The following is a 72,089-nucleotide window of genomic DNA, read 5'->3' on the forward strand; positions in this document are numbered from 1 at the left end:
GATGGTATGCTCTGTTAGATCGGTATTCTGGTAGATTGGATATGGTTATGCTTAGTGACCGGTAGTTGGTCTGACTTTCTGTATGTTGGTAGGAGATTACCTGTTATATGTGCACGTGTTGAGCAGTAGTAGAGGGTATTCCATCCTGGTAGGATGATAGGGCGCTAGTATGTCGTTCTGTAGACTGTTATGTGACTATTTGATAGGTGCACATGTTTGATAGTAGGTGGGCATTCCAACCTGATGGTTGTCGGCCAGGAGTATTCCATCCTGGTAGGATGATTGGACTCATAGTAGGTGGTCATTCCAACCCGATGGTTGAGGGCCTGGGGTATTCCATCCTAAGGGATGATTGGACCCATAGTAGTTATTATATGTACAGTAAGTGGGCATTCCAACCCGATGGTTGTGGGCCAGGAGTATTCCATCCCGGTAGGATGATTGGACTCATAGTAGGTGGGCATTCCAACCCGATGGTTGAGGGCCTGGGGTATTCCATCCTGAGGGATGATTGGACCCATAGTAGTTTTTGTATGTATAGGTGGGTGGGCATTCCAACCCGATGGTTGTGGGCTGAGAGTATTCCATCCCGAGGATGATTGGACTCGTAGTATGTTGGCATTCTAACCCGATGGTTGAGGACCTGGGGTATTCCAACCTGACGGTTGATTGGACCCATAGTATGTTGTTCATTGCTGTATGTGGATGGTTATGTGTGTTCGGGTATTTTGGGGGAACTCACTAAGCTTTCGAGCTTACGGTTTTCAGTTTATTGTTTCAGGTACATCAGGTGATCGTGGCAAGGCAAAGGCGTGATCGTACCGCTCCTCATATCTCATGATTTTGTGATTTGGTTATGGGGATACTCTGATGTTTAAACTATTTTGAAAACAAGTTGTAATAACTTGATGGTTTTTGAATGGGTTAAAATGTTTTAAATTGGCCTGAATTCTATGGTCGTTACAAGTTGGTATCAGAGCCTTGGTTTGAGTGAATTGGAGGAACATTCGTGTGAATCCAGTCTCAAATCAAGGAAAGATTTTCAAATGGTTTTCAAAGTAAGTAAAGGAGGATGCAGAGGGTACGATCAGCCAGAGCCAGTAAGTAGACCCCAAAATACCATACGGTTATTTGATATTGTGATATGTTAGAACAGCATGCTAGTACTAGGCTAGGGATCTTCAGGAATTGCATGATAGAATTTCCTGATTACATGATGCCTGTTAGCCTAAGGTTTTGCTTATATGAAATTGACATAATTACTGTAGTTATTTAGTTTAGGCATCACGGTTATACATAACTAAGATCTTATAGCCTGAGAATGTTTGATTTGTCCTTATGTTCTGTTCTTGTCTGATTGGGAGCTTAGGGTAGGATTGGATATTCGAAAGTCTATAGGGTCCAACGTTATGTATTACTAGCATACACTAGTGCTGCAGGGTTGGTGAAAGTTTCATGGATGGGTGGGTGGTGTGAGACCGGTAGCCCAGTGATGAGATAATTAGCATTCCTCTAGGAGTGAGGGTAGAGCATTTGTTGTGTTATGTATTGTTAGGGTGTTGTGGTGATACTTGAGACAAATATGGGTAGGTGTGGAAGGTAGTATGGGCCCGTACTACTGAAAACACAGGACCCATACGCGTAGCAAGGAAGTCACAACCCCTAGGGTTTAGAAGGGAGTTGGTCCCCGGTTATCTAGGCGGATTGTCTGATATTTTTCCTCTTCTATTTTCAGTATGGTGGTCATGAGGCGTGTTGTGACTGGATCCGGATCGGGATCAGGTCAGGGTGATCAGGGGGCCCCAGTAGCACTTGAGATTATCGGTCAGGAGGGGCCAATGTTGACAGAGGATCGGGTCAGGGAGATCATCCGCGAGGAGGTGGTCGAGATTGTCCGGGGTCAGATTTCGGAGTTGTTTGGGACTATTAAGTCCGCTATGAGGGAGTACTTCGATGATCGTTATGCAGCTCTTACTAAGACGGCTGCCGCGGCAGCTACAACGGCTGGGGGAGGAGCCGGTCGGGGTTTCCAGTACCGGGACTTCGATAATACGAAGCCCCTACCTTCGACGGAGTTCAGGATCCGATTGTTGCGATGAGATTGTTGTCGGACGTGGAGGGATGTTTCTTCACGTGTTCGTGCCCTGCTGAGCAAAGGGTGAGGTGTGATCTGAACCTTTTAAGGCTCGAGGCGAAGGATTGGTGGAGGTTGACTACGGGATCATACTCTGACGTGCAGCGAGCTGCGGTGACTTGGGATCAGTTTCGGGATATGTTTAGTACTAGTTATGTTTCGCGGGTAGAGCGGGAGAGATTGGCTCAGGAGTTTTTGGAGCTTAGACAGGATTCGGAGTCGGTGACAGAGATCACCAGGATGTTTACGGAGAGGGCAATGTTCTACCCTGAGTTTGCTTCGGAGCAGGCTCAGATGACCCGGTATCTGAGCATACTCAACAGGGACATCAGACAGTTTGTGTCCATGCAGAGGTGTGATACTTTGTTGGAGTTGCAGGAGGCCGCCAGGCGGTGCGAGCTAGAGATTGAGCTCCAGCTGATGGAGCAGAGGCAGGCCCCGGTGCAGTCGCAGCCTGCGCCGAAACGGATGAGGGCCGTTGATTATTGTCAGGAAAGCCAGAGGAGTCGCACTTGTGGGAAGTGCGGTAAGGTACATGATGGAGCTTGTCTATCTTCTTCTCGGTGCCATAAGTGTGGTAGGGAGGGCCACATAGCCAGGGATTGTAGGCAGCAGGCTCCAGCTGCCGGAGTCCGACTTTGTTATCATTGTGGTCAGATGGGCCATATGAAGGCCCAGTGTCCTCTCTTGGCTGCCAGGCCAGTGCAGGTCCCAGCACCAGCCACTTTGAGACTTACTGACGGGGGTCAGGGTCGAGCAGAGCCTCCGAAGTCTCCAGGGCGTGCTTATCAGCTTGTGGCCGAGGATATCGGGACAACACCAGAGGTGACAGCCGGTATGTCTTTTCCTTCTATATCTTGTTCATGTTATTATGAGTTGTTTATTTCCTGCATAAGTTATTAGGGCATGGTAGTGTTGGGTTTTGAGCATTCTAACACTCCTAAGTGTACATGCAACCCTAAATACCTTGGATCTATGTTTTCTTTATTATACATGCAAATATGAATATTCCAAGGTATTACCCTATCTAGCATACAATCCTTGATACTTGGGTAATATAACAAGTTAGAATACATACCTTTTAATGAAGCTTGAAGTCTTGAACTTTAAGAGCTTAGCCCCAATAGTGTGGAAGCCTCAAATGGAATCACAAATCACCAAAACACCTTGGAAGAACTTGAGAGAATATGTATGCACACTAAAATCGGCCCACTCTTATTTTCACACACTTGTGCCAATTTTGTGTGCCAAGGACCCCTTTATATATTATGGAGGATTAGGGTTACATACATGTAAACCCTAATACCCATGACCTTTCATTTACATAGGATCCATGGGTTAAAAGCTCCATGGACCATCCATGAAAGCTTAGCCCAACCTAAATGAACTTGGCCCATTCCATATATATAAGAGTCCATATTTAATTAGTTCTTTTTTATCACTTAATTAATTCTAAATTAATTCTTGATCAATACTAATTATATAATATGATTCTATATTAATATATTAGAACTTATAATATATTAATATAAATCATAAATATACTATTCTCAAAAGACTATCCATATAAATTGTGCCGGTGAAGTGCAACCCAAATCGACCATGCCGGGTCGGGTGAAGTACATACCAAATATAGTTATGGACTTAGACATTAATCCAACAGTCTCCCACTTGGATAAGTCTAAAACTATTATTGAGTATGACTTCAAAACCTAACTGGCAATCGTAGCTCTTAAAGCCGCTGTCGAACTCTGACCTTGTCAATGACTTGTCCATTAGATAAGGGATCATATATTCCTCCATTCTAGATATCATATGGACTGAGACATGGATTATAATCATTCTCTCTGTCCATTTGTTGTTTCCCGATTTTCGATTTATGATGACTGACTGATTGAACAAATCAAATCAGTCCTGGCTTGGCCAAGCACTCACATGTGTCATCGCTAAATCATCGAGGGACCCACAGATATCGCTTTTATCCCGAAGGTAAAACGAATGGATAAACTTCGACTCATATGGCTTGTTCTACTACTTGTTAAATCATACACAAAGGCACGTTTTATAACATCGAGTTACCAATGCGTTTTCGTGCAATCAATGTATAACCAAGTCATAGTAACAACTCATATCTCTAGGTTTCAAGAATATAAGATATTATCATCTCATGATCACTCGTGATAAAATCCATGAAGTTATTCAAATGAGCGTGGGTTGAATCCAATCCTCAGAACTTATGAGCACTCATGAGTGTTGTAGCACAGCTTTGTCCAACATCTTAGACCTCTACAAGCCAACCAATGACAGTCTTGATTCATATCTACTTCCAACATATGACCGACTGTGGATAGTTTGAATAACTTAATCATTCAGGAAGAGCGACTTAGTTATTCTGGAAGTCAAAACATGCAAAGTGAAACACAAGAATAAATGAATCAAATATGGTATCAAACCCTATGAATATAAATAAACACTTTTATTTATCACCATACTGATTACTCATTATTCATTGTTTCGGTTTTATCAACTTTATACTTGAATTAAAAACACTAGTTGTCCCATGCTCCAAGCATGTACACTATGTTTTTCAAAACAATAGCTTTTACATACACCAAGTATGCACTCTATGTTTGTCTATGATCCTTACTTTGTGAAATAAACTAATTGAACATAATTTCAATGATTCTAATTTCACACTCCCAAATCCTTATCGAAAAATGTGAGAATTTCAAATTCCTATCATTTATCGAAATCTGTTTAGATTTTAAACTTATATGCACTGACCCTCTTGTAATGAATATGTACAAAGTCACAAAGACTTGTCAACAGTCATTATAAGGTATTCTAATGGAGATCAACTCCATGGAAACTAAGTCTCATATTCAAAGTACATTACTTTGAACATGCTTCTTGCATTAAGATTTCTAATCTTACACAGATAACTTCCACCTATGGAGACAACTCCATATTCTCATTTTGACTATCACTTCTGAATAAGAGATGCCTCTTTTCATAATATGTCAATATGGTCCTTCCAAAATTAGCACTATACTTCCAACTGTCCCTGAGCAACCAATCTTTGGTAAACCTCAGATTGTCCTCGACAATTGCTTAATCATTTTAGTCATATCCAATTCTAGACCTTTTCCCTTCTTAATGCCTCTGGGCATTTGGAAAAATTTAGAAATGACAAATATTATAGCACATGCAATCGATCCTGTACCCAAAGAAAATGGTACACGATTCATGATGTCTCACATAAAGACATGATTCTAGACCAGTCTTTTGCTACAATATTTTTATTTGCCATGTTTTCAAAATTTGACTATGAAGAGGGATGCCGTAATCATAATCGAATTTTGAGAACGCAATATATAGAATTTCCTTAAGTTGAACCAACCCAACATGAAATTCATATATATATTCTTGACTAAAGATGATTAAGGTCTCAATCTAAGCCTTTAGAACTGAAATGAAGTATATCCTCTCCCTTAATTATAGCAAAACAACTTTTTCAATCCCTGCAGCCTCACGAATTGAAACTTTTGTTTTCTATAATTAACATTGCTAACTTGCAACACTAACAATAATTATCATGATCCCACTAACATGATGATTATTAGCATAACACTTATGCTCCCATTAGCTTTGACATGTACTCAGAAATCAGTTGGACTTCTAGAAATCAATACTTTATTGACTTTCTTACCAAAGTTCAGATTTCTGATACGAGATGCTTTGATAAAACTTTATCAAAATCATACACCTTTCCTTAGATAGCATGCATGTGTGTCTAAACAATTTCAGAACTATGAAAAGGGATGTCGTAATCATAGTCTCAATTGTTTAGACCTTTTGCCATCTGCTTCAAATCTACTTGGTGGAAGTGTTTCCTCACCATCATTTTCATGAATCGGAGAGAAACCTTATGACCCTTAGATTTTATGGTGTATGTGTTCTTATCAATGTGAATCGTCAAAACCATAGTCATAAGAGAAGGATAATGACAAATCCAAACTCATATGGACTGAACTTATGCAATATTAACTTCTTGCCACCTGGCAGTACAGGGCCTGTCATTGCTTCCAAGTTGTTATGCAACCAATTGAGAACTTTCAGAACTCCTATGTGAAGCCAAGTTTAACTGGAATGGGCACAGAATATGTCAACACGTTAGGTTATAAACCTCAAGTCGTGTGCTAGTGAAGAACCTCAGGTTTTATTCTTGATTAGTTCTTGAAATTCTTTTTAGGATCTTCAAGACTCCCACTATCCTCTTGACATATAAGACTATCTTGCCAAATATTCAAGAGATAGTGTGGATTCTTTATCAAGACAAACACTTCACACAATTGGCCTTAGTTGGTCTTTGTTTTATCTAAAACATCACAACTTACCAATTTCAAATGTACAAGAGTAGGACACTTTTACTCTTACATTTGACAAGTGTTTTAAACCTTTCTTTAAGATATGTCACTCAAGTTACAATCTTGGAGTATGACTCTAAGAATTGTTTTGGAAACGAAGTATGACTCATCTTCTTGATTTAATCGTTTCAACAATTCATGATTCCTCTTCTTAGTCATAAGAATGCACTAAGATGTCCTTAGAAGACCAATTGTAATGTGGTTCTTTAATCATTAAGATGATCACAAAACATGATACTGAAGTACTCTCCCATCTTTTCAGATTTGAGAAACTTTTATCTGTCTGCCTAATTTGATTCTTCCCATTCGTTCTGCCATACATTGAGACTTTTCCAATGTCTCAGAATTATACTTAAACTTGTAAGTATAACCATATTTACTAAACTTTAGTAAATCATGACGAATAGTCTTAACGAGCTTTGTGGTGGACATGACCAGTACACAAGAATGTGTACTCGATCTCTTTAGTCCTTCACTTGATTCACACATCCATGTGAACAAGTCTTAATTTTCCAATGCTTGAAAGTTCTCATTCATCATACTATTCAACTTGCATGATTCCAAGTTTCTATCCAACTGAAGCCTTGGGAATGAGAATCTTTCCTTATTTGGTAAATTATGACACTACCACAAACGAAAGAATCAAGTCCATTTTTTTTCAAATATTGCTATCAATGGGATCATATAAACAACTATTTTTCACAAATGCCATTGTAAGGATACTTAAAATAAATAAAATTAAAACCTTTTATTTTATTTCAAAACTTTGCGGAAAAAACTTATCCTTACAGTGCAAATGCATATGAAAAACTTATTGTTATCTATTCCTAAGCAATATATCATAACTCCTAAGTAACAGCTTCAAAAATTCTGATCACCAAACCATGCGATCGAAATCCATCTTCGTTATCGGAATCAGCATATACTTCCTTTAAGTTTCTTCACTTTTCTTTGATTCTTAAAGCATCAACATGTGACCCAGTCACATCATGTAACAAGAATCGCAGAATAGAAACTTAACAGAGTTAGATAGTGGACTTTACCTAAAGTAGAGTCAAACTTCTTGACTTGATCAACCTTATGATCTTTCAGGTAAATAGGCAGCTTCGCAATCAATGCCCCTTCCTTTTGACAAGAGAAACATATGGACTCTTTGGGAATGGTGTACTGGACTATCACAGACTTGCCTTTCTCTTTACCATTTGGTCAACTGATTTGACTATGGCCAATCCCTTTCCATTGGGAAGTGAAAGCTTTTCTGGATATCCAATGCTACCATTTTCAAAGTCCATGGAAGTTTGGGAAGTTGATCTTCTAATCAAATTTTCTTTACTAGTCCTCCAAATCATTACTGATTCAGTAGCACCAAGAAAATAGATACGATCATTAAGGTTCATGTCATAGTCTGTTTCATAGTAGTCCCAAAGGAACTCACTATGTGACTTAGAAAGTGATTGAACATCCAACTTTCTTAAGACTTTGACACCCAACTCTCCCGGCTTGTCAATATGTGACTTCATCTCCAAGATGTGATCACACATAGACCTTGCTTGCCATTAGGGCTTGAGTGACCTTGAACTTGTGGGTTAGGGAGAATAATTGGAGGAGGTGGAGGAAGTAAAGTTCCAAGAGATTTGGGAAGATCATAGATGTCTGAGCTAGACATCTTTTGGGAGATATTCAACATAGTTGATTTAAAGTCCTTAATATAACACCCAACATAAAATATTAAGGCTAGGATCCAACAACCTATTTATAACTGGAAGAGGGATGTCGTAATTCGAGTTATAAAATAGTTGAAGGTAGGTAAATGACGATTTACCAATTTCCACCATGAAAAACGAAATATAATTAAGTTTTAATTGGATTTGAAACTCCTAGATCTTTTGAGATTCATTGAACTTTTCAATGGCATGTTTCAATCTCGAGTGTGCCCTTCAGGTTTTGTGACTAGGATGCCGAGGATCGCAAAACAAGGTGTGAAGTAACCATGCAAATATATTTGGTACCCTTAATATTTACCCCTCAATCGATGTGTCGGTTAACCACACGAGCTCCACCGATACTATGATAAATATTAAGTTACCCTTTGCCTACTTTGTTAAATCCAGGTTAGTGTGCCGGTTAACCACACACGCTCCACTAACGGTTTAAACTAAGTGCAAAGTGTAATTTCATGGATTAGCACCTTATTCACATTTTCCTAAGTAACTAAGATTGGGAATTAATAAAAGGTTTAGTTACTTAGTATTTATCATTAATACTTTTAATGAAGGGAGAATTATAGTCCTTGTCCTACCTGTTAGGCTAACGACCCTCCACCAGTCAAGGAAGCGGTGGGTGAGAGTGGACACCCATTAAACTGCCATTTTATAGGCAGTAACCTTATACCCCCCTTATAGATCGGCTTCGTAAATGAGGCCTACTAATGGTAAGACGACTTGCTCTTATACATATAATATATTAAAATTTTAATATTATAATAGTATAAGGGTGTATTTTAGACATTTAAAATACTTGGTGGTTTAATCTATTAATTAAACTATACTCTTAATTTAATTAAATTTAAACCATGTCATTATGGAATTATTAATTCTCTTTTAATTAAACACTTTAATTATCTATTAATAAAGTCCATAAGAGTTAATTGAATTATTCAATAAAAACATCATAATTACAATTATTAAATTCAAAATTAAAACCATTTAATTAATTGTTTAAGTTATGAACCCAAGAGTTTTAGAATTCAATTCTTTTTTTTTATCATAAAAAAACTTTTTCCAAATTCCAAAACTTGAGGGCAAGTTTTGCAACTCTTGAAAACTTTTGGATTCCATAACTTATGGAGTTAAATACTTGTTTTATGATGACACTTTTCATGTTCCATAACTTAAGAACAAGTTATGGAATTCTTTAAAACATTAAGACCAAGTTTTGTAACTCCATAAAAAACTTTGAATCAATTTTTTTAAAAACCTTTTCATATCCATAACTTATGGAGGTTTCAAAAAACTCTTTAGATCAAACTTTTAAAACTAATAAAATAATCATATCATTTTATCTTTTACTAAATTTGACCTAATTCAACTCATATAGCAAATGATTCAAATTTTACAAATAATTAGTTTTTCACAAAAACAAGTAATTATCTTAAAATTTGACAAACGCCATGTTTTTTTTCCTTTTCTTTTTCAACTTGAAAATAAAACATTTGCATCAATATAACAGAAAACAACCCATGGCTCTGATACCACTGTTGGGTTTTGAGCATTCTAACACTCCTAAGTGTACATGCAACCCTAAATACCTTGGATCTATGTTTTCTCTATTATACATGCAAATATGAATATTCCAAGGTATTACCCTATCTAGCATACAATCCTTGATACTTGGGTAATATAATAAGTTAGAATACATACCTTTTAATGAAGCTTGAAGTCTTGAACTTTAAGAGCTTAGCCCCAATAGTGTGGAAGCCTCAAATGGAATCACAAATCACCAAAACACCTTGGAAGAACTTGAGAGAATATGTATGCACACTAAAATCGGCCCACTCTTATTTTCACACACTTGTGCCAATTTTGTGAGCCAAGGACCCCTTTATATATTATGGAGGATTAGGGTTACATCCATGTAAACCCTAATACCGATGACCTTTCATTTACATAGGATCCATGGGTTAAAAGCTCCATGGACCATCCATGAAATCTTAGCCCAACCTAAATGAACTTGGCCCATTCCATATATATAAGAGTCCATATTTAATTAGTTCTTTTTGATCACTTAATTAATTCTAAATTAACTCTTGATCAATACTAATTAAATAATATGATTCCATATTAATATATTAGAACTTATAATATATGAATATAAATAATAAATATACTATTCTCAAAAGACTATCCATATAAATTGTGTCGGTGAAGTGCAACCCAAATGGACCATGCTGGGTCGGGTCAAGTACATACCAAATATAGTTATGGACTTAGACATTAATTCAACAGGTAGATGATAGTGAGAAGTTATTATTGAGAAATTATAGAGGGGTAGTATCTGTTGATGCGATCAAGAGAGAGGAAGGTCATGATCTAGAGATTCAGAATCATCAGCGGGAACTCGGATCACTTGAAGTTCGTCGTCTCGGATTGGGACGAATGAGTCGCGTACCAGCTTCGCCGCCGGTAGACAATAGTTAGTGCTCTAAGTGGGGGAGAATTGGAAATTCTCGGATGGGGCGTGTTTTGGAAGAATGTCGCCTGACGCAGTTTGGATGTCGGTCACGGGAAGTGGTGCGATGAGGCGTTCCAGTTATGGTAAGAACCCTGTCTGTATGGTAGATCTTTGAGCGAGCAGTGAGGATATTGCTATGTTATATCGATCAGTGGGGTTGTTCCCAAGTGTCGGAAATGTTGAGGGGCATGCGAAAGACTCTTCATGGATTGTAGGTTATGCAATCAGTTTCTGAGTATATATGTATGTGTTATGGGATAGCGACGTGCTCCACAAGTGTACGATGTAGAGTGAGGTTCCGACATTTCGGCACCAACTGATGATGCGAAGTCATGGTTTAGGTCTCGTTGGAAGAGGAGAAGGTGAGTAACTCCAGATTGGAGATTTGGACAGAGGAGCTAGAGATAGCGGACTTTATAGACTCGGGAGCAGTCTAGACCGGGCTGAGAACCGTGTGAGGATATTCCAGTCGTAGGTCGTGGACCTAGGGATCGCGAGAGTAATGTTTCCTGTCATGGTACGTTTGGAGTAGACGTGATATCGAGATATGAGTGAGTTACACTCGTTTGTGTCGAATCAGAGTAGATTGAGGGAGCTGCAAGGTTGGATCCTTGGGCTTCAAGTATGGTTGTAGGCATGGGTTACGTGAGAAGTGGTATTCCAATCTAGGGTATTCCATCATGAGGATGATCGGACCCTATGATTGATTGGACCTGGTGTGTTTGGTATTCCAACCCGAGGGTTGATTGGGCCAAACATGCGTGGGAATGCGAGGGTGTACCATCCTTGGGATGACGGGACCCGTTATAGGCGTACCTGGTATTCCAGCCCGAGGCTGATTGGGCTAGGTACGAATGGTTATGTGATATAGCTGGCTGATTCATGGGAGTGCTAGAAGCTGAAGGATGCAGTATCCTGTCATTGTAAAAGGGAATAGATTCGGGATGGGAACAGGATTCGTTCCCTATTGCAGGTTATCCGGGTTATCGCCAATTTTGGGCAAAGGAAAGGTGGATTATTGTGGTGTCTAACTTTCGCAAGTCTTGAAGGTGTGTTCATGTCAGGAAGGTGGCAGTATCATCGGGTAATACTGGTTTGATGTGTTCTGACATTAAGTAGAAAAGGTCGATGGTCGGCCGGGAGTATTGGCAAGGATACCACACGAGAAGAAGTTATTTTTTAAGGGGTACAGTGGTAGGGTCTGGAAGGGCCTGAGTTGATTGGGAAATCGGATTCTGCAGTGCAAGAGGTGTATTCAGAATCGTATACTGCAGCAGGCTTCGAGGACGAAGCCTAATTTAAGTAGGGGAGAGTTGTAACACCCCAAATTTCAGAGGTATGATTTAAGGGTTTAAAGTGTAATTTTGAAGAAGGGACTCGACGAGTAGGTATGCTTACTCGCCGAGTCGGAGCGGGTCTTGGGTTGCGAATTAAGTGACCAACTCGCCGAGTCAGAGGCTGGACTCGACGAGTTGGTGCTGGAATGAGAAAAACCCTAATCTCGGGGGTTGTACCCTATTTAAAGGACTTTATGTCCTTCTCTCAGCCTCCTTATTGCCCTTGAGAACCAGAAAACCCTAAGCTCGTGTGTGTGAGGCCTTTGGAGGGAGATTGAAGCTTTGGAAGTTGTTTCTAGTGGAAGAAACTTGAAGATCAAAAGGGCTTGCATCAAGAGAGTGGTGTAGATCCAGAATCTACTGCAGTTTGGGTAGATTTTGGAGGTGTTGGAGTTTGAGGCAGTGCTTCGGGATTGTGTTTTTGTGGTTCGGCTCGGCAGTTACAAGGTGAGTTATCCTCACTATACCCAAGGGTCTAAGGCAGCAAGGCCGGCCCTTTGATTTGTTATTTGATTTAGTTACTGCTGTGTTATGTTAGTTGGCATCCTAGTAGATAGGATAGCTATATGATGGTATGCTCTGTTAGATCGGTATTCTGGTATATTGGATATGGCTATGCTTAGTGACCGGTAGTTGGTCTGAATATCTGTATGCTGGTAGGAGATTACCTGTTATATGTGTACGTGTTGAGCAGTAGTAGAGGGTATTCCATCCTGGTAGGATGATAGGGCCCTAGTATGTCGTTCTGTAGACTGTTATGTGATTGTTTGATAGGTGCACATGTTTGATAGTAGGTGGGGATTCCAACCTGATGGTTGTGGGCCAGGAGTATTCCATCCCGATAGGATTATTGGACTCATAGTAGGTGGGCATTCCAACCCGATGGTTGAGGGCCTGGGGTATTCCATTCTGAGGGATGATTGGACCCATAGTAGTTATTGTATGTACAATAGGTGGGCATTCAAACCCGATGGTTGTGGGCCAGGAGTATTCCATCCTGGTAGGATGATTGGACTCATAGTAGGTGGGCATTCCAACCCGATGGTTGAGGGCCTAGGGTATTCCATCCTGAGGGATGATTGGACCCATAGTAGTTTTTGTATGTATAGGTGGGTGGGCAATCCAACCCGATGGTTGTTGGCCGAGAGTATTCCATCCCGAGGATGATTGGACTCGTAGTATGTTGGCATTCCAACCCGATGGTTGAGGTCCTGGGGTATTCCAGCCTGACGGTTGATTGGACCCATAGAATGCTGTTCATTGTTGTATGTGTATGGTTATGTGTGTTCGGGTATTTTGGGGGAACTCACTAAGCTTTCGAGCTTACGGTTTTCAGTTTATTGTTTCAGGTACATCAGGTGATCGTGGAAAGTCAAAGGCGTGATCGTACCGCTCCTCATATCTCATGATTTTGTGATTTGGTTATGGGGATACTCTGATGTTTAAACTATTTTGAAAACAAGTTGTAATAACTTAATGGTTTTTGAATAGGTTAAAATGTTTTAAATTGGCCTGAATTCTATGGTCGTTACATTTGGTTAGCACAATATTTCCACAAATATGGCTCATCCCAAACGTACCTCTTGGATTCTTTCTTGATCTTGTCTTTTTGTCATCGAGTCAAATCTTATGGAAATTGATTTGTGACGATGTAGTTCACAATATCGGCATACCATGGGGCAACGTTTGCTGAAAATAGGTTCTCATCGGGAAATGCATCATGAATGGGAGTCGAGTCATCGGGAGAAACAATCCTGCTAAGATGATCATCTACAAGGTTTGACTTTCCGCTCTTGTCCTTGATTTCAATATCAAACTCTTTCAAAAGTAATACCCATCGAATGAGTCTAGGCTTCGAATCATTCTTTGCAAGTAGGTACCTAATAGCTTCATGATCAGAATACACAATTACTTTAGAACCTAACAAATATTGACAAAAATTTTCCAAAGCAAAAACAATAGATAACAATTCTTTCTCAGTTGTCGAGTAATTGGCTTGTGCACTGTCAAGTGTTTTTGAGGCAAAATAAATGACATGAGGAACTCAATCTTCTCTTTGTCCCAACACTGCACCAACTGCATGATTTCTAGCATCACACATGATTTCAAAAAGAAAACTCCAATCCGGTGATTGAAGTATTGGTGCTGAGATTAACAACTCCTTCAACTGATCAAAAACTTGCTTGCACTCTTTGGAAAATTTGAATTCTGCATCCTTTTGTAAGAGCTCACACATGGGACAAGATATCTTGGAAAAATCTTTAATGAATCTTCTATAAAATCCTGCTTTGTCTACCTCTAGACTTAAGTGGGATAAGGTAAAGATTTAATGACATCTATTTTTGCTTTGTCTACCTCTAGACCCTTAGAAGACACAATATGACCCAGTATGAGACCTTTATCAACCATAAAATGACACTTTTCATAATTCAAAACAAGATTGGTCTCAATACATCTGTGCAAAATGTTTTTCAAATTACCCAAACATTCATGAAAAGAATTACCATATACAGTGAAAACGTCCATAAACAATTCAATTATTTCCTCAACATACTCCGAAAATATGCTTACCATGCACCTTTGAAAAGTGGCGGGAGCATTGCAAAGTCCAAAAGGCATTCGCCTATATGAAAATGTTCCGAACGGACATGTGAAAGTGGTTTTTTTTATCTTCGGGTGGTACGGGTATTTGATGGAAACCGGAATACCCATCCAAGCAACAATGGTGAGTTTTTCCCGCTAACCTTTCCAACATTTGGTCATAGAAGGCAAGTGGGAAATGGTCTTTCTGGGCTGATGAATTGAGTCTTTTATAATCAATACACACTCTCCACCCGTTTTGCACACGAGTGGGGACTAATTCACCTTGGTCATTCTTTGTAACGGTAATACCTGTCTTCTTTGGTACAACTTGGACCGGGCTTACCCACTTGCTATCCGATATAGGATAGATCATCCCCGAATTCAACAACTTCAAAATATCTTTCTTCACAACCTCCATCATTGGAGGATTCAAACGTCTTTGAGCTTCTCGAGGGCGCTTGTAATCTTCTTCAATAAGGATCTTGTGCATGCAAAGTGAAGGACTTAGCCCTTTGATGTCGGCTATAGTCCACCCAATAGCTTCCTTATACTCATTTAAGGTGGTGACAAGCTCTTCTTCTTCTTTTGTTGATACCTTTCTGGAGATGATCACTGGTATACGCATATATGTGATGCTCGGGTAAAGTCTTGAGTTCCAATTCTGGTGCCTGCACAATAGAAGGAACTAGTTGATGGGTTTTGAGCATTCTAACACTCCTATGTTGTACATGCAACCCTAGAAACCTTGGATCTATGTTTGACTAAGATACATGCAAATAATTATTTTTCCAAGGTTCTTATCCTAACTAGCATGGCATGGGGGACTTGAATCAAATAAAACTAGTAGAATTACTTACCTTGTAGTAGTAGTTGATTGCTTGGAGTTTGAGAGCGTAGCACCAATAATGTGGATGCCTCAAATGGAAGTCACAAATCACCACAAACTTGGAAACTTGAGAGAATAGTCACAAACTTCTTGAAATCGGCCCTCTTAGTTTACACACATCAACTAGTGTTATTTCAAGAACCAAAGCCTCCTTTATATAGTGTGGTGGATTAGGGTTACATCCATGTAAACCCTAATACCCATGTCTTTTCATTTCCATGAGATCCATGGGTTAAAGCTCCATGGAGTATCCATGGACTTTCCATGCAAGCCTAGCCCATTCCAAATAAGCATTAGCCCACACTATATAAATACAAGAACCCATATTTAATTAGTCATACTTTTGATCTCTAAATTAATTCTAAATTAATTATAGATCAACACTAATAAAATAATATGATTTTATATTAATATATTAGAACTTATAATATATTAATAAATCATAACTTATACTATTCTCAAAAGATTATCCGTAAATTGTTCGGGTGAAGTGCAACCCAAATGGACCATGCCGGGTCGGGTCAAGTACATACCAAATATAGTTATGGACTTAGACACTATCTCCAACAGTCTCCCACTTGGATAAGTCTAATAACTATAGTTGCAAGTATGACTTCAGGAACCGATCAGCAATCGTAGCTCTTAAAACTCTGTTGAACTATGAAGCGCCATTTTAGATAAGTGATCATATAATCCTCTGTTCTAGATATCAGCCGGACAAATACATGGAACATGGTCTTGCTTATTGTCCAGCATTTGTTTCCCAATTTCCGATTTGTTTGACATAGAACTTAACTGAACACATCAATTTAGTTCTGACCGGGCCCGGTACAAAGGTCAAAACAAAATCATCGAGGGGCCCAGATATCGCTTCTAATTCTAGAAGGAACAGATAAACTTCGACTCATATGTTTTCTCTACTACTTGTTGAATTACACACAAAAGCACGGTTTATAACACCGAGTTACCAATACATTTTCGTGCAATCAATGCATAACCAACTCATAGGCAACAAATCTTATCTCTAGGTTTGAAGACTTATATGATATTACCGTCTCACGATCACTCGAGATCAATTCCATGAAGTGATACAAGTGAGCGTGGGTTGAATCCAATACTCAGAACTTATGAGCACTCATGAGTGTTGTAGCCCCGCTTTGTCTAACATCTTAGACCTCTACAAGCCAACCCATGATAGTCTTGATTCATATCTACTTCCAACATATGACCGACTGTGGAGAGTTTGAATAATATGATATAAACCATAACATCATTATTCTGGAAGTCAAAACATGCAAAAAGAAATAATAGTAAACGATTGACAAGAGATAGCAACACTTTACTCATAAATAACAGCTTTTATTTATCATCATGTCAATTACATTTTACAAATTTCAAGATTATCTAACTACTAAAATGAATATCATCCTTCAACCCTATGCTCCGAGCATGCTGGAGATGCTTAGCCCGAGTCAGTCCCTTCGTGAGGGGATCTGCTGGGTTCTCATCCGATGATACCCTCTTTGCCACGAGGATTCCTTCTTCTATTCGATGTCTGATGAAGTGATATTTTCTGTCAATGTGTCTAGATCTCCCATGATCTCTTGGTTCCTTGGCTAAGGCAACCGCACTATTGCTGTCACAGAAAATCTCCATTGGCTCCTTTATAGCTGGTACAACTCCAAGGTCTCCGATGAAGTTCTTTACCCATATAGCCTCCTTTGTTGCCTCGTTTGCTGCTATATACTCTGATTCACAAGTGGAATCAGCCACTGTCTCCTGCTTGGAACTTTTCCAAGTAATTGCCCCTCCGTTTAGAGTAAAGACCCAGCCCGACTGAGAGCGGAAATTATCCCTGTCAATCTGAAAGCTAGCATCACTGTACCCTACAACTCTCAAGTCCTTACTGCCACCGAGGGTAAGGACCCAGTCCTTAGTCCTCCGTAGGTACTTGAGGATATTCTTTACCGCAGTCTAGTGTGCCTTGCCAGGGTTCCCCTGATACCTGCTAACCATGCTCAAAGCAAAGGCTACATCAGGTCGAGTACACGTCATAGCATACATGATCGATCCTACAGCTGAAGCATAAGGTATTCGACTCATTTCTGCTATCTCAGCCTCAGTACTAGGGCTTTGTGTCTTACTCAATCTGGCGTTACTCTGGATGGGTAACTCTCCTTTCTTGGAGTTATGCATGTTGAACCTTTTCAACACTTTGTCCACATAGGTGCTTTGACTAAGTCCAATTAGTCTTTTACTCCTGTTTCTCAAAATCCTTATCCCTAGGATATAGGCAGCTTCTCCAAGGTCCTTCATAGCGAAACACTTCCCAAGCCAGGACTTTATTTCCTGCAGGGTTGGGATGTCATTTCCTATGAGTAGTATGTCATCCACATACAGTACCAAAAAGCTGACTATACTCCCACTAGCCTTGATATAGACACAAGATTCATCTTTACTCCTTGAAAAGCCAAATTCTTTGACTTTCTCATCAAAGCAAAGATTCCATCTGCGAGGTGCCTGTTTTAATCCATAAATGGATTTCTCGAGCTTACACACTCTACTGGGGTACTTTGTACTGACAAAACCCTCTGGCTGAACCATGTAAACATCTTCAGCCAACTTTCCATTAAGGAAAGCGGTTTTGACATCCATTTGCCATATTTCATAATCATGAAATGCAGCAATGGCTAACAGAACCCTAATAGACTTAATCTTGGCCACTGGTGAAAAGGTCTCATCATAATCAACTCCCGGAGTTTGGGAATAACCCTTTGCAACCAGTCGTGCCTTATAAGTGTGTACATTACCATCCATGTCGGTCTTCTTCTTGAAGATCCATTTGCACCCAACTATCTTACGATCAGGTACATTGTCAACCAAGTTCCAAACTTGATTGTCATACATGGACTGTATCTCGCTATCCATAGCCTCTTTCCATTTAGCAGCCTCAGGGCCTGCCATGGCTTCCGTGTAGCTGTTAGGCTCATCCAGATTTACCAGTGTGTTATTACTGATAAGTGTCTCACCTTCTGCAGTAATATGAAAACCATAATAATGCTCAGGTGCATTCCTAACTCTGGTGAAACGCCTCAGAGGTATAGAATCTTCAGTCGGCTCAACAGGAGTTTCCTCCTCAGGTTGAGGGCTAGGGTTTGAGGTTCCTTCACCACTTGACTCTTGAATTTCCTCAAGGTCAATTTGCCTCCCACTGTCTCCTTGACTCATGAATTCTCTCTCTCGAAAGAATCCTCTTCTTGCTACAAAGACCACATTATCACTGGGTATGTAGAAGATGTAACCAAAGGATTTCTGTGGGTAGCCAATGAAAATACACCTTTCGCTTCGGGGTTCGAGCTTATTGTGAGTCTCACGTCTCACGAAAGCCTCGCAACCCCAAATCTTGATGTGGTCTAGATTGGGAACTTTTCCAGTCCACAACTCGTGAGGTGTTTTGGCAACCTTCTTTGTAGGGACTAGATTAAGGATATGGGCGGCAGTCTCTAAGGCATACCCCCAAAATAAGATTGGTAGCGAAGCTCGACTCATCATGGAACGAACCATGTCCAACAAGGTCTGATTGCGCCTCTCAGCTACACCATTCAACTATGGTGTCCTAGGAGGTGTCAATTGTGAGACAATCCCACATTCCTTAAGATAGTCAAGGAACTCAGTACTAAGATACTCACCACCACGATCGGATCGAAGCATCTTAATGTTCCTGCCCAACTGATTCTCCACTTCTTGCTTAAACTCTTTGAATGTCTCAAAGGTTTCTGACTTATGCTTGATTAGGTAGACATATCCATATCTACTAAAATCATCAGTAAAAGTCACATAGAACCGATTAGCATCTCTTGTGGCGGTTCTGAAGGGTCCACACACATCCGTGTGTATGAGGTCCAACAAACCTTCACCCCTAGCACAAGTGCCAGTAAAAGGTGACTTTGTCATTTTACCAAGCAAACAAGATTCACAACTATCATCTGACTTTAGGTCAAATGACTCCAAGACTCCATCCTTTTGGAGTTGGCCTATGCGTTTCTTTCTTACATGTCCAAGACGACAATGCCATAAGGATGCTTTATCTAAGCTAGTGGAAGAGTTAATACACAATACATTATTTCCTAGATTATCTACAACAGATACAGTTTCATACACGCCATCACAAGGTAATGCTTTAAAATAGAGAACATTATTAAAGAAAGCATCAATACTACCATTATTATTATCAAAATAAAAGGTAAAACCTTGTATATACAATGCATGAAAGGAAATAACATTTCTTGCCATTTATGGCGAATAATAACATTTATTCAAATCTAATGTAAACCCACTATTTAGCACTAAGGAGTAAACTCCTATCTTGGTGACAGGTGAAGCTATCCTGTTTCCCATGATCAAGTTTATCTTTCCCTGCTCCACATTCTCACTTCTTTTTAGTCCCCGCAAATCACAACATATGTGAATACCACAACCTGTATCAAGGACCCAAGACTTAGAATGAGGTGAGTTATTAGACAATATAGTGTATATACCTGCATGGTTGGGTTTTACTTTCCCATCCTTCAAATCTTGCTGCTACTTTGGGCAGTTTCGCTTCCAGTGCGACTTTTCATGGCAATAGAAGCATTCAGCCTCATTAGGGTTAGCAGAAGGAGTGACAAAACCTTTCTTGGTTTTGCTTGAAGAGGAGCCTTCAAGGGTCTTACCCTTGGTACCCTTAGAAGGGTTCTTTCTCTTCTTCCCTTTGCCATGCCCGATTGCCAAGACATTGGCCGCAGTTGGAGTAGGAGTAGGAGTAGTAACAACCGACTTACCCTTTAGACCACTTTCGGCGGTCTTCAAGAGTCCTTGAAGTTTGCTGAGGGTGACTTCTTCCTTGTTCATGTGATATCTCATGCGGAATTGATCATAACACGATGGCAAGGAGTGCAAAATGATGTCTATTGCTAACTCCTCAGGGAAGTTCACATTCAGCTTCAGTAAACGGTCCACATACCTTTGCATTTCCTGCATGTGGCCCGTGATGGGTTCACCATCCTTCATTTGGGTTGTCATCATGGAGGAGATTATTTCATATCGCTCTTGACGAGCACTTTGATGGTAGCGGTCCATCAAGTCCTGGTGCATCTCAAAAGGACAATAGTCCTCATAGGACTTTTGGAGCTCGGCTGTCATGGTGGCCATCATGATACATGCCACTTTTGTAGCATCTCTTCCATATACCTCATATTCAGCAAGCTCTTCAGGAGTAGCAGTTGGCTCGGGTACCTTCAGCTCCTTGTCGAGAACATATTCTTTGTTCTCATACCGAGTGACCATCCTGATGTTTCTGATTCAATCTGTAAAGTTGGACCCATCAAAGATGACTCTCCCACAAAGATTCATGAGAGAGAAGGAGCTAGTAGGGTTTGAGCCAGAAACATTGTTATTGGAAGACATCTGAAAAGAAGAGGGAATAGATTAGATTAGATATAGAGATAGTCCTTAACAAAACACCCAAATGTAAAATTAAGGCTAGAACCCAACACAATATTTTATAACTTAGAAGAGGGATGCCGTAATCTAAGCTATAAGATATTTGAAGGTAGGTGAATGACGATTCACCAATTTCCACCATGAAAAACGAAATATTTAATTAGGTTTTAATTGGTTTAGAAACTCCTAGATTCTTTGAGATTCATTGAACTTTCTTCAATGGCATGTTTCAATCTCGAGTGTGCCCTTCAAGTTTTGTGACTGGGATGCCGAGGATCACAAAACAAGGTGTGAAGTAACCATGCAAATTACTTGGTACCCTTAATGTATTACCCCTCAATCGATGTGCCGGTTAACCACACACGCTCCATCGATACTATGATAAACATTAAGTCACCCTTTACCTACCTTGTTAAGTTCAATTTAGTGTGCCGGTTAACCACACACGCTCCACCAACGACTTAAACAATGTGTAAAGTGTAATTTCATGGATTAGCACCTTATTCACATTTTCCTAAAATAACTAAGATTGGGAATTCAATAAGGTTTAGTTACTTTAGTATTATCATTATACTTTTACTGAGAATTTATAAGTCCTTTTCCTACCCGTTCGGCTAACGACCCTCCACCGATCAAGGAAGCGGTGGGTGAGAGTGGACACCCATTAAGTTGCCATTTTATAGGCAACAACCTTATACCCCCTTATAGACCGGCTTCGTGAATGAGGCGTACTAGCGATAAGATGACTTGATCTTATACATATATAAATATTATTAAACTTATAATATTATAAAGTATAACGGTTGAATTTTAACTTTTAAAATTCTAGGGGTTGGAACTAAAGTTTTTAATATGACTTTACATGTTCCAAAACTTGAGGGCAAGTTTTGTTAACTTTCAAAACTTTTCATTTCTCATAACTTATGAGTTAATGGTTATTAAAAATGAAGACTCTTCATTTTTTGTAACCTATGTGTTCTTTTAATGGTTATTTATAAATGTGACTTTTGGTTATCCATAACTTAAGAACTAGTTATAGACTCCATTAAAACACATAAAGATCAAGAATTAATCTAATCAATTATTAGCACATAATTTCTATGATCTTCTAAACTCATATGTTTATGAATGTTCATATCAAAAATTTCAAGAATCGTAAGTACATATACAAAACTTGAAATTTTGATACGAGCTTTTGAACAAAACTTCGATTTTCAAGTTTTTTTTTTTTTTTTTTGCATCAAGTATCAAATAAACAAACCACGCTCTGATACCACTGATGGATTTTCAGCATTCTGACACTCCTATGGTGTACATGCAACCCTAGAAACCTTGGATCTATGTTTGACTAAGATACATGCAAATAATTATTTTTCCAAGGTTCTTATCCTAACTAGCATGGCATGGAGTACTTGAATCAAATAAAACTAGTAGAATTACTTACCTTGTAGTAGTAGTTGATTGCTTGGAGTTTGAGAGCCTAGCACCAATAATGTGGATGCCTCAAATGGAAGTCACAAATCACCACAAACTTGGAAACTTGAGAGAATAGTCACAAACTTCTTGAAATCAGCCCTCTTAGTTTACACACATCAACAAGTGCAATTTCAAGAACCAAAGCCTCCTTTATATAGTGTGGTGGATTAGGGTTACATCCATGTAAACCCTAATACCCATGTCTTTTCATTTCCATGAGATCCATGGGTTAAAGCTCCATGGAGTATCCATGGACTTTCCATGCAAGCCTAGCCCATTCCAAATAAGCATTAGCCCACACTATATAAATACAAGAGCCCATATTTAATTAGTCATACTTTTGATCTCTAAATTAATTCTAGATTAATTATAGATCAATACTAATTAAATAATATGATTTTATATTAATATATTAGGACTTATAATATATTAATAAATCATAACTTATACTATTCTCAAACGATTATCCATAAATTGCTCGGGTGAAGTGCAACCCAAATGGACCATGCCGGGTCGGGTCAAGTACATACCAAATATAGTTATGGACTTAGACACTATATCCAACAGTTATAGCATCCTAAAATACTCCTATAGTATTTTAATCCTTATTTTTGGCTCTAGAACTCCTCTAGTATCTAGGTAAGTTTTAGACTTGCTGTAACACCATAGTCACTCCCAAGCACATGTTGGTCATGTCTCGAATGAATATAGTTGATCATGCTATATTTATCCTAGACATGATTACATAACTGCCCAGGTTTAACCGCAGTGTTCAACATCCAAAATACTTTTGTTTTGTTCTACTCATGATATTGTTTCCGGTACTCGGGTATACTTGTATACTCTTTGTAAAAATATTTATATTTTAAAAGTATACTTTTAGTTCAGAGCACTTCATCCCCTTAGTGTTTATAGTTGTATGCCATGTAAGGTTCAGTATACTTAGTTCACCATAAACAATAGCTCTGATACCAATCTGTCACACCCTAGAACCGATGGCGGAAATGTTCCGGGGCGGAGTGACGTCATGCGTAGTATCACAACAGTTGTATCATAGTAAGCAAAGTAAACACAACCATTACATTATAATATGAATATTTACATTGTTCAACAACATGGTTTATACATAGCATTATATAACAAAAGTAAAAGACGTGACTCCAAAATGCTCCGTCTTCTCCAAAAGTTGGCAAGAGTACCCGTCTATTGTTGCCCTGAGAATACAAGCAGTTTTAAAAATATCAGCATAAAGCTGGTGAGTTCATAAGCGTTTAGTTCTGGTGAAAGAAATGTTTCTTTGATCCTTTGAAAAGTGTTTCTCAAGAAAATCCTATATTTTCTTATGAAAGATGTTTGATTATCCATATGTTAAACAGCCTGTTTACGAAAGGTCGAGTTATCCCAGGAAAATCCTATATTTTCCTTAAAAGTTGATAGTTGGTTTTCTATTCTGGAAAGAGGTGTACAAGTATCTACCATACTTGTATCGTTAGATGTAGTTTCCTTGAAAAACCTTGTTTGCTCTCTGTGAGATGTATTAGCCTTATTACATAAATAAAACTAATAAAATAGGTAGTGAACTAGATCCTAAGGGTATTATCAATTCCCTCTAGTAATCAAATCGGTTATTACTTTGAGGTTAGTTCACTTATTTCATTATTACAAAAGTAAATTTTTGCTATCTAAGTTGTGAGTGTCATAACCGTACTTAGACTGGATAAGGCACGTAACGGGGCCAGTATCTTTTTATGACTTTGTCACCCCTGAACCTAATGGTCCCGTTATAGCTAGCAGCGAAGGTGCGGGATAGTCAGTCCCACATAGATCTATACACAATAGTCACGCTCTCCCCCCAAGAGATTCTGGTTACAAGGGTGAGTCCTACACTCTCGTATCCGGTGGAGTGTTACCAAGGACGTGTCTCAAAACTTAGCCTAACAAATTTACGAGTAATAATACTGAAAATCTTGTTTATATTTTGTATGAATCCTTTGCAAAATATCACATTTTATGACAAGATTCACAAGTTCCTTTTGATTCTGTAAAACTGGTAATGAAATCCCCAAACTATACTTATTATAGTTTGATTGATAAGTTATGTTTATGAACTATTCGGAAAAATATGCAATTATGTTTAGAAAACGTCCCTTATGCTCCGCATATTACAAAAGGGATAAAGTATCTAAATGTTTAACGTAAAACCATTGTAATTGCATCAGTTTTTAAGTTGCGAAAACCTTTATGTTTGGCTTGTGTTCCCCCCCTGAAAACGTTATAAAAACTTATAAAAGTGTAGGGGTATGAACTCACTGTTTGACGTAGGATCTGGGTGTATGATTGGTTACGATTGCTGGGTGTCAACCGATGTTTCGTACGCAAGTGGATCCTATTAACATGTGATAACACATATGTGTGTTAGAAATTGGTTGTTTCATGACTAAACATGACGGGAAACCACCCTAAAGACTTGGAAATGTTTGTCGGGACCCTATATGATCAAACAAGGGAGGTGTACGGCCAAAAGGGTGTGTGTGCGGCTAGGGTGTGCGGTCAGCATGTGTGTGCGGTTGCACACAGGAGTGTGCGGCCGTACAGAGGGTGTGTGCGGCCATACACAAGAGTGTGCGGTCGTACACTCCTCATTTGTGCCCGAAATGTCGATTTTTAGATTTTCTAGTGCTAATACCAAGTCCTACTAGTGAATGAAGGCCAAACTCTTCACTTTGGAGAGCTTTAAGGTGTGTATGGCCACCTTATGAAGGTGTGCGGTCGTACACCTTCAAAGGATGAAGAACACGAAGAACACTATGAGTTTTAGGCTTAGATTCAGGTGTCTTACCATTATAACAAGTTGAATGATGGAGTAATTCACGTTCTTGAGGCCCTTAGAGTGTTCTTGGATGAAGTTTTTAGAGAGAGAAAGTAGAAAGAGAAAGTAGAGTGCATCCAAATGAAAAGAATGAGTGAAGGGGGTCACCTTATATATATATATATAAGGGTGAGTGTGCGGCTGGAGGGTGGGTGTGCGGCCGCACACCCATGTGTGCGGCCGTACACACCTCCCAAGAGGGTGTATGGCCCGGTTTAGCCTCTATACGACTTGTTGACTGATTTCTAATCTCCACCTTGGTTGTACTCAAGCTTAGAACACTTAAACGGACCCTTAAACGGTGATAAAAGGTGACGGATTCGAGTTTAACCTTGATAGAAGTTTCGGGTTGTCACAATAGTTTTCGTTCATGAATAACTTTTTAATAACTTCCCTCCATGCTTTTTCATTCATTCTAGGTGGGGGTGTTTCTTTGCCGTTGCCACATCATTGTAGCCTCCAACTCCGATAAAATTCTTTTTCACCTTCGATTTGCGGCGCCTGTAACTTGCTTTGAAATTCGCATCAATTCTTTGCACAATGCCATTCCAATGAGGCGTGTCATGGAAAGAATCTATATCAAAATAATTCTACAAAAAGAAAACGAAAGGATTATAAAACATCTCAAAAATATAAAGTTGTAATACTAATAAAACAAATAAATTTTTATACTTACATGCAAGGTGGGATAGATTTTTCTTTTATAATCTTTAGGGACATCATCTCAACTCAGATAGTGAAATGGGACATTCGTTGCAACCACATTCGAGACCAAGCGTATATAAACCTGATAGTTATCTCCAACGACCTTATATAGTCTCCCCGTGATATCAAACTCTAAGGGAATTGGTTTCTTCTTCTTAAGTCTAAACCGTTCATACAAATTCAAATTTTTTCCAAAAGTTCTCTTTGGTGTTGCTACATTGATACATGTAATTAAAAAGTTAGTAAGTTAAAAAGTTATTGAATATAATGACACATTTAATTAGAACAAGTTACTTACATAACTCACAAGCTCTGGGGATTGTATGCGACTGTCTTGGAGGTTCACCCCACCATCTCCACCGTGTCATCTCGCAACATGTACTGACATTCTGTTGAAATAAATAATAAACATAATTTAAACAAAACATTATAGGCAAGAATTTTAACATGTAACAATCATCTAACAAAGATACAAAAAAATGATAATACATTTAATCATAATCATCACTGGAATAATATGCATCTATAGACTCATCATCACTATCATTATTTTCATCAACAATTTCATCTTCTGAAGGGTAGCAATCACTGTGTTCTTCATCATCAACAATCAAATTATCATCCTCTGTGATAGGAGCATCACTTGATTCACAAACTTCACCTAAAGTTGTTTGCATAGGCAAGTAGCCTAAATCGGCAACCACGTTACAATGAAAGGTTTGATCGTCCACAATAGGGGCGTCACATCTCTCAATAACCACACTTGAGTCATCAACATCACCTATGTCAACATCCAAGTTATAATCAGATGATTGAGTGTCATGCAAGACATCTACATCCATACTTGGGTGATCCCACAATTTTCTATAGTGAACGTCTTCTACAACCCTCCAACTATTGGTGTTTCGTGAAGGATCTTTAAGATAAAATACTTGTTTTGCGTGTGTGGCTAAAATGTGTTGTTGGTCGTCGTACCATGAATTACCAACATACCATTCACGACCGATGATACCATTTTCATTAACTAATCGTCCCCTCCCCATTGTGTTGAACCATTTACCACGAAATAGAACTGTAACAACGTAAAGCACGAGGTACCTGTAACAACTAATCATGAAACACATATCCAAAAACTGTATATATAACAATTCCAGGATCCTCTCAAAACATAACTCAATCTCTGATGTGTGTACAATCAAGTCGGCACCTTCCCGTGATCCTGAGAAGTACCTGAAACACATAACACATAACACGGTAAGGACGAAGCTTAGTGAGTTCCCCAAAATACCACACATTTCTCATTAGCCCCTCATGGCTATACTCAGATAAGACCCTCCGGTGAATGTGTCTCAGTGAGACCCTCTGGTCCCACAACTTAGTTGGACCCTCCGGTCCCTCAACTCGACAACTCAATATAATACACAACATATATATCACAGATACAATAAGCATGATATCTCAATACACAGTATATACACATAAGACCCTCCGGTCACACACAGATTACCACTCAAGGTAAGTATAGTGAGAAGACTAACCTCGTAAGAACTCGGATAATCTCGAACTCGTATCACCGGTCTAGCCTCCGCCTAACACAACGATAATTATCCCTAATTAATAACGACTCTTACTGAAGCTAAACTAACCCTTCTACAAACTCACAGAAGGGTAAAAGACCATTTTACCCCTCCATGGGCTTAATAGTCCACAAATTGACCAAAACCTAAAAGTCAACGGCAGGGAGTACGCTGCGCGTACCCGCTCTCTATGTTGGGCGTACTCGGCTGCCATGTAGGCATCGGGGATGCTGGACCCTACGTTGTGCGTACTAGGATTACGCCCAGCGTACGTCCCAGTTTCACTCTTCTCACTCATTTGGTCTTAATCAGTTAGTACCTTGGCTCATATCACATATCTGGACTCCCTAATAGCTCTTACTCCATATAGTTAGTGACTTTAAGCCTTTGCATGGTTGATATGGTCACAAACACACAAAACACTCACTCTCTTAAATCAAAAAGCTCATATCTCATGCATGGCTTGATTCCAACGACCAAGATTGGATTTTTATGACATTACACCACTAATTACACTCAAAGGGGTTGATCATAGTCTCTGGAGCTCAATATCTCATTAAATCTCCAACTTTTGGGACAAAAACCCTAAAATGCTCTACTATGATGCATAAAACAAAAGAGTGAGAAAGCTAGAAGCTTTATACCTCTATGTGAAGCTCCCAACACAGATATGCTCAGATCCAAGGGCCTGGACTCTCACTCCTTCTTCTCCAAAGCTTCTTCTTCACTTCAAATGCACTCACAAGCTCACAAGCTTGATTGTACATACAAAGACTCTCAAAGGCTCTCAAATGCACTCTCTAAGACTCTCTGGTCCTAGTACGCCCAGCGTACTAGGTGGGTTCCGCGTCAAATGCACGCATATGAGTATGCTGAGCGTACACTCGCGTACGCCCCGCGTACTCATTCACCACCTTTTCTCAATAAAGGGCTAAAATGGACAAGTACTCAAAAGGTCACGGTTTACAAGGTATACCTGAACTTGGGATGTTACAAGAATAACTGAATAATCACTTAAATAATTCAATTGTATGATATCCTCCAGTTGACCATAAAATGTTGTACCATCTTCTCCAAATGAAACAATACCACCATTTTGAGTAGTACGTCAGAGATCACGACTATGTACCACAAATCTAACACCATTGACTATGCAACCAATGTAAGAATATGCATTCAACGGACCATGTGCCAAAGCTTTTAAATCGTTGGTACAATCTGGGGACAATTTATTTTTGTAGACGATAAACCACGAGAAAAATATAAGATTGACACTTTAAATGATAATATATTTTAGATTTATATGTAATATATGCAAATAATGTTTTTACCTTATGACTGAACCATGAGGGAAATTTCATTGTTACATCTTTTTTAGGATATTTAGATTCAAATTTGTTGTAGGTGGGAGAAATGGTTCATATTTGTAACACCCAAAAATTTCAAACAAATTTAAACTTTTAAAACATGTCAAGTTCATCAAAACCTTACAACTTTGTTTTCAAAATATTATTTATCAGAGTATTCCCAGAAACATAAACATAATATGAGGAGCTGTACGATCATGCCTTCGCCTTGCCGCGATCCCCTGATGTACCTGAAACAATAAACTGAAACTGTAAGCCGAAAGCTTAGTGAGTTACCCCCAAAATACCGATACACATACAGTCCACATAACCATATCAGTAATAACATATCATAACAAACTGAAACAGCATACAATGGTCCACAGCTTTACGAGCTGGATTACCCCTGGGCCCTCAGTACGAGTCTGGAATGCCTACCGGGCCCTCAGCTCGTATCTGGAATGCCATCGAGCCCTCAGTACAAGTTTGGAATGCCTACCGGGCCCTCAGCTCGTATCTGGAATGCTCTCGAGTCCTCAGTATGAGTCTAGAATGCCTACCGGGCCCTCAGCTCATATCTGGAATACTCTAGGGTTTGTTGGCTACCGCACGGAGCAGTACAACCTCAACCCATCCCACATAACATGTAAATATAACATAACTACTGAGCATGCAATAATCATATAACATCATAGGTAGTCCTACACATCCACCTAACTGGAATAACCACTAACATGCAACACTAACTCATACTCAACATCCAATACTGCTAGGATGACACATCCAATGGGCCGGCCTTGGTGCCTTAGACCCCTTAGTATAGTGAGGATAACTCACCTTGCGACTGTCGTCTGAAACTAGAAAGCTCAACTCCCGGATCACCAACACGAACTCCACCACCTATAGTTACCATAAAACCCTTTTTTCATAAATCTCCAAATTACCAGAATACCCTCAGAAGTCAACTGGTCAACCCTTGGTCCAAGTAAAAGTCCACAGTCAAAGTCAACAGTCCATGTTGACTCGACTCGTCGAGTGCAGTTCACCGACTCGTCGAGTCCTTCCTGAACTCAAGAAGTCGTGAAATCCTTGATTGGCTCGTCAAGTTCCCCTTTAACTCGCCGAGTTCATACGTGTCCAACAATTGGGAGAAACCCTAGCCGACTCGCCGAGTCTCCGAACGATTCGCCGAGTTCAAGGCAATCTTCAACGGACTCGCCGAGTTGTTCATCCAACTCGTCGAGTTCATGGCCATCTTCAACGGGCTCGCCGAGTAGTTCATCCAACTCGTCGAGTCCTTGCAGACCTTCATCCATGCAGACGCTTTTTAAGCGATGGCAAGGTTCCAGATTACAGATCCAAGCTTCTAAGGCATGTTTATCACGTAAAGTTGCAAACTTTACGCACATGCAAGGCTCTAAAGGCCCTGAATGACCAATCTAAGCTTCCAATGGAGCTTTACACTTTGGAAAAGTCTCATTCTTGCACAAGCTGGAAACTTTATGGACTAAGAAGCCCAAGGGAGCTCAGTTCTGAAGTTACAACTTCAGATCTTAGCTTGCACACAAGAATAGTTTCCAATCATACCATGAAAACCCTATAATTTGTCCAAAGAGGGGATCTAGAATGAAATGAGGTCAGGGTAATGATTTATACCTTCCAGAAGATGCCCAATAAAGTAGATTTCAGATCCCACAAGCTCCTTGCTTCTGAATACTTGCTCTCCAAGCTCCATTCTCCACAAAATCCTCTTCCAAGCTCAAAAATACACAAATGGAACACACACACTCGATTAGGGTTTGAGAGGGACAAGAATCAGTAAAGGGGAGGCTGGGGGAGGCCAATGATCCTTTAAATAGGGTGCAAAACCCCGAGATTTAGGGTTTCATCTGCCAGCTCCTACTCGTCGAGTCCCTTCTTGGACTCGGCGAGTAGGTCATTAAAATACGTGGACCAACCCGCTGCTACTCGATGAGTAGGGCAATCAACTCATCGAGTAGCCCTTGAAATCAAGAACTCACACATTAAATCAATAGCTGAGAATCGGGGCGTTACAATTCTCCCCCACTTGAACTAGACTTCGTCCTCGAAGTCTGCTGCAGTGAATAACTCCGCGTAATGCTCCCGCATTTCAGCCTCCGTCTCCCACGTCCACTCCGACCCCCTCCGATGCTCCCACTGTACCTTCACCAAAGGTATCTCCTTATTCGTCAGAATCTTCATCTTTTTATACAGTATGGCCACATGCCTCTCTACATAATTTAGGCGCTCATCGACCTGAATATCATCCAGCAACACCACCGCCTCCTGATCCATGATGCACTTTCGCAGCTGCGAAACGTGGAAAGTGTTGTGGATCCGGCTAAGCTCTTCCGGCAGCTCTAACCTGTAAGCCACCTTGCCAACCCTGGAAATGATCCTGAACGGCCCAATATATCGGGGACCCAATTTTCCCCTCTTCCTGAAGCAGACCACACCGTTCCAGGGTGAGACCTTCAGGGGTACCATGTCACCGACCTGAAACTCTAGCTCGGATCGGCGCCGGTCGAAGTAGCTCTTCTGTCGACTCTGAGCGGTCTGCAGCCGCTGCCTAATCTGCTGAATCTTCTCGGTAGTCTGCAAGACCACCTCCGTCCGACCCATCACCCTGTGACCAACCTCACCCCAACAAACCGGGATGCGACATCTCCGCCCGTACAACAGCTCGAATGGCGGGGCGCCAATGCTGGAATGATAACTGTTGTTATAGGCGAACTCTGCAAGCGGTAGGTGGGAATCCCAGCTCCCACCAAAATCAATGACACACGCCCTCAACATATCCTCGAGGGTCTGAATGGTCCGCTCGCTCTGACCATCAGTCTGCGGTTGAAAAGTTGTGCTGAAGTGCAACCGTGTGCCCAGTTCCTCGTGGAACTTTTGCCAGAAACGGGAGGTAAATCTAACATCCCGGTCGGAGACAATGGAGACCGGAACCCCATGGCGAGCCACGATCTCGCGGACGTACACGTCGGCCAACTTCTCGGCCGATGAACTCTCCCGTATGGCCAATAAATGGGCACTCTTGGTCAATCGATCCACGATGACCCAAATGGCATCAAACCCCTTCGTCGTCCTTGGCAGCTTGGTGATAAAGTACATCGTGATCTGTTCCCATTTCCACATGGGAATCTCCAGGGGCTCCAGTTTGCCATGCGGCCTCTGATGCTCAGCCTTAACCATCCTACAGGTCAAGCACCTCTCGACGTACCAAGCGATCTCGCGCTTCATGCACGGCCACCAATAGCTCAAACTCAAATCCTGGTACATCTTGGTGGCCCCCGGGTGAATAGAGAAGTGAGACTTGTTGGGTTTTGAGCATTCTAACACTCCTATGGTGTACATGCAACCCTATAAACCTTGGATCTATGTTTTCTCTATTATACATGCAAATATTAACTATTCCAAGGTTTCATCCTAACTAGCATATTATGAAGCACCTATACTACAAAGTTCTAGTTAGATGACATACCTTTTGATGTAGCTTGATGTCTTCAAGCTTTAAGAGCTTAGCCCCAATAGTGTGGAAGCCTCAAATGGAATCACAAATCACCAAAACACCTTGGAAGAACTTGAGAGAATATGTATGCACACTAAAATCGGCCCACTCTTATTTTCACACACTTGTGCCAATTTTGTGAGCCAAGGACCCCTTTATATATTATGGAGGATTAGGGTTACATCCATGTAAACCCTAATACCCATGACCTTTCATTTACATAGGATCCATGGGTTAAAAGCTCCATGTACCATCCATCAAAGCTTAGCCCAACCTAAATGAACTTGGCCCATTCCATATATATTAGAGTCCATATTTAATTAGTTCTTTTTGATCACTTAATTAATTCTAAATTAATTCTTGATCAATACTAATTAAATAATATGATTCCATATTAATATATTAGAACTTATAATATATTAATATAAATAATAAATATACTATTCTCAAAAGACTATCCATATAAATTGTGTCGGTGAAGTGCAACCCAAATGGATCATGCCGGGCCATACACCAAGTATGCACTCTATGTTTGTCTATGATTCAAATGAGCGCGGGTTGAATCCAATACTCAGAACTTATGAGCACTCATGAGTGTTGTAGCACCACTTTGTCCACCAACTTGGACCTCTACAAACCAACCCATGACAGTCTTGATTCATATCTACTTCCAACATATGACCGACTGTGGATGGTTTGAATAACTTAATCATTCAGGAAGAGCGACTTAGTTATTCTGGAAGTCAAAACATGCAAAGTGAAAAACAAGAATAAATGAATCAAATATGGTATCAAACCCTATGAATATAAATAAACACTTTTATTTATCACCATACTAATTACTCATTATTCATTGTTTCGGTTTTATCAACTTTATACTTGAATTAAAAACACTAGTTGTCCCATGCTCCAAGCATGTACACTATGTTTTTCTTAAACAATAGCTTTGCCATACACCAAGTATGCACTCTATGTTTGTCTATGATCCTTAATTTGTGAAATAAACCAATTGAACATAATTTCAATGATTCTAATTTCACACTCCCAAATCCTTATCGAAAAATGTGAGAATTTCAAATTCCTATCATTTATCGAAATCTGTTTAGATTTTAAACTTATATGCACTGACCCTCCTGTAATGAATATGTACAAAGTCACAAAGACTTGTCAACAATCATTATAAGGTATTCCAATGGAGATCAACTCCATGGAAACTAAGTCTCATATTCAAAGTACATTGCTTTGGACATGCTTCTTGCATTAAGTTTTCTAATCTTACACAGATAACTTCCACCTATGGAGACAACTCCATATTCTCATTTTGACTATCACTTCTGAATAAGAGATGCCTCTTTTCAGAATATGTCAATATGGTCCTTCCAAAATTGGCACTATACTTCCAACTGTCCCTGAGCAACCAATCTTTGGTAAACCTCAGATTGTCCTCGACAATTGCTTAATCATTTTAGTCATATCCAATTCTAGACCTTTTCCCTTCTTAATGCCTCTGGGCATTTGGAAAAATTTAGAAATGACAAATATTATAGCACATGCAATCAATCCTGTACCCAAAGCAAATGGTACACGATTCATGATGTCTCACATAAAGACATGATTCTAGACCAGTCTTTTGCTACAATATTTTTATTTGCCATGTTTTCAAAATTTGACTATGAAGAGGGATGCCGTGATCATAATCGAATTTTGAGAACGCAACATATATAGAATTTTCTTAAGTTGAACCAATCCAACATGAAATTCATATATATATTCTTGACTAAAGATGATTAAGGTCTCAATCTAAGCCTTTAGAACTGAAATGAAGTATATCATCTCCCTTAATTATAGCAAAACAACTTTTTCAATCCCTGCAGCCTCACGAATTGAAACTTTTGTTTTCTATAATTAACATTGCTAACTTGCAACACTAACAATAATTATCATGCTCCCACTAACATGATGATTATTAGCATAACACTTATGCTCCCACTAGCTTTGACATGTACTCAGAAATCAGCTGGACTTCTAGAAATCAATACTTTATTGACTTTCTTACCAAAGTTCAGATTTCTGATACGAGATGCTTTGATAAAACTTTATCAAAATCATACACCTTTCCTTAGATAGCATGCATGTGTGTCTAAACAATTTCAGAACTATGAAAAGGGATGCTGTAATCATAGTCTCAATTGTTTAGACCTTTTGCCATCTGCTTCAAATCTACTTGGTGGAAGTGTTTCCTCACCATCATTTTCATGAATCGGAGAGAAACCTTATGACCCTTAGATTTTATGGTGTATGTGTACTTATCCATGTGAATCGTCAAAACCATAGTCACAAGACAAGGATAATGACAAATCCAAACTCATATGGACTGAACTTATGCAGTCTTAACTTCTTGCCACCTGGCAGTACAGGGCCTGCCATTGCTTCCAAGTTGTTATGCAACCAATTGAGAGCTTTCAGATGTCCTATGCAAAGCCAACTTTAACTGGAATGGGCACAGAATATGTCAACACGATAGGTTATAAACCTCAAGTCGTGTGCTAGTGAAGAACCTCAGGTTTTATTCTTGATTTGTTCTTGAAATTCTTTTTAGGATCTTTAAGACTCCCACTATCCTCTTGACATATAAGACTATCTTGCCAAATATTCAAGAGATAGTGTGGATTCTTTATCAAGACAAACACTTCACACAATTGGCCTTAGTTGGTCTTTGTTTTATCCAAAACATCACAACTTACCAATTTCAAATGTACAAGAGTAGGACACTTTTACTCTTACATTTGACAAGTGTTTTAAACCTTTCTTTAAGATATGTCACTCAACTTACAATCTTGGAGTATGACTCTAAGAATTGTTTTGGAACGAAGTATGACTCATCTTCCTGATCTAACCATTTCAACAATTTATGACTCCTCTTCTTAGTCATAAGAATGCACTAAGATGACCTTTAGAGGACTAATTGTGATATGATTTTTAAATCATTAAGATGATCACAAACATGATACTAAAGTACTCTCTCATCTTTTTCAGATTTGAGAAACTTTTATCTTTCTGCCTAATTTGATTCTTCCCATTCGTTCTGCCATACATTGAGACTTTTCCAATGTTTCAGAATTATACTTAAACTTGTAAGTATAACCATATTTACTAAACTTTAGTAAATCAAATAGTCTTAACGAGCTTTGTGGTGGACATGACCAGTGCACAAGAATGTGTACTCGATCCCTTTAGTCCTTCACTTGACTCACACATCCATGTGAACAAGTAATTAGTCTTGATTTTCCAATGCTTGAAAGTTCTCATTCATCATACTATTCAACTTGCATGATTCCAAGTTTCGGTCCAATTGAAACTTGGGTGATGAGGAACTTTCCTGATTTGGTAAATTTAGACACTACCACAAATGAAAGAATCAAATCCATTTTCCAATATTGCTGTCAGTGGAATCATATAAGCAACAATTTTCCACAAATGCCATTGTAAGGATACTTCAAATAAATAAAATTAAACAATTTTCTTTTATTTTAAACTTTGCGGAAAAACTTATCCTTACAATCCACATGCAAAATTGTTGTTATCTATTCCTTAGCAATATATCATAACTTCTTAAGCAACTGCTCAAAATTCTGATGCGATCGAAATCCACCTTCGCGATCAGAATCAGCATATACTTCCTTTAAGATTTCTCTCTATTCTTTGATTCTTAAAACATCAACATGTGACCCAGTCACATCATGTAATGAGGATCTCAGAATAGAACTTAACAGAGTTAGATAATGGGCTCTACCTGATGTAGAGTCAAACTTATTGACTTTAACATCCTTAGGTAAATTTGGCAGTACAATCAACGCCCCTTCCTTTGGCAAAATAAACATATGGACCCTTTGGTAATGGGACTATCTCAGACTTAGCCTTTCTCTTTACCATTTGGTCAACCGGGTTGACTATGGCCAATCCCTTTCCATTGGGAAGATAATGCTTTTTCTGGATTTCCAGTGTCACCATTCTCACTGTCCATAAAGTTTTTGGGAAGTTGATCTTCTAATCAAATTTGCTTTACTATCGTTCCAAATCATTGCTGATTCAGCAGCACCAAGCAAATAGATATGATCATTAAGGTTCATGTCATATTCTGTTTCATAGTAGTCCCAAAGGAACTCACTATGTGACTTAGAAAGTGATTGAACATCCAACTTTCTCAAGACTTTGACACCCAACTCTCCCGGCTTGTCAATATGTGACTTCATCTCTAAGATGTGATCACACATAGACCTTGCTTGCCATTAGGGCTTGAGTGACCTTGAACTTGTGGGTTAGGGAGAATAATTGGAGGAGGTGGAGGAAGAGAAGTATGACTTCCATGAGCCAAACTCGGGAAGTCGTATTCATTAGGAAAGCTTGGTTTGGGAAGATCATTGTTGTCTAAACCAGACATCAACAATGGGAGAAATTCACGTAAAGTTGATTTAAGTCCTTAATATAACACCCAATATGATATATTAAGGCTAGGACCCAACAGACTATTTTATAACTTGGAAGAGGGATGCCGTAATCCAAGCTATAAAATATTTGAAGGTAGGTGAATGACGATTCACCAATTTCCACCAAGATAAACGAAATATATTATTAGGTTTTAATTGGTTTTGAAACTCCTAGATTCTTTTGAGATTCATTGAACTTTTCAATGGCATGTTTCAATCTCGAGTGTGCCCTTCAGGTTTTGTGACTGGGATGCCGAGGATCACAAAACAAGGTGTGAAGTAACCATGCACATATACTTGGTACCCTTAATATTTACCCCGCAATCGATGTGCCGATTAACCACACACGCTCCAACGATACTATGATAAACATTAAGTTACCCTTTGTCTACCTTGTTAAGTCCAGGTTAGTGTGTCGGTTAACCACACACGCTCCACTAACAGCTTAAACAAAGTGCAAAGTGTAATCTCATGGATTAGCACCTTATTCACATTTTCCTAAGTAACTAAGATTGGGAATTTATAAGTGTTTAGTTACTTAGTATTTATCATTATACTTATAATGAAGGGAGAATTATAGTCCTTGTCCTACCTGTTCGGCTAACGACCCTCCACCGGTCAAGGAAGCGGTGAGTGAGAGTAGACACCCATTAAACTGCCATTTTATAGGCAGTAACCTTATACCCCCCTTATAGACCGGCTTCGTGAATGAGGCCTACTAATGGTAAGACGACTTGCTCTTATACATATAATATATTAAACTTTTAATATTATAATAGTATAAGGGTGTATTTTAAACATTTAAAATACTTGGTGGTTTAATCTATTAATTAAACTAGACTTTTAATTTAATTAAACTCAAACCATATATTTATGGATTAATAATACTCTTTTAATTAAACGCTTTAATTAACTATTAATAAAGTCTATAAGAGTTAATTTGAACTATTCAACAAAACATCATAATTACCATTATTAAACTCAAAATTAAAACCATTTAATTAATTGTTTAAGTTATGAACCCAAGAGTTTTAGAATTCAATTCTTTTTTTCATAAAAAACTTTTCTCAAATTCCAAAACTTGAGGGCAAGTTTTGTAAGTCTTGAAAACCTTTGGATTCCATAACTTATGGAATTAATGGTGTTTTATGATGAAACTTTCCATGTTCCATAACTTAAGAACAAGTTATGAAATTCTTTAAAACATTAACACCAAATTTTGTAACTCCATAAAAACTTTGAAACAAATTTTTTTTTTAAAAAAAAAAACTTTCATATCCATAACTTATGGAAGTTTCAAAAACCCTTAAGATCACAACTTTTAAAAAAAAAAACTTTTGAGCTCCAAAATTTTATGACAAAATATGTAACTCCTTAAAACACTTAGATCGAACTTTTAAAACTAATAAAATAATCATATCATTTTATCTTTTACTAAATTTGACCTAATTCAACTCATATAGCAAATGATTCAAATTTTACAAATAATTAGTTTTTCACAAAAACAAGTAATTATCTTAAAATTTGACAAACGTCATGTTTTTTTTTCCTTTTTTTTCAACTTGAAAATAAAACATTTGCATCAATATAACAGAAAACAACCCATGGCTCTGATACCACTGTTGGGTTTTGAGCATTCTAACACTCCTATGGTGTACATGCAACCCTATATATTATATCCATAATACATTAATATTAATTAAACAATATGATTTCTAATTAATATATTATATCCATAATACATTAATAAATCATTTATCTTGATTATTAATTTATTAACCAAGCAATAAATTAATAAATCATTCTTCTCTCTCCAACAATTATCCTATTCAATTGCCAGGTTTGAAGGCAACCCAAAAGGACATTGCTACTATCAATTCAAGTACGTAACAATTATAGTTATGGGCTTAGACACCTAATCCAACAGTCTCCCACTTGGATAAGTCTAATAACTATAATTGCAAATATAACTTCAAAAATTGACTAGCAAATTTTAGCTACCAAAAGTCGTTGTCGAACTCTGACCTAGTCAGTGACGTGTCCTTAGATAAGGGATCATATATTCCTCCATTCTAGATATCGTAAAGACACGAGACATGGATTTTAATCATTCTCTCTGTCTATGTTCTGTTTCCCGATTTCCGATTTATGACGACTGACTAATTGAACAAATCAAATCAGTCCCGGCTTGGCCAAGCACTTTATGGTGTCATCACTAAATCATCGAGGGGCCCACAGATATCGCTTTTATCCCACTTTGGGTAAAAGGAATGGATAAACTTCGACTCAAATGCTCGCTTGCATTTACTGATCGAATCACACACAACAATGAGTTTTATAACACCAAGTTACTGGTGCGTTTACTTATTATCAATGTGTAACCGACCAACAAATAACAACTCACACGTCTCGGTTTCAAGAATATACAATATTATTGACTCACAATCACTCGCGATAAAATCCATGAAGTGATTCACGTGAGCGTGGGTTTAATTCAATACTCTAATCTTATCAAAGTACTCATGAATTTTGCAGCAAACTTGTGCTATGTCTAAACACTTTAGACAATCTACGGACAGATTCATGACAATCTTCCTTCATACCTACTTCCAACGTATGACCGACTGTGGAGGTTCGAATAACCCAGTTATTCTGGAAGTCAAAACATGCAAACTGAAACACAATAATAATACTTAATCCTTTATGGCCCCAAAAATTTTGAGTGTAAATAAAACACTTTTATTTAAACGCCATATTGATTACTCATTATTCATTTGTTTAATGTTTCGGATAAGCAACTTATTACTTGAATTACAACAATAGCTGTCCCATGCTCCGAGCATGCACACTATGTTTCCTATGGTCCATACTTTGTGAAATAGATCAATTGAAAACCTTTCCAATGATGCTCATTTCACAATTCCTAATCCTCATCGTTAGTGTAAGAATACAAGGTTCTTGCCACTATTAGAATATGTTAGATTCTAACATTTTATGCAACGATCCTTTCGTAAAGTCATAGCACAAAAGTCACCAAGACTTGGCCAATGAAATTACAAGGTTCTCTATCAGAAATTGTTACAAAACAATTCTATAGATGTGATGTCTCTCACTCAAAGTACATTCCTTTGAACATCCTTTTTGCATAAAATTTTCTAATCTAGACATAAATTCTCAATTTCCAACTCCCAATATGGAAACATTTCCATATTTGCCATATGACAACTTATTCTAAATAGAATCTTATCTATTCATGTCGATATGGTCCATCCAATACTATACTTCCAACTATTCACAAGCAACAACTCCTTGGCGAACCTTAGATCGTCCTTTGATAGTTATTTAATTATTTTAGTCAAATCTGGTTCTAGTCCTTTTTCCCTCTTAATGCCCTATGCATTTGGAAAATTTTAGAATAGTTAAATATTATAGCATTTGCAATCGATCCTATACCTGAAGCGTATGGGACACGATGCATAATGTCTTACATAAAGATATGATACTTTATCAATCTTCTGCCATAATATTTTATGTGTCACGTTCTCACAATTCGAACTATGAAGAGGGATGCCATAATCATAATCGAAATTTGAGAACACACTATGTATCCTTTGACTAAAAAAAATATTAAAATTTCTCAATCTAAGCTTTAGATTTTGAAACGAAGTATAATATTATCTCCCTTAATTATAGCAAAACAACTTTTCAACCCTTGCGACTTTGCAAAGTATAACTCTTGTTTTCTATAATTAATATTGCTAACTTGCAATACTTACCATAATAATCATGCTCCCACTAACATGATGATTATTTCCTTATCAGCATAACACTTATGCTCCCACTAGCTTCGACATGTATTCAGAAAACAGCTGAACTTCCAGAAAACAATGCTTATTGAATTCCTTAAGTTCATATTTCTAATACTTGATGCTTTGATAAGCCTTTATCTAAGCTTCTTAAACTCATACACCTTTGCCTTAGAAAGCTCACATGTGTATCTCAGACAAATTCAGAACTTATGTTACTAAGTCCCAAATGTTCTATCCAATTGGAACTTGGGCGATGAGAAACTCTCCCTATTTGGTAAATTCTCGACATTTCCACAAATAACATAATTAAGAATCAAATCCATCATTGCTAATAATAGAAACATTCAAACATCAATTTTCCATACACGCCATTGCAAGGATAAATAAATAAGATAAAATCAAAATTTATTTTATTGCGGAAAAATTTGTCCTTACAATGCAATTCAACTGAAAAATATGCTATTACATATTTCTTAGCAATCTTTCCTAACTCTAAAGTAGCAGCTCAAAAATCTAATCCTCGAATCCATGCGATCTAAATCCATTTCTTCATGATCAGATTTAGCATGCTTCTTCCTTAAGCTTCCTACAAAACATCAAAATGTAATCTTATCACATCATGTATTAAGAAAAATAGGAACTTATAGAGTTAGTTAATGGATTTTACCTGAAGTGGAGCCATACGTCTTGACTCTCACATTTCTTAGATCTCTCAGGTAAATAGGGCAGCTTCGTCTCCAATGCCCCTTCTTTTGGCAATAAAAGCAAATGGACTCCTTTGGCACATTACATGGGACAATCTCATACTTAGTCCTTTCTGGACTTCCAATGTTGCCAGTGTCCATTGAAGCTTGGGAGTTTGATTCACCAGACAAATTTTCTTGACCAGCACGCCAAATCATTGTTGATTCAGCAGCTATAAGCAAATATGTGAGATCAATTAGGGTCACGTCGTGTTCCATCATATAGTGCTCTCTTACGAACTCACTATATGATTCAGGAAGTGACTGAAGAACCCAGTCAACAGCCAACTCACCTGAAATCTCGACACCCAACATCCTTAACCTGTCAATGTGCGACTTTATCTCTAAGACATGTGCACACATAGGTTTCCCATCTTCGTGTTTACTTGCCAAAAGGGCTTGAGTAAGCTTGAACTTTTCAAGCCTTCAAACTTGTGGGTTAGGGAGAATAATTGGAGGAGATGGAGGAAGTGAAGCATGATCTCTTGCTCCTCGATCATATCGTGGAACATCATCTTCATTTGAAAAGCTTGTTCCATGGGATTTGGGAAGACCATGATTGTCAGAACTAGACATCTACAAAACGGGAGAAAATTCAAGTTAAGTTGATTGAGTCCTTAATAAAACACCCAAATGAGATATTAAGGCTAGGATCCAACACAATACTCTACAACCTAGAAGAGGGATGTCGTAATCTAGTTGCAGAATATTTGAAGGTAGGTAAATGACGATTTACCAATTTCCACCATGAAAAACGAAAATGAAGTTTAAGTTTTAAATGAATTGAAACTCCTAGATGTTTTGAGATTCATTGAACTTTTCAATGGCATGTTTAATCTCGATTATGCCCTTTGTATTTGTGACTGGGATGCCGAGGATCACAAACAAGGTGTGAATAACCATACGAATCACGTGGTGCACCCAATGCTACTATCACCTAATCAATGTGCCGGTTAGCCACACACGCTCCATTGATCTATGATAAACATCGAGCCACCCTTCGCTACCAATGTCAATCCCAAATTAGTGTGTCGGTTAACCACATACGCTCCACTAACGTTCGCCAAGGGTACGAAGTGTAATTCCATGGATTAGCATACAATTTCACATTTTTCCTAAAGTAACTGTGATTTGGGAATTTGTAAAAAAAACATGTAGTTACTTTGTACTTCATTATACTTATAATGGAAGGTTTCGTTCTATCCTACCCGTTCGGCTAACGACCCTCCACTAGTCAAGAGTGCGGTGGGTAAGAGTGGATACCCATTCAATCGCCATTTTATAGGCAATTTCCTTAAACACCCCTTATAGACCAGCTTCGTGAATGAGGCCTACTAACGGTAAGACTGACAGTTTACTCATACATATATATAATATTAGACTTTTAATGTTATATATAGTATAGGGTGTATTTTATACTTTTAAAATACTAGGTGGTCTAAATTATACTTTTAATTAAATTTAAACCAAAACTTTATGGAATTATTAACTCTCTTTTAATTATACACTTTAATTAATTAATAAAACCATAAGGGTGTAATTTGAACTTTTCAAAATACTAGGGTTTTAATCATATTTAACTTTTTCGAAAAATTAAAACTTTTTAATTTCGAACTCTTAAATATTAAAATATTGATTTAATAATTATCCAAAATTAAACAATTAATTTAAAATTATTAAATCTTGTAGGATTATCTATTAAATTAAACAATTAATTTAATCTAATCCCATATCCCCTAAGATTTGAAAATTTATGGAATGGGATAATTCATAAGATATTTAATTATCTATTTAAGGAATCAAGGATAATTACAAGATATGGCATTATCCAAATCCCTAAAATTTGGGAATCCTACCTAGGAGACAAGGCAAATTTCGAAATTTTAGGGTTAGACAACCCTAAAATCGAAATCTTGGGGCCAAAGGAAAGGGTTTAGGAAACCCTACCAAAATTTCGAAATCTAGGGTTTAGAAACCCTAATTTCGAAAATCAAGCCTCCAGGGTTTATTAGCCATAAACCCTAATTTGGCATGTTCATACATTTGTATCAAATCTAATTGAAAACAAAAACCTAAGGCTCTGATACCACTGATAGGTTTTATACATAACAAACAATCCTATGTGTGCATGCAACCCTAAGGTGAGGATCTATGTTTTCACTATTAGACATACAAACATTGAACACAAAAAATAGAAACCCTAGGAGGAACATGTAATTTTCGAAATTAACATATAATTAGGGTTAGGATACATACCTTGATTGTTATATTGTAATGACAATCAAATCCTTGAAGATCTTGAACTTTGGTAGCAAGCGCCACAAGTGTCGCGCCTCTAATGGCTCACAAACAAACCTAGCAACCAAGGATTACTATGGAGAGAGAGAGAGAGAGAGAGAGAGAGAAGTAGAGTAGAATTTCGGCCCTTAGCCTTTCTTGGAGTGCCCTAGATGAAATCCAACCCTCTAGGGGTTTATATAGGTGATAAGGAAGGTTTAGGATAAGGCAGGTGTATCTTAGATAACCCTAATCCATTAACTTCCTCCCTAAGGCTTCCAAGGCACCCTTAGAGCCCAAGGAAACCCTAGGGCACTCTAGATTTCGTTCCCCACCTCTAAGGGAGGTTCTAGAATGCTCAATGCACAACTTTTGAACATTGTCACCTTTAGTCCCTGCAGTTTCAATTAATTCCTTTAATCCCAAAATTAATTCCAAATTAATTTCTAATTAAATATTAATTAAACAATATGATTTCTAATTAATATATTATATCCATAATACATTAATAAATCATTTATCTTGATTATTAATTTATTAACCAAGCAATAAATTAATAAATCATTCTTCTCTCTCCAACAATTATCCTATTCAATTGCCAGGTTTGAAGGCAACCCAAAAGGACATTGCTACTATCAATTCAAGTACATAACAATTATAGTTATGGGCTTAGACACCTAATCCAACACTCCCGACTAACCCTAGGGGTTGTGATTCCTTGCTACGCGTATGGGTCCTGTGATTTCAGTAGTATGGGCCCCTACTACCTTCCACACCTACCCATATTTGTCTCAAGTATCACCACAACACCCTAACTGAATACACAACATGGCGAGCGCTCAATCCTCACTCCTAGAGGAATGCTAAATATTTCATAACTGGCCTCCCGGCCTCTCACACAACCCATCCATCCATGAAACTTCCACCAACCCTGCAGTACTAGTGTCTGCTAGCCATACATAACGTTGGACCCTATAGACTTTCGAATATCCAATCCTACCCTAAGCTCCCAATCAAACAAGAACATAACATAAGGCCAAATCAAACATTCTCAGGCTATAAGATCTTAATTATGTATAGCCGTGATGCATACACTAAGCAACTACAGTAATGATGTCAATCTCATATAAAGGAAACCCTAGGCTAGCAGGCATCATGTGTCACACCCCGCTAAAGCGGAAACACAGGGTGTGGCAGTACAAAGGGTTTCATAGCAAAAGTTAAAAGACAACACCAACCATAGTATTAAAATCATTACAAATTTACAATGGGTTTGAACAACTTTTAAAAGAAATTACAATGTAAATTGAAATACAACACATGTGAATGCTCCTAAAAGTGAAGTGTCCCTAAGTGCCACTTACTCGATGATTCCTGAAAAAGCATGTAAAACGAGCGTCAACTATAAAAATAGTTGGTGAGTACTCACAGATAAACAAAATAATATTGGTTCCATGAATTGAAATCAAAGTTTTGATAAAAGTTTCCAATAATAAAAGTATATTGTTAAAATGAGTAAATAAGTTTGTAAAAAAAAAAAAACAAAGTTCTTTGTCATCATGAGAGATAAAGTATGTTACCCAAATTAGATGCAACATTCATATTCTCATGGAAGATAAAGTTCGTTACTCAAACGAGTAAATAAGTTTCATTGCTGAAATGAGCAATCAATTTCGTTGCTACAAGGAGCAAACAATTTCATTGCTAAAACATGTATATAAGTTTTTAGTAATAAAAGTTCGTTGTTGTAATGAGAAACAAAGTTCATTGCTATAATTAATAAACAAGTGTATTGCTATAATAAGTAACAAGTTTGTATGTGTATGAGCAAACAATGAGTTCTCAACCAAGCCTATGACTGAAGCTCTATCAAGATCTATGCTTATCGTTCCATAGATTATATGGTATCATGCACTCCAACAATCGGGCGAGTGAGGAGTTGTCAATTCCTAATAGCGCTATCCATAATGACCATTGGCTCAAAGAGTTAATGGTTAGAGATAAGGGAAGGGCCTTAATACGATAAGTTCTCATGTTCCGTGTTGCATAGACATACATAGAGAGATATAGCAATAAAATAGCAATCATGTTTGATACAAATCAATTTAAATACAACATTCAAATAATAGTTTTTCGGGACATGCTTTTCCACCCCAAAACATAAAAAAAAACTGAAAATAGGGGAGTGTGTGAATACTCACAATATGCAAAATATAGTAATCAAGTTTATACGAGTCAACTAAATATAACGAACATAAATAGTTTAGGACATGCTTTTCCACCCCAAAACATAAAAACCGAAGATAGGGGAGTGCGTGAATACTCACAATGCATTGAGATGATGCAAATGATGCCTTGAACTACGTTCCACGTGTACCACTACCGATTCCTACAATAATAGTATTCGCTAGTGAGTCTCTAATCGAAATCTAACACTAGTATACTTACTACTACAATAGAATTATGCCAATATTGTGTCAAAATTTAATATTGATAAGTTACAAACATTTTTCTGAAATGGTGAAATTTTATAGCTCATATGATTAAGACAATTTTGGATATTAATTTCCAGATTTTTGTAATATTAATTGAGGGTATTTCAACACATTTAAATGTGTTTTAAGCTCTTGAAAAGCCAAAATATTATCAAACAATTTCCAAAAATTCTCAAACTGGGCATTTTCATTCTAAACACAGTAGAGGTCTTCCAGAAATTTTTCCTTGAATTTTTTATGTGATTAACTATTTTTCCCAATTTTTAAGCCTTCATAACAATATAAATTCGTGAAAAATAGGATCCAGATGATAAAAATTCCCAAACTTTTTATAATACTGCCATTAGACATACTTAAGCTGGGAAAAATATAAAAATGGATTTCCAAACTATTTAACCCAATTTTATAATTTTTGAGCATTTATTCTAATAAAATTTGAAATAAATAGAAAAAAGTTTCCAAAATTTCCCAAACTTTTTCTATTACTGTTATTAAACATTATTAAGTTGGGAAAAATATAAAAATGGATTTCTAAACTGTTTAACCCAATTTTATGATTTTTGTGCATTTATTCTAATACAAATGGAGATAAATAGAAAACAGTTTCCAAAATTGTCCAAAATTTTTGTAACACTGTTATTACATATATAGAAGCTGTAAAAAATATAAAAGATATTTTTCAATTAGTGTTGCTATTTTTCCTTGTTTAATCCTCTTAAATAATCATTAATTGAATAATAACCATTAAACAGTTAAAGTAAATTACCAAAAATTTTGTACACTTCATTTACAAAGTAAATAATCTGGGAAAAATACCAAATGTGGTTTTTATATACTGAAATCCGATTTTGTGTATTTAAGTGTATTTAATTTAGAAAATAGGAGAAAAATCGTATACAGATGAGAAAAATCATCAAAATTTTTATGTAGCCTCCTAATGTACTACATGGTGTTCTGGTAAATTTTCATGAATTTTGGATGAACAGAACTATTTTTTCTATTTTTAGGCCATTATAAATACAAAAATCGGGGAAAAATAGGAATGCATCATGAAAACTTCTGAAAATATTTTTCTGAGTCTTATACCTCTTGTAGCAACTGCGAAAATTGTTATATATCATTTTAAGATTCTCTAAAGTGCTTTTATGATTTATTGGAGCCAAACAAAAAGAAAATTCAAAACCATATTAAACAGTAACAAAAACCGATGAAATTTAATGAGGGATCATTATTTAGCATAGGGGTGATCCACGAATTTAACTAGGATTTATAGACCCCAGAAAGTATTTTATATGATTTATTGCCCTATGTTCTTGCATTAATTATAATAATTCGAGAAAAAGGAATTATTTTCTGAAAATTTACAGATCATCTTATATAGTTGGTTGGATTCTGGGAAAAATATCATTTGAACAGAAAAGAAGTTTTTGGTATTTATTTGGGAATAAATCTTTTATGAACATATTTGAAAGCTTTTAACAACAAACTTTGATCATCAAGCATCTAAGCTTGAAGATCATCACATGCATGTTGGTTTAAAGATCATTAATGAGTTTCATATGTTCAAAAATCGTTTTTGATAGAAAACATAGGGTGCATGTGGTGTTTTTCCACCAAAACATGTAGAAAAGTGCATTTCCTTGATTTTGACTTAGGTTTAGGTCCTTGGATTTCACCATTTACAACATGCATGTTGTTTTTGGGTGAAATCCTACCACCATCATCATCAAAACCGTGAGTAGGTGCAAGTGTTCATGATTTTACAATAGAATGGGGTAGAAGATGGAGAAAATCCATGAAAAACAAGTAAAACTTGAAGGAAAAGAGAAGGGGAATGAATGATTTTCGGGTTTACCTTTAAGAATAACATCAAATGTTGAGGTTTTTTAGTAGAAATGGCTGAACTTTTTTGAGATTTTCGTGAGTTTAGAGGGAGAAAGAAGAGAGAATTCAATGAATGATGGTAGAGTGTGTGAGAGAGAGAATGAAGAGGTGAAGAATGTGGAGAAGAGAGAAATGATTATGTGTTTTGGGAAGAGGAGGAGGGTCTTGGGAGAGGGGAGGCCGAGATTTTGGGTAAGAGAGGCTCCCTCTCTCTTGTTTCTTTTATAAAAATTTAAATCTTTTATAAAAATATCAAACTTTTTATAAAATATACACTAAAATCAAGTTTTTATTCATAAAACCTTTATTTTTGATTTATAAATTAAGGGTAATGTTAATGAGTTAAATTTTATTTGCCTTGAATATATTATACTAATTTTAATTATTATAAGATAATATTACAAGGTTTATAATTATTTTTATAGAATTTTTAAGGTTAAAGTTTGTAAATATGAGTTTTTAGGGCATTTAGGGTTTATGAGAGTTTGTAAATCTTTGGATATCAAAATTACTTGAATTTTGAGACTTCAAACTATTTTAGAGTTTCATAACTCTTATTCAAATTAGAAATATTGTTTGTAATTTATTTTTATTGGTTTATTGGCATTCTATGTAGTGATTCCGAGATTCAAACGAAATTGAGGAATCAAGTATACTAGTCCTAGTTTCAACTTTGACTTAAGTTTCTATGAGACTCTGACCTAACTTTTACTACTAGGTCAAGTGCATGATGTGTGTATATGATTCATGAAAAGGTGTTCGAGTCAAGGAGCGACCCGAATATGGATAGTCACTACAGTTAAGTAGTTGTAGAATTCACATATCAATGTGAAATCTATGTACACTGTCCATTGATTCTAATTGTTTCCAAGTTTCTAGTAGGTTATAACTTAGCTTCTAGTTACTAAGTCTAGTATGTGTAGTGCCTATATGTGCAACTAAGTCTAGTCAAATCTAGAACCGACTCGAATTTTGACGGTTGTCACATCATGTAATCAGACAATTCTATCATGCAATTCCTGAAGATCCCTAGCCTAGCACTAGCATGCTGTTCTAACATATCACATAATCAAATATTGTATGGTATTTTGGGGTCTAATTACTGGCTCCGGCTGATCGTACACTCTGCATCTTCCTTTACTTATTTTGAAAACCATTTTAGAAATCATTTTGAAAATCCTTTCCTTGATTTGAGACTGGAGTTACATGAATGTTCCTCCAATTCACTCAAACCAAGGCTCTGATACCAACTTGTAACACCCAAAAATTTCAAACAAATTTAAACTTTTAAAACATGTCAAGTTCATCAGAACCTTACAACTTTGTTTTCAAAATATTATTTATCAAAGTATTCCCAGAAACATAAACATAATATGAGGAGTTGTACGATCATGCCTTCGCCTTGCCGCGATCCCCTTATGTACCTGAAACAATAAACTGAAACTGTAAGCCGAAAGCTTAGTGAGTTACCCCCAAAATACCGATACGCATACAGTCCACATAACCATATCAGTAAGGATAACTCACCTTGCGACTGTCGTCTGAAACTAGAAAGCTCAACTCCCGGATCACCAACACGAACTCCACCACCTATAGTTACCATAAAACCCTTTTTTCATAAATATCCAAATTACCAGAATACCCTCAGAAGTCAACTGGTCAACCCTTGGTCCAAGTCAAAGTCCACAGTCAAAGTTAACAGTCCATGTTGACTCGACTCGTCGAGTGCAGTTCACCGACTCGTCGAGTCCTTCCTGAACTCGAGAAGTCGTGAAATCCTTGATTGGCTCGTCGAGTTCCCCTTTAACTCGTCGAGTTCATACGTGTCCAAGAATTGGGAGAAACCCTAGCCGACTCGCCGAGTCTCCGAACGATTCACCGAGTTCAAGGCAATCTTCAACGGACTCGCCGAGTTGTTCATCCAACTCGTCGAGTTCATGGCCATCTTCAACGGGCTCGCCGAGTTGTTCATCCAACTCGTCGAGTCCTTGCAGACCTTCATCCATGCAGACGCTTTTTAAGCCATGGCAAGGTTCCAGATTACAGATCCAAGCTTCTAAGGCATGTTTATCACGTAAAGTTGCAAACTTTACGCACATGCAAGGCTCTAAAGGCCCTAAATGACCAATCTAAGCTTCCAATGGAGCTTTATACTTTGGGAGAATCTCATTCTTGCACAAGCTGGAAACTTTATGGACTAAGAAGCCCAAAGGGAGCTCAGTTCTGAAGTTACAACTTCAGATCTTAGCTTGCACACAAGAATAGTTTCCAATCATACCATGAAAACCCTAGAATTTGTCCAAAGAGGGGATCTAGAATGAAATGAGGTCAGGGTAACGATTTATACCTTCCAGAAGATGCCCAATAAAGTAGATTTCAGATCCCACAAGCTCCTTGCTTCTGAATACTTTCTCTCCAAGCTCCCTTCTCCACAAAATCCTCTTCCAAGCTCAAAAATACACAAATGGAACACACACACTCAATTAGGGTTTGAGAGGGACAAGAAGCAGTAAAGGGGAGGCTGGGGGAGGCCAATGATCCTTTAAACAGGGTGCAAAACCCCCGAGATTTAGGGTTTCATCTGCCAGCTCCTACTCGTCGAGTCCCTTCTTGGACTCGGCGAGTAGGTCATTAAAATACGTGGACCAACCCGATGCTACTCGACGAGTAGGGCAATCAACTCGTCGAGTAGCCCTTGAAATCAAGAACTCACACATTAAATCAATACCTGAGAATCGGGGCGTTACAATATTAGTTTCTCACAATACCTAAATATAAAGTATAAATAGAAAATTACTTACGATATGTAGCCGTTAAGTTCATCGCAGTTGCTGAGTACAAACCATTGTAATGATTTTCCGGCCTCTTCAGAAAGAGCAATGATTTTCATATTGGAAATTGGTCGACACTGTGATGAAAACACAAAAAATTGCATCTTTGGAAGGTCGTCAACTGTATTTCTATCGGGACGATTGAACTTCGTTTGTATACCATCAAGATACATGGAACAGAATGTCAATGCTTCATCTGCAACATAACCTTCCGCTATTGAACCTTCGGGTTTAGCTTTGTTTCTGACATAAGATTTTAGCTTTTTCATGTATCTTTCAAAAGGATACATCCATCTCGTATATACAGGCCCTCCAAGAATAGCTTCTTCTGCTAAATGTAGAACTAGATTAACCATTATGTTGAAAAATGTTGGTGGATATATCAACTCCATATTGCATAATATCTTTATCACTTCACTATGTGCTTTATACATGTCTTTCACATCTAATGATCGTGCACAAATTTTTTTAAAGAATCTGCAAAGGTCAATGATTGTTTTTGACACATTAGCGGGTAGACAACTCCATACCCCTATTTATAAATCGTTGCATGAGGATGTGATAATCATGAGACTTTAACCCAGTTCTATTTGAATCATTAGAATGTACCTTATTCTTGAAGTTCGATCCAAAACTGTCGGGTAGTCTTACACCTTTAAGGAACTGACAAAAATGTTCTCGATCGACTGGTTTGAAAGAGTAATTTGGATGTGGTGGATAATTCTTGTTGTTTTTCTTTTGCAGCCATAGATTCTCTCGAATGCCCCATTTTTCCAAATCTTCTCTTGTTTTGTGTGCATCTTTTGATTTTTCATTCTTTAACTTACCTAACAAGCTCTCGCCAACATTTTTCACCACATGCATAACATCTATATTTTGTTTTAGTTCGAGCGAACACCAATAATCAAGCTCGAAGAAGATACTCTTTTTGGTCCAATTTAACTCTGACTCGGTTCGCCTTCTTTTCACACCACCACCATAGCTAGGGTGTTTTCCCGGAATACAAGCGGGGAGACGGTGTAGTTGCTTTATTATTAATTCATTACTCAATCGACTAGGAGGTTTTCTTGAATCTTTCTTGCCATTAAACAATAAACTGTCCCTCAATTTGTGCTTGCTATGTAAGAACCGTCTATGACCAACATAAGCTATCTTGCTGGTTATCGAACACGAGGGTGTGTCTTTGTTATAAGCTATTTTACTATATTCGAACAAAGTGACTGTATTTCAATTTACTATGTTTGGAACAAAATTTTATTATTTACTATATTCACATTTAGATTCTAACGGAACAATTTAATTTTTATATTTGGATCTCGAAAATATATTTATATGTAATTGTACTAGTTGTGAGACCTATGTATTACATGGTTTAATTAAAAAAAAGTTAAATATAAAGGTCAAAACATTTGAAAATTTTGAATTTATAAGAAAATAAGAAAAATAATAAATTATTATAATGGAAATGTTTTTTATCTTTTAAATTTAAACAAATAACTTAAATAAATAAAAGAAACTAATAAGCTTTAATTTTTTGAATTTTGAAATTAAAAGGTAAGTTCATTAATGAATTTGATATCCATTTATTACTACATTTATTAAAATTATTAAATTAAAATATTATGTGGAATTTAATAAAATTAAAAAAAACTCATAAAATGACATGGAAAAAACAAATAATTCAAAATAATCACAAAATGACATTTGACAATTTAAATGAGAGTGTGACAAGTGGCAAAAAAAACTTTCATTTATTAGAGAGGATTTTTGTTTTTTTATTAATTTTGGTACCATCACACGTAAATTCGCAAATAACATTTTCCTATAAAATTGAATTAAGATACAATCATCACCCAAGAAAATTGTGTTTAAGTAACGATGATTTGTATTTTCTAATATTTATTACAGCTTTATTTTAATAAAGAGAAAATTACAAATATAACCAAAATAGTTAATTACTTTGTAAAAATAACAAAAAAAAAATCCAAATTACAAAAATAGCCATCAAAATCGCAGATGGATTAAGCCCATCTGCGATTTCACCAAGCCATCTGCGAACGTACAAGTCGCTAAAGCACATTCGTGCTTTAGCGACTTGTACGTTCGCAGATTATTTTTTTATTTTTATTTTTTATTTTTTTATGGTATAAATAGGGGGTACAAGTGACTAAAAACGCAGATGAACTAAGTTCATCTGCGATTTCCTCTCAGTTCATCAGCGATTTCGTTTTTTTTTTATTTTTTTTTATTTTTTATTTTTGACTACGAAATTGATAGGATTTGACTATGAAACAACCATATTATATATAAATTCTTGCAAAAAATTATCACTTTTATTGTAATTTCTTTGAAAAATTTGTTTATAATCTTTTTAATAAAATGGATTAATATTTGTTTTGTCAAATCGTCCATAATGCTTCCGGGGAGAGAGTTTGTTCAACGAAAAATGTGAAAAATGAAACAAACAAAAAAAATTATGTTTTTATACCTACGAAAAAGGTGAAATCGCAGATGGAATGTGAAATAGCAGATGGACTAGTCCATCTACGAACGTACAAGTCGCTAAAGCATGGATGTGCTTTAGCGACTTGTACGTTCGCAGATAGTTTTGTCAAATCACAGATGGACTTAGTCCATCTGCGATTTTGCAGTCTATTTTTGTAATTGAGTTTTTTTTTTGCTATTTTCTACAAAGTAATTATCGGTTTTGGTTATATTTATAATTTTCTCTTTAATAAATATATAACATCATTATGAGATGTTATATATATTTTTTAGATTGAGTAAACAAATGGGTTAATTTGAGGAAAAAAAAGAGACCAATTTAGATATAACAAAAAAAAATAGTTGATTAAATTCGAACCGGTTTTTACCAAATTTTTGCATAAGTATAAATTTATGTATAACCATTTACATATTAGCTTATAAACAATAGAATTTATAATAAAAAAGCAAAAAACAAAATAATGATTTTAAAGTTGTAGAATTTATATTTTGTTTGAACCTTTTTTAAAAGAAAATTATGATTTAATCCTTTTATAATTTAAAAAAAAATACGTTGTAGTTTAGTTTTTATAGTTCAAATGTTTTCTGTTATGATAGGATTCACCTATAAGAACCAACAAAACCATCCATTTTCCACTAAAGTTACCACATTTATTAATTAAATATTATAATATACTTTTAATGAATATATTCAAAATAAACAATTACAATGAAATAAAAAAAATACTAGATTTATGTTTATAATATTATGTAATTACTCATGGAAAATATAATTTAAATTTTTTTATACAGGTCTTGGGAACTTAAAGAATATATCGTGAATATGCAATTTCAGTAAATCTAATAATGATATGTGTCGGATACTTACGATGAAATAAAAAATTTTAGATTTATGGTTATAATATTTTGTAATTATTTAGACTAATTCTTATTAGGCTAGTGCGTGCGGTGTCATACTTGTCACGATCCACGTAGGCGTTAGGTCATATTTATCACATTTTAGCTAAAACTTCTCACTTACATGACGCAGGTTGCTACACTTGTCATGATAATTTATTTTAAAATTAATTAATATAAAAAATAATCATAGACCAAGTTTTGTAGGTTATATAGAATAAATAATAATAATAATAATAATAATAATTAAAAATTAATCGATTTATTTAATATAAATAAGTTTTATAAGTTCATGGGCTATGCAATTTTCTGAAGAAAAAAAATTAAAAGAGATATTTCAACTTTGGGGTAGGATCTGTTATTAGACCAAACTGAATGGATTGGATCTGCCAAAGTTGAAAATCTAGTTATCTTCTTTCCTTGGAAGAAGGGTACAACTATCATCCTTTTCAACATTCACAAATATTCAAACACAATACCCTTTCTCTCTTATGGGCGAGTTTCCACCGAGTTGCCGAGCCGAGCTCAGCATACCGAGGGTTCGCCTGGTGTCCGTCGAGCTAGTCGAGGTCATTGCCGAACCCACACCGACCAGTCTTAACAATCTAATCTAACACAATCTTTCTATAAAAAACTAATTTATCTTTCTTGCAGCTATACAACCCCATCCAATCCAATTATTCACGCTCATTACCAACTCAACCCAAACTTATTTTTGTTTAAAAAATATAATTTTGTTTTTATTTTTATTTTACTGAAAACTACTATAAATATTAAAAATAAATATTTTATTTAGAAATCGGATTTAAAACGAAATTTGGATTCATGGTATCAAAGAAATCAATAGGGTTTAAAAATTAAGAGTTGAAATGGAATATAAACAATGTCCATATTATACTCTCTTCATATTATTTATAGCGAAAAAAATTAATAATTTTAGTATTTTTTTGACCGAGACAAAATTGAATTTTTAATTATATTAGTTTTTATCCATATATATATATATATATATATATATATATATATATATATATATATATATATATATCATACTATACTTATAAAGAAAACATTTTTTCTATCACCCTATGTATTTGAAACCCCCACACCTTTTCACCTTCAACGTAATTAATCACACATCATGAAAGATTTTATAACTTAAATAATATGTTTAATAAACAGTTAATTGATAGTCTACTATAAAAAATGTCATTCTCTTTGAGTAGACATACAAATACAAATCGCATAGAAAATTTACAATGAAAACAAGTTTAGAAGTTTTGTGTTGGTTTGAGTGCTTTGGACCATTTTTTGAGTCATGCTATTATATTAAAGTTTTTAATTTGTAAGTTTGTTATATACTAATTCTTTTTTTATATTTTTCTTAGTTTAAGTATTCTTTTAAGACAATCATTGTATGTTGTGGTTGAAACTTTAATGTAATTAGATTAGATTCATTTTATCGATCATATGTTATGGAAAGTGATATATATATATATATATATATATATATATATATATATATATATATATATATATATATATATGTATATATATATATAATATTTAACTAAATATTGTATATATGTTTGTATGTTTGTGTTGCTTCAAAGTAATAATTAATAAAAAATCATGGATATGCAATATTATCCATAGTATCCATGTAAGTCTCTTTAAAATGCAAATTGTCTATCTTATCACTTTATATTTTAGTATATGTTTATCATTTTAATTATAATAATAAGTGTCTTTTAAAAGTTTTCTTTCGTTTATTAATAATAATAAGTGGTTTAAAACTAACGAACCATAATTATAATTAATAAAATCAAATTATAAAAATCATGGATATGTCATATTATCCATGCAAGTCTCTTGTGAAATGCAAATTGTCTATCTTATCAGTTTATTATTTAGTGTATGTTTCACATTTTAATAGTAATATTAAGTGTTTCTTAAAAGTCTTCTTTAACTTATTAATAATAATAAGTGGTTTAAAACTAAAAAACAATAATTTTAAATGATAATAACATCAATTTATATATTACATATCATTAACAACAAATAAATTGTATTTTAAATGAACATCATTATTGAAATTGGAAACTAATCGCATAAGTAAAAATTTAAATTAATCAATCATAAAAATTATTAAAAATAGTACTACGTATTAAATAGATAATTATATTTAATTTTATTAATGAGGAAGGTGGGTTGATGTCAATGAATAATATTGTTCAAAATATTATGTCAAAGTTAATGTCAATAACATAACCATTTGAAACTCCCATGAGGCATTTTTACTCAAACCATATTCATTTGAAACCTCCTATTTGAATGAATATCACTCAAAAGTCTCTTAATAAGGATTAACCATTCAAAGGTTTAATAACTTATATAATATGTTTAATAAGCAATTAATGGATAGTCTACTATAAAAGGTTAATCTCTTTGAGTAAACATAAAAATACCAATCAAATACAAAATTCACAACGAAAACAAGTCTAAATGTTTTTGTGTTGATTTGAGGGCTTTGGACCATTTTTCGAGCCATTTTATTACGTTAAAGTTTTTAATTTGTAAGTTTGTTATATACTAATTCTTTTTTTTATTTTATTTTTCTTGGTTTAAGTATTCTATTAAGACAATCATTATATGTTGTGGTTGAAATTTTAATGTAAATTAGATTAGATACATGTTATCGATCATATGTTATGGAATGTGATATAGATAATATTTAATTAAATGTTGTATATATGTTTTTATGTTTGTGTTGCTTCAAAGCAATAATTAATTAAAAATCATGGATATATCATATTATCCATATTATCCATGGAAGAGTCTTTTGAAATACAAATTGTCTATCTTATCACTTTATATTTTAGTATATGTTTAACATTTTAAGTATAATAATAAGTGCTTTTTAAAAGTTTTCTTTCACTTATTAATAATAATAAATTGTTTTAAAATTAACAAACAATAATTATAAATAATAAAATCACGCATATGTCATATTATCCATGCAAGTCTCTTTTGAAATGCAAATTCTCAATCTTATCACTTTATTATTTAGTATATGTTTCATATTTGAATAATAATATTAAGTGTTTCTTAAAAGTCTTCTTTAACTTATTAGTAATAATGAGTAGTTTAAATTTAATGCACAATAATTTTAAATGATAATAACATCAAATTATAAATTACATAATGTTAGGTACAAATAAATTGTATTTTAAATGAACATCATTAATGAAATTAGAAAATAATTGCATAAGTAAAAAATTTAAATTAATCAATCATAAAAATTGTTAAAAATAGTACTAAATAGATAATTATATTTAATTCTATTAAGAGGAAGGTGGGTTGATGTCAATGAATATTATTGTTCAAAATAGTTGAGATTATATATAAATTAGTGTAAAAATATTATGTCAAAGTTAATGTCAATAATATAACCATTATAAACATATACTTTTGAATATTCTAACAATATATTTTTAACCTGCGCCGCACAACGTGCGAAAATTCGTCTAGTATACTTATAAAGAATGCATTTTTACTTGCACCACATTCATTTGAAACCTCCATGACTTTTGAATTTCTTTCTAATAATTGTTATAATTTGGTTAATAATGGTAAATTGATGCAAATACTAAATTCTAATCATAAATTAACTAAACTACAATATTAAAATATCATATTTACTTCTATTTATAAAAGTATGTCTTTAACTTATTAACATATTATAGTTAACTTATTAGTTTAGATATGTTGTCGTATGTGATCAGTTGTCATTTTAAAGTCACAACGTTTGACTTTTCAATTTATTTCTAATAATGATTATAAGTTGGTTAATAATATTAAATAAATATCAAACCTAAAGTATAATCATATATAAACTAAATTTCAATATTAAAAGAATATCTTTACTTCTACTTATAAAGTTATATTTTTTAACTTTTAACATATTATACTTAATTTATTAGTTTTAATATATTGTTGGATGTAACCATTATCATTTTAAAGCTACAACTTTTTATCAATTTGTATAAAATACTTAAATTGTAAATTTAAATATAACATTACAGGATCAACTTAAATATAAATTTTAGTTTAACTTAAACACCCCAAAAAATATTTTGTAAATAGTTAAAAGTGATAAATTGTAGTGTATTTCTAATAATGATTATAAGTTGGTTAATTGTCACACCCCGCTAAAGCGGAAATACGGGGTGTGGCAGTACAAAGGGTTTTATAGCAAAAGTTAAAAGACAACACCGACCATAGTATTAAAAAATCATTACAAATTTACAATGAGTTTGAACAAAGTTTTAATTGAAATTACAATGTAAATTAAAATACAACACATGCGAATGCTCCTAAAAGTAACGTGTCTCTACGTGCTTCTTACTAGATGATTCCTGAAAAAGCATGTAAAGCGAGCGTCAACTATAAAAATAGTTTGTGAGTACTCACAAGTTTATAACATAATATACTTTGAAATCATGATAATCAGAATATTGATAACAGTTTCCATAAACAAATGTTCATTGCTAAAATAAGTAAATAAGTTTTCATGAATAAAAGTTCATTGCTAAAGCGAGTAATAAAGTTTCCATAAATAGAAATATATTGCAAAAATGAGTAATAAGTTTGCATAGACCAAGTTCGTTGTCATCATGAGAGATGAAGTATGTTGCTCAAATGAACAAGTTTCGTTGCTACAATGAGCAAACAAGTTCGTTACTAAGACAAGTAAATAAGTTTCTAGTAACAAAAGTTCATTGTTATAATGAGAAACAAAGTTTATTGCTATAATGAGAAACAAAGTTCATTGCTATAATGAGAAACAAAGTTCATTGCTATAATTAATAAGCGAGTTTGTATGTGTATGAGCAAACAATGAGTTCACAACCAAGCCTATGACTGATGCCCTATCAAGATCTATGCTTATTGCTCCATAGATTAATATGGTATCATGCACTCAAGCAATCGGGCGAGTGAGGAGTTGTCAATTCCTAATAGCGCTATCCATAATGATCATTGGCTCAAAGAGTTAATGGTTGGATTAAAGTGTAAGAGAAGGGACTTAAGACAATAAGGTCTCATGTTTCAAGTTGCATAGACATACATAGAAAAATATAGCAATCGTGTTTGATACAAATGAATTTAAATACAACGAACAATAACCAGTTTTTCGGATATGCTTTTCCACCATAAAACATAAAAACCGAAAATAGGGGAATGCGTGAATACTCACAATACATTGAAATGATGCAAATGATGCCTTGATCTAAGTTCCACTTGTACCACTACCGAATCCTACAATAATGGTACACACTAGTCAGTCTCTAATCGAAATCCAACACTAGTATAGTTACTACTACAATAGAATTATGCCAATATTGTGTCAAAATTTAATATTGATAAGTTACAAACATTTTTCTGAAATGGTGATATTTTATAACTCATGTGATTAAGATAATTCTGGATATTATTTTCCAGGTTTTTGTAATATTAATTGAGGGTATTTCAGCACATTTAAAGGTGTTTTAAACTCCTAAAAATCTAAAAATGTTATCAAACAGTTTCCAAAATTTATCAAATTTTACATTTTTGTTCCAAATATAGTAGAGGTCTTCCAGAAATTTTCCCTTGAATTTTTGATATGATTAACTATTTTTCCAAATTTTTAAGCCTTCATAACAATATATATTCGTGAAAAATAGCATCCAGATGATAAAAATTCCCAAACTTTTTATAATACTTCCATTAAACATACTTAAGCTGGGAAGAATATAAAATTGGGTTTCTAAACAGTTTAACCCGATTTTATGATTTTTGTTCATTTATTCTAACAAAATTAGAAATAAATAGAAAACAGTTTCCAAAATTGCCCAAACTTTTTGTAACACTGTCACTATAAATAAAGAAGCTGTGAAAATATAAAAGATATTTTTCAATTAGTCTTGCTATTTTTCTTTTTTTTTATTCTCTTGAATAATCATTAATTGGTGAAAATTTACCAAACAGTTAAAGTAAATTACCAAAATTTTTGTAAACTTCATTTACAGTGTACATAATCCGGAAAAAATACCAATGGTGGTTTTTATATACTTTAATCCAATTTTGTGGATTTAAGTGTATTTAATTTTAGAAAATAGAAGAAAAATAGCATACTGAATAGAAAAATCAGCTAAATTTTTATTTAGAGTTCTAATATACTATAAGATCTTCTGGTGAATTGTCATGAAGTTTGTATGAGTAGAACTATTTTTCCCATGATTAGTCTATTATAAATACAAAAATCAAGGAAAAATAGGTATGCATTATGAAAAATTCTGAAAATATTTGTCTGAGTATTCCACATGAGTTAGGATCTGCGAAAAATCTTAGATAGCATTTTCCGATTCTCTAAAGCGGTTTTATGATTTGATTTAGTTAAACAAAAAGAAAATTCAAAAGCAAACCAAACAGTAACCAAAATCGATGAAACTCACTGAGATGTCATCATTTACATTAGGGGTCATGCACGAATTTACCTAGGATTTATGGACCTCATAAAGTATTTTATATGATTTATTGCCCTATTTTATTGCAATAATTATAATAATTCGAGAAAAATGAAATATTTTCTGAAAATTTACAGATCATATTTTATTAGTGGGATGCTTGAAAAAATCGGATTTGATCAGAAAAGAGTTTTAGGTATTTATTTGAGAATAAATCTTTTATGAACATATTTGAAAACTTTTAACAACAAACTTTGATCATCTAGCATCTAAGCTTGAAGATCATCACATGCATGTTGGTTTGAAGACCATTCATGAGCTTTAAATGTTCAAAATTAATTTTTGAAAGAAAAATGTGGATGCATGTGTTGTTTTTCCACCAAAACATGTAGAAAAATGCATTTCCTTGATTTTGACGTAGGTTTAGGTTATGGGACTTCACCATCTACAACATGCATGTTGTTTTTGGATGAAATCCTACCACCATCATCATCAAAACCATGAGTAGGTGCAAGTGTTCATGATTTTACAATAGAATGGAGTAGTAGAAGAAGAAAGTGTAAGAAAAATAACAAAATTTGAAGGAAAAGTGAAGTAGAAATCGATTTTACCTTCAAGAACACCACAAGATGGTGAAGATTTTGAGTTTAAGGAGTGTTATTGAGCCCTATTCTCTGGAAATTTCGTGGTTTAGAGGGTGGAGAAGATAGAGAATGAAGTTGGTGTTAGAGAGTGAGAGAGAGAAAGTGAAGTGTGGAGAAAAGGAGAAATGATTTAAATTTTTGGGGAAATAGAGTATTAGGGTTTTCAAGTAAGAGAGAGAGAGGAGAGAGGTCCGAAATTAAGAGGTTTATTACCGTCTTTTACTCTTTTTTTATTTATAAAATTTAAATATTTTATAAAAATATCAACTAATTATAAAATATGCAACTTAACCAACTTTTTATGCATAAAATTCTTGATTTTTGATTTATAAATTAAGGGTAAATGTTAATGAGTTAAATTTTATTTTCCTTGAATGCATTTTCATAATTTTAATTATTATAAAATCATATTATAAGGTTCATAACTATTTTTATAAAAATTTTAGGGTTAAATTTTATAAATTTAGGTTTTTAGGGCATTTAGGGTTTTTGAGAGTTTGTAATTTTTTGGATATTGAAATAAATAGAATCTTTGAGACTTCAAATTATTTTTGTGTTTCCTAAATCTTGTTCAAGTTAGAAATAATTTTTGTAATTTATTTTTATTGGTTTATTGGCATTCTATGTAGTGATTCCGAAATTCAAACGAAATTGAGGAATCAAGTATACTAGCCCTAGTTTTCAACTTTAAGTTCCTACGAGACTCGGACCTAATTTATACCACTAGGTCAAGTGCATGATGTGTCTACATGATTCATGTAAAGATGTTCAAGTCAAAGAATGATCCAAATATTGATAGTCATTACAGTTAAGTAGTTGTAGAATTCACATAACAATGTGAAATCTAAGTACACTGTCCATCGTTTCTAATTGTTTCCAAGTTTCTAGTAGATTATAACTTAGCTTCTAGTTACTAAGTCTAGTATGTGTCGTGCCTATATGTGCAACTAAGTAGAGTCAAATCTAGAACCGACTCGAATTTTTGACGGTTGTCACATTAATAAGGTTAAATATATATCAAACCTAAAATGTAATTATAAACAAACTAAATTTCAATATTAAAATAATATTTTTACTTCTACTTATAAAGTTATGTCTTTAACTTTTAATATATTATACTTAATTTATTAGATTTAATATGTTGTTATATGTAAACCATTATAAGTTTAAAGTAATACCTTTTGAACAGTTTGGACAAAATATTTAAATTGTTAATTTAAATATACCATTACAGTGTCAACTTAAATATAAAATTTCACTTCCATTTAAAAAACCCAATGAATATTTTGTGAATACTTAAAAGTGATAAATTGTAGTGCCAAATGCAAAAACTAAATTATAATCTCAATTTAAGTAAAATATTTCCGAAAGATATTTTTATAATCGTTAAAAGTTTTCAAATAAGTAGCTTGAAATAACTTACAATAACAATAGTTAAAAATAACTCTAGATAAATGATTATATTGTTACATTTAAAATCAAAAAACAATATTTGATGCTTTAAATAATTATAATGATAGAAATTAAAACGTTAAGCAAATAAATTTTTAAAAATTAATTAACAATAACAACAGCTATAAATAACATTAAACCATATATTATATTTAATTTTAATCAGTAGTAACTCGCGGGTAGAAGTCATTCAAACGGTTGAGATTATGCAGTTATAATAGATGTATATATATTATCATATAATTCAAAATAATCAATATATTATATCTATTTAGTATATAAATTATTATATAAAATTTAACAACAACTTTATTGTTATATTAAAAAAAACATATATTTGTAAAGATTTCAACTATATAGATGTTTATACGCAACGCGCGGGCATTCGTATACTTATAAAGGAGACATTTTACTTGCACCACATGCATTTCAAACCTCCATGACTTTTCAATTTCTTTCTAATAATTATTATAATTTGATTACTAATGTTAAATTAATGCAACAACTGAATTTTAATCATAAATTAACTAAACTACAATATTAAATATTATATTTTACTTCTATTTATAAAATTTTGACTTTAACTTTTAAAAATATTATAGTTAACTTATTAGTTTAGATATGTTGTTGTATGCGAGCAATTGTCATTTTAAAGGCACAACTTTTGTATAATTTATGATTTTATGCAGATTAGTTAAATTATTAAATTCAATATAATATTAAACGGATAACTTAAATCTAAATTCAGTGAAACTTGAAAAAAAAATATAGACTATTCTATAAATAGTTAAAAGTTATAAATTATGGTGTTAAACCTAAATTGTAATCCGAAATTAACAAAAAAACCATTAAACAATTTTTTATAATCATTAAGAATTTTCAAATAAGTAGTTAAAATATAACATACAATAAGAAGAGTTAAAAGTAATATTATATATAAAATTATAATGTTATCTTTAAAAACAAAAATATTGTTTGTTGTTTTAAATAATTACAATCAAAGAAACTAACAATATTCATCAAATAAATTTTAAAAAGGTTAAATTTCTAAAACCAAATTAAAATAATTAAGAGTTTCCAATTATGTTATTTGAAATACCTTACAATAACAATAGTTAAAAGTAACATTATATACAAAAAATATATTGTTATCTTTACAAAAACAATATTTGATGTTTTAAATAATTACAATGATAGAAATTAAAATCTTAAGCAAATAAACTTTTTAAAATTAATTAATCATAAACCCAACTATAAATATCATTAAACCATATATTTTATTAATTTTATTCATGAGTAACATGCAGGTAGAGGCCATTGAGACAATTGAGATTATAGAATTTTAAAAGATGTCTACATTATCATATAATTCAAAACAAACAATGTTTATACCAACTTATTATCAGATTTATTATATAAGAGTTAACAACAACGTCATTGATATATTTAAAAAACATATATTTGTAAAGATTTCAAATATATTGATGTATTCTGCACAACGCGCGGGGATTCGCCTAGTATACTTATAAATGAGACATTTTTTCTTGCACCATATGCATTTGAAACCTCCAAAACTTTTCATTTTCCACATAATTAATAACAACCATTAAAAAGTTTTGTAATTTATATATACTTAATGATATTTTATGAAACAAATTGATTAAATCATGTTCATTTTTTAACTTATATATATATATATATATATATATATATATATATATATATATATATATATATATATATATATATATATATATATATATATATATACCTAACGGTATTTCATGGTCATTACACTCTCAAGGTTTCTTCATAATATCTCTTTACCTATGTGTATGCATAATTTCATTTCCTTGCAGAGAATACCAATGGATATAGCGCCGCTATAACTTTTAGATTCTTTTGTAATAAGGTTTGTTATTGATTTAATATATGTAGTCTTTTTTATTCTTATTATTAATCTTTTTTCTCACTTTTATGAAGTTTTTGTATTCTATTTGTGTGTTTTCATGTGTTGTTTCTCACATCTCCAGTAAAATCAAAATATATAGTGGTAATACATTTCAACCATATATATACCTCTACATATAGGATTTTTTTTTTTTTACTTTCAGATACTAATTAGGATTCTAATTATTATTTATTTCAATTGAGTAGAATGACAATATTGCTCATTCTTAGAGAATTTTCTATTAAGCATGCGTGCTTAATTTTTTTCACCTGAATAAATACATTATAGGTTTAAAATGTGATGAATGTTTATATAACTGCTTTTAAGTAAACAAAAAGTTATAATATTATATTAATTAGTTCATTAAAACACGTGACTTAATATTTTACTCAAATAAGTATTTATATATGATCCACTCTATATAGTATATCTCTATATATTATATATAATATATGTGTAACAACTAAAAAATCCAAGGTAAAAATTTCATTTTTATTATAACCAAAACGCTATTGTAACTTTGCTCAAGACATTGAAAAGCATTTCAAATAAAACAAATATCAGAGTCTAATCCCAAAGATCACATATTGCGGAAAACACGGGTGTATGCGCTGCGATCGTCCCGAGCTCTTTCATTTGAAAACTTGAGTACCTGAAACAAAACCGAAAACCGTAAGCATAAAGCTTATTGAGTTCTCCAAATACCAAATACCAAACGTATCCAATGATCCATATAATTCATACATAACCGCGAGCCATACATATCATTCATATATCATAATTAATAAAGGTGCTATGTGCTGCACATAATCTTGCCATTATGCCACGAGCCACCTCATGGTCTTTCTTGCCAAGCCCGAGGCCACAACCCTAGGTCTTACAGACAAGTGCCAGGAGCCACCTCCGGGTCTTCCATGCAAGCATCACAAAGACAACTAGCATACAATCTACTCTACTTAACTAATTAGCATATAGTGTGCCATGAGCTGCCTCCTGGTCTTTCATACATAATGCCAAGGGCCAAACCCGGGTCTTCCTACAATACATAAACCAAATGGGCCGACATTGGTGCCTTCGACCCATAAAACAGTGAGGAGACTCACCTCGAATGCTGAAGCTCACTGCAAAAAATCCCTAGCCGCTTCCCTGACGACTTCCAAGCTAACAAATACCAAAACGATATCCGATTAGCAACTGAACTCCAAACCATGATCCATAATCCAGACTTGGGGCAAAATGACAATTTTAATCCTGGCCCAACATGTAACATCCCCAAATTTCTCGGCCAAAAAAGACCGATTTTGTTTATGCTTTATAAAAATCAGAGTACCCTTTTAATAAAAATGTTGCGGAATTTGTTCCCAGAAAAACATGAGAATTATATTATCAAATCATTTCCGAAGAAATGTATTTTATTCATTTAAACCATTGGGATGTCATCGTCAATACATAAACATAAGCTTAAACAGAACTTACATTCATTTACACTAGTGATCTACATCTCTTTTAATCTCTCGGTGTAAAGTAGCTTTGTATCGATACCTGTGATACAAACAAACTGAGTGGTTCAGGCTTGGGAGCATGGTGAGCATATAGGGTTTTCAACCCACAATAAATAAATTTATTATGATTAAACATCAAACAATCAACCTAATTACCCAACCCCATTATCTTATTATTTCTTAAGGATTTACCCTAAGAATCATCTATCACTCATTCCTAAGGATTCATCCTAAGGAATAGGCACGAAGTCACATCGTCGCCAGGGTTTATACAATAGAAACTAAGTCCATAGCTGCCAAGGTACCCAGAGGAATAGGCACGAAGTCACATCGTCGCCAGGGTTTATACAACACGCACTAAGTCCATAGCTGCCAGGGTTTACACAACATGTGCTAAGTCCATAGCTCTCATTTATTCACAGTATTATTCATGGGAATCCACCTGCAATACATGTCAATGGGTTTTTAGAGTACAACTGATGAACATATAGTTCACACACTTACAGGTTGCGAGCCTGCTAGTGTTCCACGGACCGTCTAGAATAGTCCATGGTTGTCATTCATACTCTGTTGAATGACGGGGGCCAACGTTTGGGTAAGTGCTTCTCTCATATTTTACCACTCACCCTCATCTCATGATCTATATCAACGATCATCTCATTTATCCAACTCATTTTTCATCACATACCAACGATTTCATCTACCCATGTTCTACCCAACATTTTTGTAGATATAAAATACATATATACAGTTTAAATTATTTAAAAACCTGTATAAATCATTCCTTCAACATCCATCTCAAATAAACAAACAATATATATTCACATAGAACGTATTTTATATAAAATACTTCATATCTATGTGTAAGATGAAATTGACTATACACTCACTTGATAAGACGACGATTGGACAACCCCTCGTCTCTTAAAACAATCGTTTCCGATAAAATCGGGACGTTTTATTGAAAACTGGGCCCTGCAAGGGTGGAGCTTCAAACCGAAAAGATAAATTTCTCGGGCTTCTCGGGCACTTCGTAACTTATTTTGGGTGTTGGGAATGATACCGGGGCTTCGGGGGAAGTCAAATCAGTAAGAATATTGAATTTAGGGTGAAAAAGTGGCAAATTCCAAGAGTTACCCGGGAAGTCTCGCACCCCCTTTATATAGGTGCGAGGTTCGGATCCGGAGGGAGGAGGAGAAGCCACACGGCAGCTTCGCAGGCGAGGGGGAGGGCACGCGTCGGACATGCGAGGGGCCAGGCGTCGGTCTCGGAAGTTATACACGCGTCGCCTTCGGATTGGGCCATGCCTTCGGATGACTCACCTGCTTCGGACACGGAGCGGCTCGTAAGGGAAGGGCGATGTGGCTCGCTTCAGTCATGCCACAGACCAAAAATGTGTCTCGCATGCGCAGGTGCTACGTGGCCGAACCTGAGCCATGCAAAATTTCTCAGATTTCGGGATTTTCTCGATTTTTGGGTTCGGAACTTCTAAAATCCATAAATTTTGCATACGAGCTCCGTTTTCGACGTTCTTTATATGCACGCGTAGGTAAAATTATGCTCTACAAGTTTCGTTAAGACTCCGTCGGCTAATTTTGACTGTAGTTTTAATATTATTATTTTTAACAGACCGGGACAGGAAAATCCGTTAAAAATTCATAACTTCTTCATCTAATGTCCGTTTTTGTCTGTCTTTTTACCATTGTACTACTATTGACGATACCTTCGATTCTCGTTTAGGTTGTGTCGGTTAAAAATCACTCGATCTAAAATTCGAGTTTTTAGCTGTTTACTGCTAAGCTGAAACTTAGAAAAATCATAACTTCCTCATACGAAGTCAGATTTGGACGTTCTTTTTATGAAAATTCTAGGTTTAACAAATACTACGACTTTGATTTAGATCACCAAGGCGAAAAAGTAGTTTATCAAAAACTCACTTTTTACGTCATTCAGCGCCGTGTCGGTTTTGTCGCGAAACTTCGACAAGTCATAACTTCTTCGTTATAACTCGGATTTTGGTATTCTTTATATCTTCGGAATCCTTATTTCAACCACTACAACTTTCTTCATAGATATCGACTTTATCTAAAATTTATTTTCGACGCTTATTTTTTTACCCTTAATTCATTAAATTATTTAAGCATAAAACACATATAAATCAAATAATACATCTTATTATTTCAAAACAAGTTACAAAGGTTGACCTAGACTATTACATCATCATTAGTGCCTAGCCTAGAAACACGGGCGTTACAAATCTCTCCCCCTTAGGATGATTCCGTCCTCGGAATCACACATCAGCAAACAAATGCGGATAGCGACTCATCATATCACTCTCCGTTTCCCAGGTGAGATTTGGCTCATTCGTATGTTTCCATCGCACAAGCACTAAATCGACCATCTTGCGTCGCAACTTTTTAGTCTTACGGTCAACGATTGCTTCTGGTTCTTCGATTAACCTCTTACTTTCATCCAATCTTAATTCAGAAATTGGAATGATGTCGGGTACATCTCCCGTGAACTTCCTCAAATAACACACATGGAAGGTGTTATGAATACCATCTAGTTCTTCTGGTAATTCTAGCTTGTAAGCTTGATTCCCGATCCTCTAAAGAACTTTAAACGGTCCAATAAATCTTGGACTCAACTTTCCCCTTTTACCAAATCTTATAAGTCCCTTCCACGTCGAGACTTTAAGTAAAACTGAATCTCCAACTTCGAATGTTATCGGTTGTTTTTTCTTGTCAGCATAGCTCTTTTGACGATCTTGAGCAGCTAACATCCTTTCCCTAATCACTTTCAACTTTTCAGCAGTCTGATGGACTATTTCAGGTCCCATAAATTGCTTTTCCCCAGCTTCCAGCCAATACGACGACGTTCGACACTTTTCTCCATACAAAGCTTGGTAAGGTGCCATCTTGATGTTTGAGTGGAAACTATTATTGTAGGAAAATTCTAACAGAGGTAAATGTTCATCCCAGTTACCTTGGAATTCCAGGGTACATGCTCTTAGCATATCCTCCAACGTTTGAATTGTTCGCTCGCTCTGACCATCGGTTTGCGGATGGTAATCTGTACTTAGACACAATTTCGTACCCAATTCCTCTTGTAGACTTCTACAAAACCTCGACGTGAAATGACTATCGCGATCTGACACAATCGTTAAAGGAACACCGTGAAGTCTCACAACTTCCTTCACGTAAGCATTTTCAAGCTTATCCATAGACCATCTCTCATTGGCTGCTACGAAGTGTGCACTCTTACTGAACCGATCTACGACCACCCAAATCATGTCGTGACTGTTCTTCATCCTAGGCAGTTTAGTCACAAAATACATGGTGATGTCTTCCCATTTACCCATGGGCATAGGTAAAGGTTCTAAACTTCCCTACGGTTTCTGATGTTGTGCCTTAACTCTCGCACATGTCACACACTCGGCCACATACTTTGCAACATCGAGCTTCATCGTCGGCCACCAGTAGTAGGGTTTCAAATCCCTATACATTTTTTGTGTTGCCGGGATGAATCGAGTACATGGTCTTGTGAACTTCTTCCACCAGAAGATCTCTTATTCCTATGGGTTAGAACACAAACCAACCCAGCTCTAGATGCGTCACTACAGACTAAGAAGTCTTCAACTTCGTTTTTGGAAACACTAACAAGACATGGCTTGTATAATGACTTCATATGTTATCTCTTCATCCTAGGTAATAGTCTTAACTGTTATGTTTCCTTCGAATGAGTATCTAGTTTTGGAATTCTTATATACAGGCGGTGTTCGATCTTGCACCTGCTCCCCATCCCATGTTTGAACTTTCAAGTCACAATCTCAATCTTTATTGGAGACTCTTCTTTCTTTTTAACAAGCTTAAGATAAGTTCTTTCCTTCGATTATCATAGTAGACTGATGGGTCATGTTCTAATGACCTCTTATCATATTATGTACTGCTTAGACTCAAGTCCTTTAGAGTCGAGTTTCTGAACATAATATATCTTCCTTCATTTTCCAATGTGATTACATTCTAACATGTAGTACTTCTAGCTACAAGCCTCTTACTTTAATAATGATTGGGATACTTTAATCTTCCCGTTTGAGTGAGATACTACATCAGACTTGGCTCTCTGAACCACATGACTAACTCATATTGGTCAGAATTGATTCGATATAACTTCTTGGGTCAGAATAACAATCATCTTTCTCAGTCATTACCGAAACGATGGTAACGACAGACTAGAACAAAACGGAATCAATTACTAGATCCTTGGTAACCTCGTGACTTTCCCTGATCCAAGTACGAGTCCTGTGCTTTCGGTAGTATAGGCTTCTACTACCATTCACACCTACTCATACTCGTCCCAAGTATTGTCTCGCAGTTCTCCAAGTCACTATACAAGGATTTCTCATAGTCATTCAATACATCAGATAACAAAACCAGGGTTTATATTATTTCTTGAAACGATTGCACAGAGGTTCAAGTTTACCCTATACTATGCCTCTAATAGGCTACACCACGTGTTACTATTTACATTGCTACTTCATAACTCGTCTTCGGGTATCAAGTCTTTACTTCTAATTCCTAGCGTTGTTATTTGCTTAGTTGAGGACCATGTGGATTGCCCTTGGCCTTGGTAATTTATCTGGCCTTGTTGCCTCGCTTTTCTTTGGGCAGTCTCTGGCAATATGTCCTTCTTTCCTACATCCGTAACACACCCTCTTGGGAAACGTACACTCATCGGCGTAATGCCCAGTTTCACCACAATTGAAGCAATTCACCTTCCTGCCATACTTTCCAGAGTGTTTATTTTTGCACTTCCCGCACCATTTTCCTTTATCTCCTCTTTTACCAGACTTTGAGAACATGTTGCTCTTGTTGGACCTTGAAGACCCCTCAAATTTCCTCTTCTTGCCAACTTCAACCTTATTGGTGGTCCTGTCGTTGATCATTTCTTCAATAGACTTATCAACCCAGATAGTTGCCTCAAGAGCAGATGCCTGACGTACTGGCATAGTAAGTTCGTCCTTACTTTGTTGAAGTAAATGTTTTGTCTCTTCCATCTGTTGATCCAACATCGTCCGCACCATTGCCTGTACCCCTGCCATAGTGATTGGCTCGGGCTGCGGGTTATCGTTTCCCAATCCACTTTGTGTGCTTGCCATTTCGATCTTTACACCAAATTAGGCGAATTTAGATCTGTATTACGATAGACATTTAAATTCTCCATATCACTCCGAAACGTTTACATGCTAGTTGTAATATCGTAGTCATACGTTTAGAATCTTGAACACATAAGGTTTCCAGATCCGGTCGGCAACAGACCATAGATCCGAACAAATAATGACATATATGACAAACATATAGCATTTAGAACATTAAAGCATTTTAGGCATCTTTCCTAAAATATACTAGTGCTCGTGTCTAAAATACGGTAGACACTCATCTCACGATCATCACTTAGCATTCTAAGTTTAAGTCTAGAAAAACAACAAATTCCTAGTTCGCTAAAACTAATGCTTTG

General features: G+C 35.5%; 1 protein-coding gene across 1 annotated transcript; it reads right to left on the reverse strand.

Annotated features, from left to right (window-relative positions):
• Window positions 1-13,755: 13,755 nt before the first annotated feature.
• On the reverse strand, window positions 13,756-15,336 carry LOC145129742 (uncharacterized). Its single transcript, XM_079064531.1, has 3 exons — window positions 14,873-15,336; window positions 14,525-14,583; window positions 13,756-14,048 (listed from the first exon to the last, which is right to left on the reverse strand). The coding sequence occupies exons 1-3, from the start codon at window positions 15,334-15,336 to the stop codon at window positions 13,756-13,758; spliced, it is 816 nt and encodes a 271-aa protein (XP_078920657.1).
• Window positions 15,337-72,089: the final 56,753 nt, after the last annotated feature.

Source organism: Lactuca virosa, chromosome 1, assembly GCF_052849685.1.
Source record: "Lactuca virosa cultivar CGN04683 chromosome 1, Lactuca_virosa_CGN04683_v6, whole genome shotgun sequence".
NCBI lineage: Eukaryota > Viridiplantae > Streptophyta > Magnoliopsida > Asterales > Asteraceae > Lactuca > Lactuca virosa.

Excerpts from the sequence above, each read along its gene's own strand:
- LOC145129742 (XM_079064531.1), bottom strand. The coding sequence starts at position 15,336 with ATGCGTATACCAGTGATCATCTCCAGAAAGGTATCAACAAAAGAAGAA. Across the intron at positions 14,584-14,872 it reads TATGACCAAATGTTGGAAAG|ATGTATTGAGACCAATCTTG; the intron begins GTTAGCGGGAAA and ends CATTTTGCACAG. Across the intron at positions 14,049-14,524 it reads TCATTTTATGGTTGATAAAG|GTTCTAAAGTAATTGTGTAT; the intron begins GTCTCATACTGG and ends AATATTTGTTAG.